General features: G+C 45.2%; 7 protein-coding genes and 1 long non-coding RNA gene across 15 annotated transcripts; 3 read left to right on the top strand and 5 right to left on the bottom strand.

The window, feature by feature from the left end:
- Positions 1-3286: 3286 nt before the first annotated feature.
- Positions 3287-5443, bottom strand: LOC100839417 (ETHYLENE INSENSITIVE 3-like 5 protein). Its single transcript, XM_003572599.4, has one exon. The coding sequence runs from the start codon at positions 5027-5029 to the stop codon at positions 3638-3640; it is 1392 nt and encodes a 463-aa protein (XP_003572647.2). The 5' UTR covers positions 5030-5443; the 3' UTR covers positions 3287-3637.
- A 4321-nt stretch (positions 5444-9764) lies between these two features.
- On the top strand, positions 9765-16181 carry LOC100834638. Of its 4 annotated transcripts, none has more exons than XM_010237285.3 (11): positions 9765-9906; positions 10090-10278; positions 10392-10458; positions 10544-10601; positions 10693-10762; positions 11087-11292; positions 12080-12389; positions 12536-12609; positions 14318-14438; positions 14888-15199; positions 15689-16171. In XM_010237285.3, exons 7-11 carry the CDS (start codon positions 12264-12266, stop codon positions 15959-15961), a joined length of 906 nt encoding a protein of 301 aa, XP_010235587.1. In that variant the 5' UTR covers positions 9765-9906; positions 10090-10278; positions 10392-10458; positions 10544-10601; positions 10693-10762; positions 11087-11292; positions 12080-12263; the 3' UTR covers positions 15962-16171. The 4 variants fall into 4 exon arrangements, with proteins under 4 accessions (XP_010235587.1, XP_024318120.1, XP_024318119.1 ...); XM_024462352.1 differs by having other exon boundaries at positions 9769-9906; positions 14318-14453; positions 15689-16181; XM_024462351.1 differs by having other exon boundaries at positions 9769-9906; positions 10379-10458; positions 14318-14453.
- Positions 16182-17699: 1518 nt separating this feature from the next.
- LOC100834337 (sugar transport protein MST1) lies at positions 17700-22378 on the top strand. Its single transcript, XM_003575160.4, has 5 exons — positions 17700-17927; positions 18020-18338; positions 20446-20759; positions 20938-21579; positions 21683-22378. The coding sequence occupies exons 3-5, from the start codon at positions 20493-20495 to the stop codon at positions 21980-21982; spliced, it is 1209 nt and encodes a 402-aa protein (XP_003575208.1). The 5' UTR covers positions 17700-17927; positions 18020-18338; positions 20446-20492; the 3' UTR covers positions 21983-22378.
- Positions 22379-22629: 251 nt separating this feature from the next.
- On the bottom strand, positions 22630-28725 carry LOC100839110 (sugar transport protein MST1). 3 transcript variants are annotated; one of them, XM_003572598.4, is made up of 3 exons: positions 28509-28725; positions 24412-24728; positions 22630-24055 (listed from the first exon to the last, which is right to left on the bottom strand). In XM_003572598.4, the coding sequence occupies exons 1-3, from the start codon at positions 28639-28641 to the stop codon at positions 22970-22972; spliced, it is 1536 nt and encodes a 511-aa protein (XP_003572646.1). In that variant the 5' UTR covers positions 28642-28725; the 3' UTR covers positions 22630-22969. The 3 variants fall into 3 exon arrangements, with proteins under 3 accessions (XP_003572646.1, XP_010235585.1, XP_024318118.1); XM_010237283.3 differs by having other exon boundaries at positions 24412-24714; positions 28509-28648; XM_024462350.1 differs by having other exon boundaries at positions 24412-24804; positions 28509-28646.
- A 2277-nt stretch (positions 28726-31002) lies between these two features.
- Positions 31003-33578, bottom strand: LOC100838806 (sugar transport protein MST1). 2 transcript variants are annotated; one of them, XM_003572597.4, is made up of 2 exons: positions 33266-33578; positions 31003-32735 (listed from the first exon to the last, which is right to left on the bottom strand). In XM_003572597.4, exons 1-2 carry the CDS (start codon positions 33420-33422, stop codon positions 31324-31326), a joined length of 1569 nt encoding a protein of 522 aa, XP_003572645.1. In that variant the 5' UTR covers positions 33423-33578; the 3' UTR covers positions 31003-31323. The 2 variants fall into 2 exon arrangements, with proteins under 2 accessions (XP_003572645.1, XP_024318117.1); XM_024462349.1 differs by lacking the exon at positions 33266-33578 and adding an exon at positions 32772-33233 and having other exon boundaries at positions 31003-32703.
- Positions 33579-36589: 3011 nt separating this feature from the next.
- Positions 36590-42428, top strand: LOC104583789 (ubiquitin carboxyl-terminal hydrolase 4). The gene is made up of 6 exons (XM_010237280.3): positions 36590-37119; positions 39091-39207; positions 40151-40249; positions 40641-40826; positions 40912-41093; positions 41847-42428. The coding sequence occupies exons 1-6, from the start codon at positions 36871-36873 to the stop codon at positions 42241-42243; spliced, it is 1230 nt and encodes a 409-aa protein (XP_010235582.1). The 5' UTR covers positions 36590-36870; the 3' UTR covers positions 42244-42428.
- A 511-nt stretch (positions 42429-42939) lies between these two features.
- On the bottom strand, positions 42940-45747 carry LOC100838494 (beta-fructofuranosidase, insoluble isoenzyme 4). 2 transcript variants are annotated; one of them, XM_010237281.3, is made up of 7 exons: positions 45474-45747; positions 45234-45242; positions 44290-45146; positions 44014-44172; positions 43613-43854; positions 43396-43489; positions 42940-43327 (listed from the first exon to the last, which is right to left on the bottom strand). In XM_010237281.3, exons 1-7 carry the CDS (start codon positions 45700-45702, stop codon positions 43133-43135), a joined length of 1785 nt encoding a protein of 594 aa, XP_010235583.2. In that variant the 5' UTR covers positions 45703-45747; the 3' UTR covers positions 42940-43132. The 2 variants fall into 2 exon arrangements, with proteins under 2 accessions (XP_010235583.2, XP_024318116.1); XM_024462348.1 differs by having other exon boundaries at positions 45234-45379; positions 45474-45616.
- Positions 45748-52592: 6845 nt separating this feature from the next.
- LOC112271990 lies at positions 52593-53189 on the bottom strand. Its single transcript, XR_002965598.1, has 3 exons — positions 53000-53189; positions 52867-52925; positions 52593-52734 (listed from the first exon to the last, which is right to left on the bottom strand). It is a non-coding gene; the product is annotated as an uncharacterized LOC112271990 (long non-coding RNA).
- Positions 53190-62754: the final 9565 nt, after the last annotated feature.

Genomic DNA, 62754 nt, shown 5'->3' with positions numbered 1-62754 from the left:
TTGATTAGCATACCAAACTAGTTTGGCCTTAAATTACTTTGAAAATCTAGCTAAATCTGAGATGCGGCTTCTTTAGGTAGTCGGTCTAGAAGCCGAAAAGAACGCAACCATGTGGAGCCAAAAATTCCCTATCGAGAGTGAAAACGAATCTAATTTCGTGTATTAGAGCCCATAACTTGAATATATAGTTGTACCCCTTATTCATGTCCGTTAGAACTGCCATGAATCATGTACCCAGCATTATGTTTTATTGCCGAATTTTTCCGTCAGTACGTGTCAAGGTGCCTGAACTCCGACACCGGGAATGCTCGGCACCCCTTTTAGGTTCGGTAGTGGCGTTGGGAACTTCTACGGCGAACGCAAGCGCGATTAAGAGGCGATGCTCAGAGTTTTTGCCCAGGTTCGGGCCGCTCGGAAGCGTAACACCCTACGTCCTGGTTGTCTAGAGTACTTGGTGGTCCTCTTTTATAGCTCAAGGAGATACCACAATGGCCTAATTACATGCCCGCCACGCAGGCTAGCTACGTGTCGACGGGGAAGTGAGGTGGCAAGCCCTCCACCTTGCTGATTTGCATGCAGCTCCTGATGACTGTACCTGCCTGCGGGGGCATTCACCGTTGGTTCCAAGTAGTCTACGAGTCTCCAACCAACCCTCCAGATATTAGCTCAACCGGACACCGTTTGTCTACCAAACCGTTCTCTATGAAAAATGCTCTATTCTGGAACTGCCGTAACAATAAAGCTGACGAAAACCCTCTCAAATCTGATGCTCCACCGATCCACTCAAAGTAGTCAACCAGATCGAAGAGTTCAAAGTAAGGAACAAGCTCATCAAGTTGGAACTAAGTCAGGTACGTTTGAGTCTCCATTCACCAGCTAGCTTGAATAAAACCGGACTGAATGGACCAATCTGGACAACACCATCTCTCGATTTTTCTTCCTATTTTCTCTCAGGTCGTGTGTTCTTTAAGTTGCTCTCTTTTTCACTTTTGCTCACTCCATTCTACAACAAGGGAGAGCAATCTTAACCATTGGATGAGCCTAAAACTAACGGTTCATGTGAGTTAGAATTTTGGGTTTTATTTGGCTGCCAACTCACTGCCATCATGTGGAAGGACCAACCCAACATAATATTGCATGACTCGGATAGAGAGTGGCCAACTACACTCCTGCAAAAACGTACTACAACCGAAAGCCGAGATTTTGAGATTTTTGGGTATAGAAACGATACGAAACGTCGTCCATTTTGAGACTTTTGGGTATATAAACACCGCCGCAGGCTGGCTAGCTAGGCATAGCTGGAAGCCTGGAACGATTTCATGAATCTAGTTTCTACTTGATCCACAAATCCCCAAAGAAGTGCCGCCGGAACTAACGGTAGTACTAGTGGTTCATGTAAGTCAGGCTAATTGTACTTAGTAGTACCGGCCACTGTATATATAGCTAGCTATTTGTGGTCCATCCGTCCATGCATCGGTGTTTAAGGCCTAACTCCGTATTTATTTATGTCGAAAGGGAACTCCAGTTGACTCAACGGCTGAACGGGCCAAGCCAAGGAAAGCAGACCATAATGGTAATGTCCCGTACTCGAGCAGGTCGATGTCCGTACGCCTAAGGTCACCTCCATCGGGATGACCCATTTGAGCTGACAAGTTCCGTTTGCGGAAAACGGACCAAATGCGCGGTCCAACGTGACGACGCATTAGGGTGGGCGTCCGTTTTTCGGTCCGCGAAGACGCATTACGAGCGGAAATCTGTTGCGGATTTCCGTCCCCACGAACCGAGAAACCGAGCGCCGCTCGCTCCGCGCGTCCGCTCGGGGTCAAACCTTTCGCATTCCTGACTCACCTGGCAGCGACGCAGAAACACGCGTCCCGGTCATATTAAAAGGTGATCAGCCCCTGTCGACATCCCCACTCCACCCACCTAGCCAAAAACCCTAGGATGCAATCCTCGGCATCTCTCCCGTCGGCCACCGCCACCATGGAATCCTCGGCATCTCACCCGTCGAACACCGCCACCATGGATTCCTTGGCATCTCCACCGTCGGCGTTCAGTACGAACGTGGGCACCAGCCATGGATCCAGACGGCGTTGCAATAGGAGGCGCGGCGGCGCGTGGAAGAAGTGGCGGCGCTGGAGGCGGAGGCGTTGGAGGAGCGTGCCCCCTACGTCGAGTTCCGGGTTCTCGGGCCTCTTGAGGAAGATTAGGAGCGCATCATTTCCCTCGCGAAGAAGGCCTCGTTGGAGCATGGCGCCAAGGACGCCGCCCGCCGGAAGGCCTTGGACGACGCGGAGATCACCGGGGGATGGCGGCGGACCGTGCGTTCAAAATAAAACGTCGGGCCAGTCAAGCCGACAAGGACGTGGCGCCGCTACTCTGGTTTCCCAGCGAGGACGAGTAGATTCCGGGAGTGGAAAGCTGGCTACACCGGGAGTTTTCCTAAAAGTGGTTCACAACCCACTCTGGTATAACCATAATTCCCCTCTTTTTGTAGGAGGACAAAGGTCGCTCGGGGCCATCTATGGAATGAAGCAAATATTAGATTCGCGTTGTGTTCTTCCGCATGTTTTTTTTCTCAATTTGCGTCTCCCCGTTGGATGCGCGGCCCGACCCAAACCGACGAAGGCCGGACTCGGGCCATTTTCTGTCCGGCACGCGACGCAAACGGATGAAAAGGAACACAGAAAGTGGTACGTTTTGGGTCGGGTGGCTGGAGATGCCCTAAAAAGACGACTCCTGCGAAAACGTACTACACCATGAAGACGATTGTCCCCAAAAGACATGGGGTGTATCAATTATATAATATACTTCTAGTTTGAATCATACATACTACTAATGATACTCTGGAAAAAAAACTACTCGCTCCGTCTAACAAAAAATGTCTCAAGTTTGTTAAAATTTGGATGTATTTAGACATGACTTAGTATATAGATGCATTCAAATTTAGTCAAAGTTAAAACATCCTTTGTCGATGGGCGGAGGAATACTAATGATTACTTATGTTTTGTTTTAGAATTACAAATTAGAGTACATAGTGTTGAATTGTCCTCATTTTATTTTGAGGTTTGCTGAACTTGTTCGGTGCATGAAACTCAATAGGGTATCCAAGCCAAAAGATTTGATCCACCGCTCCACAATTAAGCCTGAGAGAGCTGTCTAGAATAACTATGATATATAATGCTCAAATCCGAGCTCCCTCCGCCTTTTAAAGAAGCAATGGTCTAGTAACATGCTTTATAACCAAATTGTCTGTTTGCGAAAAAAATGAACAGAATTTACATCATGGCTAAAATTCATGTATATAAATATCCTGGTATTACCATTAATCGGGTGTGGCTATGTCTAAGTTGCCTGACTAATAAGCAAAAGGCTTAAATCTAAGTTGATGAATCAGAACCGTTGAATTAGTATCCCGTTTTGAATATTAAAACACAAATCATATTCAACGGTCAACTTATCTCTAACTAAAAATCACACCACTGATATATAGGAAAACCGAAAATCTATTCGAGCCAGGATGTTCCTCGCTAACCCACCCAACAATTTCTGATTCGCCAACTCGTCACCTTGTCAGAAAGAAAGAATGCAGGCCTGGACGACATCCCCAGGAAACAGGAAACAGAGCGGCAGTACGTCACTCCTCCATCAAGCGCAACACGCGATCTACTTCCGGGCAGGTCCCGAGGATATCCAGCAGGAACTGCTGCGCCGCATCATCGACTACGCCTCCAGGAACTCCGAGGGGTACCACGGCCACATCGTGCTTCTCCTGGCCGTCGTCGTCGTCACCCTGCAGGCAGTTGTAGTAGAGCTCCATAAGCTCATTGATCGGGCTCTCTTCCGCCTGGACGTCGGCCAGCTGCTCGCCCCCGCCTCTTGGTATTCTTGGCCACTTCCCGCCGGCTCCGGAGCCGCCGCCGCCGCCGCTGCTCGGGACAGTCGTCGCGCACCTGCGCTTGTCACGCGCGCCGCGCACCACGTCTTCCAGGCCGTCAGCAGTATCCCCATCATCCTCATCGTCGCCGTCAAGAGGCGTGATCTGCAGCGAGTTCTTGAACCGCCGGTTGAGCGCCTCCTCCTGCCGGAGCACCTTGGACCAGGTCTCCGACTCCCTGGCGCTCATCTTCTGCTGCAGGCGCTTGGACTGCCACACGAGCCTGCGCATCTGGTCGAACCGCGGGCTCATGTGCTTGATCACGGCGCTGAGCAGGGAGATCTTCCAGGCCTTCTTGAGGTCGTGCGGCTTCCGGTACGGCGGCGCGCCCTGGTGGGCCTGCATCTCGCCCTGCGTGCCCCACCAGGGCTCCTTCCCCGTGGGCCACCACGGCGGCGCCAGCCCGCGCTCCAGGGGGAAGTTCCGCTGCGGGGGCTCGCAGTGCTGGATGAGCGCCGAGAGCACGGAGCCCAGCGTGTTGTCCTGGATCCCCTGGAGCCGGTGGAGGTAAGAGGCCAGGCCCAGCGGGCTGCTGTTGGTGTCGCCGGAGAGGCCGGCTGCGAGGGCCATCGGCCCTGTGCGGTCGAAGATGACGTTGTCCTTCCACCAGCCGCGGAGGCTGTCGGAGGAGCCGGACATGGGCTCGCCGGCCTCGTCGATGACGCCGTACACGAACCCGCGCGCGTTGCAGGCCTCCATCATCTTCAGCATGTGACGCAGCACGCCGTCCTGGGCGCGGAGCATCGCCTTGCGCCGGCACCTCACGTCGGGGCTGTCCTCTTGCTCCTGCTCCTCCGCCGATGGCCTAGCATCACCAGCAGGCACCGGCGGCACGGCGCCCCTGTTTCCAGCACGGCCCTCCAGCTTCATCAGACGCATCTGGTCCTTCCACATGCGCTTCTTCAGGTCGGAGATCTCGATCGACTCAGGCTCGTAGTCAATGATCTCCTCTTGTTCTTGCTCCTGCTCCTGCTCCTGCTGCTGATCCAGCGCCTCCAGGTCGTGGAGGAACGCGCCGGTGCTGTCCACGTGCCCCATGGCCGACGGCGTCTCAGGAAACGGATGCCTCCAACCGCGGACGTCTTGATCCATGGAAGTTCACACAGCGGACACGTATGTACGTGCTCTGGCTTATTCCTCCCTTGGCTCGTGTACGTGATTTGATATAATTAGCGACTGATGTATGACGAGCGAATGGGTTTGCACCGGCGTGTTATTTATGCGCGCCCCTGCGAATTGAAGAATTCCAGAGGTCAGCCAGTTTCGGCGCCGGCAGGTGATGTCGTGGCGTGGGCGCACCGCGCTTGCGTACGTACAGGCCCGTGAGTTTGGCTCTCGGGAATTGAGTGACACACTGACACCGTGACACGTACGCCTGTTGCCTTCGATTGAGCTAGCTGCAAGCTCTCCTCCGTCTAGCTTAGACGTAGGATCGGTAGGAACATGGTTTGGTCTTGGATCTCGATCAAAATGTACAGCAGAGATGCTTCTGCGATCCGGCCGAGAAAAAATAATTAAGCGCCAGCTTGATCGATCATGAATTTCAGCCATTCGTATTTCCCATTGTTATGTTTGTCTTTCACATGGTCATCACATGGATTTTCGTGGTAAGTGTATTCCAGGCCACAGATATGCATGCGGCGTCGTTAAATTTTTTATTTTTTATTTTAGGCTGCGGTGTCCTTAATTAGGAGTAGCCCCCATAGGCCTTTAGCCAGTACTTTTTGATGAATTTGTCTTTTCTTTGCGACTAAATTAATCCACGTGTTAGCTTCGGCACTATTGCTAAATGTGCCCCTAAGAACGCCATGTTATGAGATGTATCTTTGAAATTGACGCTTCATTTTTCTGGTCCTCTAGCAGTGTAGCTCATCTCAATCGTACTTGGCACGGAGGTTCTACAGCTTGAACTTACAAAATTTCAAAACGATATCCAGTGTAGAGTGGTACATCCCTACAAATACATAAGGTTAGAGGCAATCTCTGACTCAAGAGGCAAAAGTGATGATAATAACGACGGAACGAGACCATACATGATACGGAGTACATGCAACTAGTCCTACAAACTGGTCAAATTTGTCGGAAATAAATCCCGTAGCCAAGTGATATGTTACTTTCCAACTCTTTGTGATAGAGTACTCTTCCAACTCTTCGGAGGGGCATGCATGTGTATGCATGCACATGCAAGCTAGCTACCGGAGTAGCATACATATATAGCATGTGTACGTGTGATGCCTAGATACGGTTTTACGTGGACGCATGCATGGAGCATGTGCAGCGTCAGCAGCTGACGTGGTGGAAGCATGCAGCATGCCGGTGCATGCCGCCGCGGGATAATCCATCGAGGTGCTCTGTCGTCTGATCCTTGTAGTTGTGGCATCGCTGACGTATGCCGATACGTACGTCTGGCTAGCTATTCCTTCGCACATGCTTCTTTCGCCACATGTCTACTCATAAAAAGAACTCCAAAATGCATCCTTTTCCAGACATCCGTTTGGCGGGTACGTTCATTTTCAATTTTTGGCGTACTTCTTCTAACTTATAAAGGCTCTGTTTTTTGTGTTTTTTGGTTAAACTTAGATGTGACGTTGATATTTCGCTTATAAACCGCAAAATCACCTATTAATTGTTTCTCGTTTTGGCCAAGGTGTCATTGTTATGTGGCTTTTCACTGTTGATCGACCAATAAGCCGCAAAAACAGTTTGCTAAGAAATATTTTTTTCTTTGTTACTGCTGACGACTCGTTCGACTTAATCTATATCTATACTATTTCTTAATTTGCAGTTGGCGTGCGTCCGTCCGTCGTCCGTCCATCCCTCGTACGCACTTCGCCGAAATTACCATTATAGATGGCCATCGGCCCAGCTCGGCTCATATTAATCGGGCCTGGCCCGGTATTAGCCGGGCCGGGCCGGCACCAAACGGACTCATCTCGGCCAGCCACGGCACCAAACACAGATCGTGCCGGCCAGGCCTATGAAGCCCGACGGGCCTAAAAGAGGCCCGACCAGCCCAGGCAGCCCAGTGGCCTTCTTTTTGTCCGTAGAAGCCACAAAAATGGATCAAAAAGGTACCGCGGCTTCATCTAGCACAAAGACCAATGTAGTCTGGTGGTCTGCGGCGTCACGAGTTCGCCTCTCCATGTCCTCGATTTTTGTTCTTAGCACCGTCCAAGATGATGGGTTGTATTTAAATTAAAAAAAAGCTAGTCGGGCCATGCATTGGTTTAAACTATTTTCTAGTACGTTGGTCAACTCACTGGCAATTATACCTTTTGATAATATTTGCAGGGCATGCAGGCTGGTTGATTTCCCATTTGTCACAAATGGATTCTATGTTATGTTCTCTGCTACTAAAACAAGCTAGTTATATAACTATAGAGTCTGTGGTAACTCCATCGCATAACTCTTTTATTTTACATTGGTTATTAATTGAATGAATGAATTGTGCTTACTTTTATCACTCTAAATATTTTATTTTGTTGTAACAGGTGTTTGTATTCATGTCCTTTAGTTTTGCTCAAGGCTGTCTGATGTGTATACTGATGCATCAGTTTTACTTGATCAACCCAATTGTGAGATTGATCATATCAATTCATTGTGTAAAGGAACATAGGTCTTTAAACCTGTATGTGAGAAATATGAAATGAAATGTCCGTATATCCTTGTCGCTAGCTTTGTTTAAATCAATTTGATTTTGAATTGAGAATCGAAATTAGGAATGATTTTAACTGTTGTGTTAGGTTATAATTTTTTCATTTGGTCAAAGTTTGAGGGATCGGGGGCACTACCCCCCCCCCCCCCACACACACACCTTTTGAGCTCAACGATAGCTAATCTCGTGAATCCTCTGGAATTCAATATTCATTCTTTTTTTGCGACCATGGAATTCAGTACTCAGTTTCCGTGTAGAGCAGCATGGCAAAATAATGCCAATTGCGATTCGGCATTTCGTTTACGAGTATAGCGTCATGAGGATCATGCGGCCAACTGCGAGCAACAAATCTATCAACAGTTCCAGAACAGTCAATGGAGCAATTTTTTTATGTCACACGAGCGAAGACAGCTAGAAAATTTCTTACTATATTTCAATAGGAGAGATAGGTTACACAACAATACAACATGATACTACATCTCTAATTCAACCGCAATGAGGAAATTATTCAGAGAAAACTGCTTGCCAGACAGGTTAGATCGTCAATGTGGTATGAAATTACCCTCGGAAGCTCCAGTGGCCGGTGGCGATGACGCTGTCATCAACACTGACGGTCAGGTCGACATTGGCGATGCCTTGGAGGGCTCGCCACGCCTGCGTAAGAGGAGAAGTGGAAAAGAAGTCAAATCAGAAATTAAGTTTCGGCTTGGCCCGTAGAAGAGAAGAGTAATTCCTTACCATCTACTTCGCCGGAAAGGACAATCTGGATGCTGTTGCAGACCGGGCACACAAGGTTGACTCGCAGCCACAGCCGGTTCACCGACTGAACAACTGTACATACCGCAGACTTCTTCGTCGCCGACAGGGAGCTCCGTTGCGAAAGAAGACGAGGCGATGTCAACGTTGACGGTGAGCTTGATGGCCGGTGCCGGGAAATGACTGACGGGTGCCTTCGCGTCAGGACGGAGACAAGGGGGGCGCTGGGGGGCTTTGCCCCCCCCTCCCAAAAAAGGTGAAGTCTCTATTTCGCCCCTTAATCCCAACTCGCCCCCTCATGTCGAATTCCCAGCTCTGTCCCTGTTCGTGTCGACGGGCACAGGGACTCGACAGCCCGCCCTTTGCTTCCTAGTCCAAAGGATGGAACCGCAACTAGCCTGCGGCTACAACAACAGCTACGGCGATGCCGATGCCGACGCCAACCGGCGAGCGGGACCGGCCGACCGTCGCGTCGATGCCCTCTGCGTGGTGCTGCGAGTTGAGACCATGTTGTTATTGGAGAATACGATGTTGCCAGTGAAGAATACGGGTGATCAAGCAACAATATATGACGATGGTGGGCACAGAGCACATTTTCGGCAAGAGCCGTTGCGGCATTGGCTCCTCGGAAGTGGAAAGAGCTGTTGGGTGTTGCAGGTCATCCTGAGTTGCAGCCGAAGTGGAAGAGAGCCGTTGGGCCGGTACTCTCTTTGCGGACACGCTTTTACCCCTTACCACGACCGTCTATGGCACAGGGGAACCGCCACTCTGGCGAGGCGCCGCTGCGGCCGAAACGGCTGCCTGGCTCGTGGGCCCAATCGACTTCCACAAAAAATTATTAATTGCTTCTCTGATGAGTGGGCCCATCCAGGTAGAGAAAGAAAAATAAATTTTTTTAGCACTATAACAGGTGGGCCCAACGGGCAGGTTGACCACTCAAGTTTGACCAGTCGAACTTGACCATTGGCCCACCAGTGTTTTAGATCAACCATTAGCCCAACAGTCATCGTCTTATCTCTACTAGTTATAAAAGCATCAACTTGTTCTTTTCTACATCCATCCCACTAAACGCACACAGGCTGCTAATAGCCCCACGGTCAGTCCCACTAAATACAGGTTAGTTTTTAATCGTGTGGCCTTAGCATTGCTGACTGTCCGCGTGGCGGGAGATAATCCCTCAATCTCCATTAAAAAAAAATCTCGTGTTGCTGTCCACCTCCTCCGCGTCCAGCCGGCGTCCAATTCCCACCCACTGCCGCATCCCGCCCCGGCCCGAGCAGCCTCCGTCCAAGCCGCGTCCCGGCCCAGCCCGCGTCGCCGCTGTCCCATTCCTGGCCCCGCTGCCCTCGTGCCACACCGCCATCGCAGCCCCGCGCGCCCTGCCGCCGTCGCCGCCCCGCCGCCGTCGCCGCCCGCACAACTCCCGCCGTTGCCGACGTCCCATCCCCGGGACATGCACCACGCCGTCATCGCATGCCGGCCGCGGCCGTGCCCTTGTGTCTGGGAGCCGCCGCAGAACCACCTCACCGCCGCTCATCACGCTGACGCCGCCTTCGAGGTTAGTAATTTCGTCATCCTGAATTTACCGCTTCGATGTCGCTGCATTCCTGCGCAATTAATTTGTAGAGTTGCTAGCTACAATTGTTGGTCAGAATGAATAGTACCGAAGTTTAGAAGGCAAACTTTATAACACTGATGTCAATGGATCATCTAGCTCAACTGTCAATTGTTGCCTACCTAGCCCATATTGCTTTTGCACGGCGCTGCATGAGCCTCTCCACCGTCGGACATGAAGACTGGAATTACTGCAGCGGTGTGAAAGAGGATTGATGATGTAATTTTCAGCAACAGAGATATACAATGAAGCTGTGAGGGACCTTCTGTTCTGAGGCATGATGCGACACCTCTTTGACTTCTTGATAATCCAGAGGTACACTTTCTCCTTTACTTGAACTTGCCGTAACTTCTTTTTGCAGCCATATATACTGATCTCAATGTTAGCCATGTAATCATTTGAACTCAAACATAAGGGGAATACTGTAGAAAAAACTCACCGAGGAAACATTGAAGGACAAGGTCTATCACATGCATCTTCTTGCAATGTGTGAAGGTGCGGGACTGATAATTGCTAGAAAAAAAAAACATGCATCAACTTCTTTCTTTTCGCCATTGTCTTAATTCGGTTTGTGCTGCAGGCCTGCAGCTCAAAAGGGGATAGGCGAAAGGGAGTTCGAGGTACCATCAAATACTCAGGTTAAGTTGGTTGTTACCCATCTTATAATGTTTTTCTACATTACTACTTTGAAATTAAGGATTTTTTTCACAAGCTTGTGTTAATTTTCAGGCAATTAGAAGTTCTGTTAGACAGTATCTAGCAAGAGGGAATCGCGCACCCTTTTGGCATGTGTGGTATGGTACGTCCTTCTACGTACATTCAATATTGCTAATTAGCATAACATGTTCCATGGTCTCTGAGCTTCTTCTTCTCAACAAAACTTTATTCGGATTGCAATCCGTCCGGAAACTATGGCCAAGAAACAAAGCAATCCGGATTGGTTTGCATGTGTGACATCACCAATTACGTTAGCAAGTCAAAACTTTGGCTTTGCTTCTGCGTTTTATTTTTGGTTTTCCATCCGAACTCTGAATTACCGAGTCATATTAGCTCTTATCGATCAGATTAGCGTTCGATACATGCAAAATATATATTTATATTTATACTATTCTTTCATTTGCAGTTGCGTCTGTGGTCGGTAGGTCGTCCGTGCCAGTCCACGCCACGCGCAAAAAACCGTAGTAGAGAAAACCGATTTCCGACTCCATGCACGCCCACAATCCCGTGATTACCTCCAACAACAGGACGGTTCAAATCAGCTTCCATCGTTGGCTTCTCCTGAAAGATTACGCCCACAATCTTGTGAAGACCTTGGGTAGCAATATTCAAGTGAGTCATCATCTCCTCCTTATCTTTCAACTTTGTATTCTTGCTAAATAGGATGGTTGACTTCTTGTTAATAACTTGGCCCAAAGAAACCTCATAAGTATTCAAATTTTTATTTACTTGACGCGCACTATTGGCATTTGCTTTCACTATGAGAAGTGAGTCGTCTGCAAAAGGAAGAGGTTACAGCCGCAATGTGCTAGAAAAGTTGTTTATAAGTAAAAAGGTGACCGATAGCTTTATATATTGTGAAGGTTGTTCATAAGCACAAAAACTTAAGGACAACCCATAAGCTCGTGGGCACCCGTTAAGACAAAACGTATTACTTCCTCCGTCCCAAAATAAGTGACGTGGATTTGTATAAGAACTTATTTTGAGAGGAGGGAGTACTTTTTAACAGCTAGAGTACACATGGAGGCCTATCACCTGCCAATTTTTTTTGTCTTGTGGGCCGACCTTAAGGACAAGTTTAGTCACAAACATTGTAAATTTTTTAGACAACTACAAGACTGTTACATGAGTCCAACCTTATTGCAAATGTGACCTTATATACTGGTGATGCTATGCTCACTTTAGGTAATCTCAACGTTGTGCAAAAAGCCCTGGGCACAACATAGAAAAAGATTTGGGGAAAGGTGTCACTTCTGTGATATCCCCATTGTCTTTAATTTGATACAATATTTATATTTAACCGTGGCTACACATTTCTATAAACCCCAATTTCAACATGTTGTCTTTTTACCTAACCCACTGTTTTGCGGAACCCACTTGCCTCGACCCGAGCTGTCAGAAGTACGAAGGCCAAGCTTTGGGTACATGTTGGGTATCTGACCAGATCACCAGACCAACAGTCAGACAGTGGACTGCAGTTATTTAAAGAGCCGACCACCCCAGGTCCCCAAGGCAAGGCAGCAGAGTCAGAGCAGAGAGCACCACCTCCAATTCAAAACTTGAAACCTGCGAGAGGGAGAGAAATGGACAGGGCGGTGCCGGTAAGGAAGCCGCACGCCTCGACCGCTGGCCTGCTCTCCTGGTCGGAGAACGGCCCGGAGACCGCCGCCGCGGCCACCCCGCCACCCTCCTCGCGCCCCAGCCTCAAGGTACGCGGCGTACGCCACCCTCGGTCCTCGGCGATTTGCCATCCGAGTTCGTTTCCTTCCCCGTGGCCACGCGATGTGGCTGAGCTACGCATTACTGTGCATCCGGCCGTTCCGCTAACCGTTGCTGCCTTCCGTGTTTTGGTCAGCCCGCTGGTGGGATCACGCCCGCAATGTTCGGCGCGCCGGTGACCGAGCAGGAGGCCGAGGATCTGAGCAAGAGGTGAGGGATTTCTCCCATGTTCCGTCCGATCTGCGCCGATGCCGTGTCGCGTGCGCCATTGCGGTTGCGCAGGGCATGCCGTTTCTTTCGCAGATGCGTATTTGACCGTGATCTCAAATCGTACTGCTCTTGTGTACAGCGCGGGTCCTGAATCTAGGGAGAAATGGAGCATAAAATTAATGCTCAAGTGTTTCATTTAAGGTCCCTTCATTTAATGCCCGAGTACAATTTAATTTAGTACCCTCACATGAGCGCAGCTGGTTTGGCTCTTGTGTGTCCTACAGGCTACTAGTACTACTGTGGTAGAGTCTCGACTCTTAAGTCCAACTATTGTTGCATATTTGCTGGTATACTGACGAACTGCAGATGTTAAATTTGCGGTACTGTGTGGAATTTCATGTTCTCTAAGGTCCCAGATTTGTGGTACTAAGAATCATTTTGCGGGTATGGAATCGAAGAGTCCATCTTAATTTATTTTGGGTTGTTGCTGCGAGAAATCAGAGATTACCTGATTTCTTTGACAGTGAAGTTACTGCCACGTGCCAACCTGTACTTACGAGAAGACATGGATAAGTTGAGTGCAGCAGGCATGTGGCGCCTGAAATCTTGGTAATCTCTTGCGGTTTGACGTGCTAGGAGTAAATAGAACTTTAGAAGTCGTTCTGCTGCCGTTATTTCCAAGTTCTACAGACTGAGTTATTTATAACGCTGGGGAATGTTGCTGATATTGGGGGAAATCAGCTACATACAGACCCTGGCTACATATTTGACATTGCGGTTTGGGTGGCGAGCATCTAGCCACCTAATATGGCATATTTTTTCAACAAAAAATTTGAAGCTTTATGGCCACAGGCTAGATATTTGACATTTGTCATAAGTGGTGTGTCACGTGTTTTTTCTTGGTACTCAGGTGGTTTGGAGTTTGTAATAATTTTGGTTGTATGCATCCATGATGCAGAGGTCAAAATACCATTATCTAAAAACACACACTCCCTCCGTTTTTTAAAGATTGGCATATTAATTTTCATTAAGACAAGCCTTTGACCACAAATTACTATGTCAAGGTATGGTTTATATGACATGAAATTAGTATCGTTAGATTCGTTATCAAAAGTACTTCATGATATTTGTGGTTTCATGTCATATAAACCACACATTGACATAGTAATTTGTGGTCAAAACCTTGTCTTAATGAAAGCTAATATGCCAATCTTTAAGGAATGGAGGGAGTATTAAGGGAAATAGCTGTCGGTGATGTTTTAATGTGTTAAGACCATGGTCAATTATGCAGGTGATGTCAAATGTGATTGTCTGATAGACATTACCAAAGAAACATGCTAGATTGTGGTCATGATGGAATTCCTGCTATATGTCGATTCTACATCTGTTTTCCTAACCAAGATAAATAGTTATAAATCACCAACCAAGCATCATTCTAGGAAGAGTTGCTTAAACATGTGCCTTTTCTGAATGTTTTAAAATCCTATCATTTTGTTGGCCTGGAGACAAAAGTAGCCTGGTTTTCCATGGTTGCTGATCATGTGTATGTTCTCTGTATGCGGTAAATCCTGCATTTTCGTTGACTTGAAGAGGGCTCGCGCAACCCATGGTTTCAGCAGAACTACTTTTGTGCCACTATTTTTTTTAAAGGTCAAGCATGTTTTAGTTTTGAATACACTCCCTAACTTTCTTAGTTACTTTTGTGCAGGAAAATGTGCTCAGGCTCAAAGATGAAGGAAATAACTGGGAGCGGAATATTTGCTGCACACAGTGAAAATGGTGATTCTGAAACCGGTCCTGGTGCATCAAATCCTCCTAACAAAACTTCTGTAAGGATGTATCAGGTATCTGTATGCATACTTCCATTATCAGGTATCTGTATGCATACTACAAAGGGAAGCAGTTACGATGTCAAAAATAATTCAGCTGATTAAAGAGTAGTCTGTCGTTCTGGGGGTCTTATCTCTTCTCAGTGCTAACAGTCATTTGCAAATTGCAACGCTCTGAGCAGACTGAGATGCACACTTTTCTTCTAGTAATGAGCATTCAAAACCACAAAGTAAGCTAGGAAGTGTGTTTGCTAGTTAGCCAGTATGCCATGAGTTCTTTTGAGAGGTAATATTATATCAGTGGATATCTCTTTGCCCGCCTAGTTTTTGTTGTGAGCATTCTGCAGAGTGCAGATACTTGACCCAAATTATTTTTGGGGGGCATCTTTCTTTCTTTCTTGAACTGATTTTGGTGGCATCTTTCTAAATCGTGTATTCTTTGGTAACAGCAAACTTTAACTGGCATTAGTCAGATATCATTTAGTGCTGAGGGAGCTGTGTCCCCCAAGAAGCCATCCTCGTTGCCTGAGGTTGCCAAGCAACGAGAGCTGAGTGGTACCCTGGAGAGCGAAGCTGATGCCAAAATAAAGAAGCTGAACTCAGAGGCAAAGAGCAAGGAGCTAAGTGGGAGTGATATATTTGGCCCACCTCCTGAGATTCCTGCTAGACCGTTAGCTGCTCGTAATCTTGAACTAAAGGGAAATTTGGATTTCGCACTACCACCGCCAAGAAGCATTCATACATCAGTTAAAGTTTCCAATGTAAGTTGCTGGAGGAGTACAATGACCTTCATTGTATATTTAGTTCTTTAATTTTAATGTGGCTATATATCTTTCCAGTAGTTCCCAGGATTCTAGAAAGGCAGGAATAGAAACAAATCAAACAATATAGGATTGCAATATCTTATCTTTTTTTAATCCTATAAGATCGAGATTTGATAATCACATAAATTTGTACAAATGATCATTTGATGCATCACAGAAAAACAAAGGATTTTCCGAAGAGGTGAATCAATTGAAATTTTCCTGATAAAATAAGCCAAAACCTTGGGAAATATTTCAGTACATAGGAAAAATAATATCCGAAGGAACTCAAATTTACAATCCTCCAAAAGTACTATGAAAAATACTTTGAATCTGATATGCCGTGAGTTTGACACTTCATCTAACCGATTGATCATTCATCTTCATTAAGATTACCTTCTGATATATTGCCTTCTTAATTTGCTTCAACAACTGATGCATGTGTAGCCTGCCGGAGGTCCCAGCAACATCATGTTTGGCGAGGAGACAGAGGTCAAGTCTACAAAGAAAATTCACAACCAGAAGTTTCAGGAGTTGACAGGCAACAACATATTCAAAGAAGATGCTCCCCCTGGTTCGGCTGAGAAGTCCCTGAGCAATGCTAAGTTGAAGGAAATGAGTGGCAGTAACATCTTTGCCGATGGAAAGGCGACTTCTAGGGACTACTTTGGTGGTGTCCGAAAGCCCCCGGGTGGCGGGAGCAGCATCGCGCTGGTCTAAACATTTATAGAGTTCTGTAACATGGACTGCTGGTGTTCTCCATCATTCAACAGGCATGTGATGATAACTTGGCTCTAGTTTGCTGTAGTTTGTAAGGGTCAGTGGAATCTGACTTGGAAGCGTGATGGATTTTCTGGAGAATTATATCTTTTGTTATGCTATTGATGTGTTCCATTTTACCTCTCTTGTGCTATTACTGTTAGTGAGGGCCCTGCATTCAGATTTCTGAGAGTAGAATACATTTTTTTTGTAGCTGTGTACCTCTTCGGGTGCTGCTAATTGACGGTCCGCGCAGTTGATTTCCAACAAGGTGTGGATGAACCTTTCTCCTGACCTCATCTTTTAATAGCTTCTCACCACCCATCGAGCAAATTTCAAAAATATTGGCCCAACTTCTGACGAACCCAAGAAACCAAACAATGAACTTGCAACTTTATGAAATGCTAATGTTTGAGAAAACTGATCGCATGTTTGAACCACTTTCACACAAGACTTCCATTATATTGAATAACAGTTGAAACAAACTGAATCACATCTTTCGACAATTTCCAAACGGAAAAACATGCAAAAACTGTTGAAGAAACTGGATTATTATAATCCTCCTTAGTGCCAAATTCCGATCCCATAGACGCCGGCCTCAGGACTGCGGTGCACTGACATCTACACATTGGCGTCGGCCAAGAGAGTCTTTTTACTTCCGTCGCATGCGAAGGCTCCCCGGCATCGTCAGATGTCTAGGGGGGGGGGGGGGGGGGGGGGGGGCAGAGGCACGCCGTTGGCTTCATGTCGGTATTAGGCATGATGTTGTTTGCTTCTCTTTAATTACCGCCGACCGGATTGTGGCACGTTTCTGGCGGAGGAGGACGCTGGAGTTGTGCAAGTTCCTCAAGACTGTTATCCATCGTGCATAGGACACGAGGACAACGACCCTGGGATCATGATGGATGCTGCAGGTCGGTTCACACAGGTGTGGAGTGGCAGCGGCCAGATCCGCTCCGTGACATGACGGCTCCACGATGGCAGGGGCGGTGGTGTAAGGTGTCCCACCCATCCGGTAGCGCCACTCAGGTCTGGCGTGGAGTATTAGCTGACGCGACAATCGGAAGTTCCATCATCAAGACGGTGACTCGTATTCATGTCCTGTAATGGTTCCGCCATAGTTGTTTATATTGTGTATTCTCCTTTTTTTTTGTAAACTCAAGTATTATGTATTCTACTGGTTGATGACTTTGGCCGTGTGACCTTGCACCAATTGGCATTTTCGTCGCAAAATAATAGTTAATTCAAATTCAGCCTCAATCATTGACCAAAGCGCTTCCTAGTTTGTTTCCAATCCTTCATCCACACACTACACACTGGCTTCGTTGGGCCGTAAATCCAAACCGAAGGAACTGTAGTATCCACGTGAGATTGGAGTCCGGTCCGGCCCGGCCCAATGCGCGCCACACGCATTGGAAACTGGAAAGAGAGCCGCCGCTGAACTTGTATCCCAAAGCCTCTCTACGCGCGCCACGGCACTCTTTCCGCAGGCTTTTCCCTGACCGAGGAGGCCTTTTTTGCCCGTGTCGCGTACGCTGCCTCACAGGCTCACACACATGCAAACCCACACGTAGTTGTTGCGGTTCCAACAGAAGTCCGTTCAGCCCACAGAGACAGAGTACACACAAGGACCGTGGCTGGCTTCCAGCACGGCAGGCACGCTCGCTTTCTTTCTGGCGCCCGGCGTTCCCATCGAGATCTGCCTCGCTACATCTCCACATCACGCACGAGAGCACCCGATCCCTCCGCTAGGAAAAACAAACAAAACACCGGCACTGGAGTGGCATGCCATTTTGGTGCGAGCTGCGAGGCTTAGCTCCTTGGTCTCTCCCACTGCACTTCTCTGATCCCCCCCTCTCCACTAGCTCTCTCCGCCCATTCCTTGTTCCCGTGATCATTCCGGAGCCCCGCGAGAGAGACGGCGCAGGTGAAATTACTTGGAGGTCTCCTCCTACCTCGCCCGCCCTTTCTTGTCCTTCCCTCTGATGTGATCCTCTTCCTTTCTTCATGCTATAAAAGAGACGCGGCAATCTGTGGCTACTCGTTGAGACAGGTAGCTGCAGCCCTGCTTTGCTTTCGCCTGTCCAGGCGGGCGTTCAGCGTAGCAGGTTTGCTGCTGCCTCCTCCTCCATATCATTCTTCCTAGCGCGCCGCCGTCCGGAAGAGGAAGCGAGAGCTCGCCGCCGGCGTGTGGAGCCACCGTGTGCCGCCCGTGAAGGGCCTACTATACCGGGGAAAAGCTTTGGGCGGAGCGAGGACGACTAGCGGGTGTTTCTGTTTCGCCGCTGTTGCCTTTTAGGTGGCCGTAGCCTCTGGAACACTCTCACTCATCAGACAGGTTACAACTAGTCTTTCTTCTCTTCATTCACCTTTATCTCCTCGCTTCGTTTTATGCTTATTCGGCCACAAAAGAGGTTTGGTCCGTGATGTCATGATTCCAGTGCAAGTAGTAGTCTTGTGCGATGCCATGTCCCGTAACATCAATCTAGAAGGTAATGGGGATGTGCCGTACGTCATACAGTACACGAATTCGTCCGTCAGATTGTCATTTTTCTCCCCCAAGAGGCCGGAAGCCTGTACACAGTTCGTGGAGTATATTTCATTGTGTTTTGCTATTTCATTTCTGGAGCACGTTTTTTCGTTTCCTGAAAGCTAATTAATGGTTTTTACTACTCCCTCCCTGATCGCCCACCCCCACCCACCACGTCTGGCACGCACACATGGTTATGTATTTGATCTGTCGCTTTCGCGACCCCAAGTTCATCTCCAAATCGTTTGGAGTGAACTTTACATGGTCCTACTCCTACCCCTACCTAGGAGAGGGAAAGAAGTGTCTGGAGTCTGGAACCAGAGCATGTGGTTCTTGTAACTCCGCATCGGTCGTCCTCTCGGTGCAAGCTCGACCGCTAGCTCGCTGTGATGTGGGGAACTGGGAGATCGAGCAACGTGCCACAACTGCTGATAGGGCCCACATGCATCGAACGATCAACGGCGCTTCCTTTGGAGTTTGGAGTGTACCATGCTCAACTCTTTTTTTTAAGTACAACAAGGCAGGGTTGGCAGACGCACAGGCCGCTTTTTTTATTACCAACCCCATCAGGATACCCTCCAAACTATAGTGATCAAAACGGGAGTAATGCTATCGTTTTTGTTTCCCAAGAGATGAAAATCAAGGGAACGAAACAGACGGCTTATATTCCCCTAATTTTGGCACGAGTCAATCCTGGAAACAAATACAGGAGCAGATAGTGCAATAAACAAATACAGAGTCAATCCGGTGTGGTCATGAATGTGACCGCGGATGTATTCGGGTACACAAAAATCCCTTGAACCATGTCAATTTACCAAAATGACTACAAATATTATCATATAAGTACCATGCTTATAAAATGAATTAAACTATTGTGCATAACTTTTTACCTTTGGCAACTATAGAAGGTCCATGACAAGTTCTTAATATAAGCAAGCAAAAATAGCACATAAATCTTATTCTTAACAAACAATAAAATGAAAGAAGGGAATTTTTGAGGTCAAAATATGAGGTGAAAACAATCCTTAGGGTGCAAAATTTGTTTATTTTATAGGTATATCTCGAACAAGTTGGGAGGGAAATAGGATAGGGAACTCAGGGGCTTTCCACGATGATAAGATATTAACATATGTTTCTTTTCTAGGTACTAGGGGTTGCTCCAACTAATAGTTCCAACTCAGTTTTGGTACCTTGATTTGAGTTATGTACTTCTTCTGTTCCAAGAACACGTCTAGACCAGCATGTCAAGTTGAGACAAGACATATTGTCTTGTTTGAAGTAGAGCCATAAACTAGGAAATGGAACAACTCGTTAACAACCTTGGTAAACAAGTCAATCTCTAGCCCTGAGGAGGTGGGGTAAACCACTCATGCATAATATTCTCTCAGATATTTCTTGTATAGGGCCAGGGCCAAAGAAGGATGGTACAGAAAACCCCATGTTGGACTTTCCCCAAAACTTATCATATTTATTTTACATGCAATGTGGCATAGCCTTGATTACTGCATCAGATCTGTCACACCATTCTGCAAATGCAATCTTAATCTCGCAGGAGGTGATAAAAAATAGATCCACAGCTAGATATTTAGTCCCGAAGAATACAGAAGTAGCACCAGCAAATAGTGTCAAGCAATCAAATACCTTTGTTGCCATCTTGCCATAACCAAGTAATTCCAAGTTGGAGCAAATTTCTTATACTCCATATTTCATTTTGTGCTGAAGTACTTACCATATGAAATTATGTGCTTTGGAGTGCAGCAACTTCATATAAAATATAGTTAAATACTGTTATCCAAAGACATTCTCTTAATAATGAGCAAGTACTCCGTAGTAGTTTTTGTACTTAAATAGTTACAGTTCAAGTCTTTGTATTCATCATTCTTCAGATTTTTATGCACTTTCTTTGTTACAACAGGCCCACAATTTCTTGGTAATACAAGTAGCCAAGCAGGTGTGCTCAGCATGCAGTCATATATGATGGCGTTCTTCCCTAACACTGCTGCGGCGAACCAGGGGATGCATTCCTTGTACAACAATTGGGCACACATATTTGAGAAGTCATCAGAGAATACAAGCCTAGGCTTCCATGTCATCCGCAAAATGGCGCATCTACCTGTCCTGTTGCTAAAACGTTTTGTTTTCCTTGCTGGAAGCGCAATTTTGACAATTGCCATCCACTACAGAGCTCTAATTGACATATGGTTACTGCAAATGTTTGCTGTCTCCCAGGTTAGTAGTTAAATTTTGACCAAGAGTTCCCTGGTTCACATTCATTAAGATTTTTTTGCCAACACATGCATTAAGATTGATTCACAATGTTACAGTAAGTTTCTTCCCTTTCCTTCAAATGAACATTGTTTTTTGTTCATCCGAACTAAATCACATTTGTAACTGGACAATGTGGCAGGGTGCACAGATTCACTGTGCCATGATACTGCGATTCTGCTATCAGCGCAGATCTTTGCCTTTGTTTGTTGGTGGTGGTGTTCTGATGGCCAGGCTCTATAACTCCATTACAATCCCCAACCATATATATGGTCGACAACTCACCCGCGGTGTTGAAGCTAACCTTCAGGGTCGTTTGCTCATTCAGAATAATGATTTGTGCAATCAAGAATCCTTCCTTCCAAGTTTGCTTGGTAGCAAGCATGATTATGTCCGTTTAGTGCTTCAATGTATTTGTAGCACCGCCATTTTGAAGGTACATACAGTGCCAAAGGTGATCAGTTTCCAGGGGAGGTGCGTACAAAAGAATCATGTGGGCAGTGCGTTTCGGAAGATCGTGTCAAAAAATGGGCAATACTTGACATATATTGGGGCCTTGGCGACACTACAGATATTTCTACAGCTAAACAGAGTGAACACTACCACTTCGCTGCTGCCATTGCTGTCTCAAACAACAAGTTTAAGGAGCAAAGCTTCAGTTGTCAGTAATATCGTGATAATTTTGGTGAATTCCATTGGCATTCTTGGATCTTCCTTCACAGTGAAACATCACGGTCGTGCGGCAACGTTAACTGTCAGCTCGGCTCTGATGGTATTCTGTCAGGTAACTAAACAAGTGGATGAAAGTCCCAAATTCTGAAAAGTTAAGCTATATGTTTCTGCTCAAACTTTTGACATATTCCATAACCTGTTATTCTTGTTGCTAGACCGCAATTCCATTCATTGTGGAGTTCCACACTGGGCTAGGTGGCGGAAGCCGAATGCCGAGGGGATTCACCATTGCGATGTTCGTGCTCACTTGCGTCGTCTCCTGTGGTCTCAGTTGGTCATGGGGCTCTTTGTTGTGGACCGTTCCTGGAGACAAGAAGATTCAGTCGGCTGGGCAAGTTGCGGGCATTGCTCTCGGTGTTGCCCTCTGCTTCGCCCAGATGAAGTACTTCCTGGTGATCCTGTGCCGGCAGAAGAATGCCATCCTCGCGTACTATGCCATGTGGATGTGGTCATGAGTCAAGTTCAGCTATCGGCGTAGATGATTTTGCCGTGACGAAAGATTGTTAACCCGATGCAGGCTGTCTATTTATCTATCAGCTGGCTGCGATCTTGGTCCATGCTGCAGTGACCAGAGCATCAAGGGCACATGATGGCGGTCAGTAGCACATTGGAACAGGTTATCAGGGGCATGCTTTATGTCCCGACATGGATGACGGTTTGGCGATAGGCTTTGTAATCCTCGATTACAAGAGTGTCCGTCACTTGTTGCTTTTTTTTTCTTTCCTTTTGAACTTTTAGACTTCAAGGCTGTAATAATTTTGGCTCTGTGCATCTATGCATTCAGAAGCCAGAAGAGTTATTATTCTCTTTCATTATTATCTAGCTGGAGCTGGAGATTTCTAGTAGTCTTATTTTATTGCATTTGCGAAGTATTCGTGGAGCTACCAATGGCCACCTTCATCAAACTCCTGGAGCTGGAAGGGCGCCAAACGCCCAATCACACCCTATGTTTACTACGAACATATATACCACGAAGAGTTTAACAAAATGAACCTAGAGTTTGTAAATGTCAGTAGATTTCTATATAAATTTGATAATTTTTTAATTTTTTTTGACTCGGAACAAAATTACAACATCTTATTATATGTAGGAACGGAGGAAGTAGGAGTATCTGTTAGTGCTTATTATACGAACAGAATCTTGTTAGTTTGCTGACGGCAATTTTGACACATTGGAAATTGAACATGTCTTTGTGCACCTAACGGCCGTGCACTGACGAAGAGGTGACTCTGATGGCTTATAAGGAACCAAATTCAGAAAGCTATGTTATTGATGGAATAACCTGCTTGTCAACACCGGCAAAATGGATATTGGAAATCATACACGTCGTGACATCATGCAGGGATTCCAATGCCCCCAAGGATTTGCACTGAGCGAAATTTGTCGCCACAGCACTGCCGGCCCGTGTGCCCGTGTAGCGTGTGCTTAATACGTGCAAGGCATCAAGCGGGCCCATCGGCCTGCTTGACTGGCGCCGGCGCCGGTTTGACGAAACGCTTCCAGTACCAGTGCTGCGCCCACACGGCGCCCATGGACTCGATGGGCACGCCCTTGGTCTCCGGCAGGAAGACCGCCACGAACGCCGTCATGACGACCACCCACCCGGCGTAGTAGGCGAAGGTGCCGTACTTGAACCGGCAGAGCATCTCCAGGAACGATTGCGACTGCGCAAACGCGAGCAAGCCCGAGATGGCCCCGCTGAGGCCCAGCGTCGCCGTCCTCACCTCCAGCGGGAAGATCTCGCTGGTGACCACCCACGACAGCGGGCCCCACGACACGCCGAACCCCACCGTGTACAGGCACACCAGCGCCACCACCGTCGCCGCGTAGCCCCGGCTCATGGCGGCCCCGCCGTCGGTCCCCAGCTGGACGCCGAAGATGCACGCCATGGCCACCAGAGACAGGACCAGGACGACGCCGCCGAGGAAGAAGAGGGAGCGGCGCCCGTACCGGTCCACGGCGACCGCGGCGGCCGCGATGGACACGAGGCTGACGATGTCCGTGATGATGGAGCCCAGGATGGCCTTCTGGCTCGTGAACCCGACGGTGTAGAAGAGCAGCGGCGTGAAGATGGACACCACGGTCACGCCCGTCATCTCCAAGAACACCGTCATGGCCACGGCCATGACCAGGTGCGGCCGGTACTCTCGGCGCCCGAGCCGCCGGAGCGCGCCGGACGAGTACCTCTTGTCCTCCTCCGCGGCCTGGACGATGTCCTTGAGCTCGGCGTCGATGTCGGCAGCCGGCCCACGGATGCGCCGCAGCGAGGCGCGCGCCTCGTCCAGCTTCCCGCTCAGCACCAGGCTGTTGGGCGTGTCCGGGATCATCGCCGCCCCCACGACGATGATGGCAGCCGGGAAGATGCCGACGCCGAGCGACAGACGCCATCCCCACCTCGGGATGGTGGTTGCACCGTAGTTGACCAGATCAGCCATGAAGAAGCCCACGTTGAGGAAGAAGTGGAAGGTGCTCGTGAACGCCCCGCGCCACCGCGCCGGCGCTATCTCCGCCAAGTACACCGGCGCAGACTGCAACAAAATGCAACGCAACAAACTTTTTACTGCGACAAAATCTATTAACTACCTTGCACACTACTGTATTTTTTACGGCAGTATATACTACTCCCTCCGTTTCTAAATATTTGAAATCCTAGTTTTGTCATAAAATTTGACCAAGTTTGACCTGTTTCTAAACTTCTTAAGGTTTGACCAAGTTTATAAAAAAATCAACATCTAGAATATCAAATAATAAAATTAATTTATGGTCTTCGATGTTGGTAGATTCTTCTACAGAGTTAAAAGGTTTCACTTAGAACAAAATTAGAACTTCAAACATTTAGGAATGAAGGAAGTAATATGCAAGTGCTCGCGCGTGATTAATTTACCAGACTAGTGAAGCCAACGCCGACGCCAAGCAGGACGCGCCCGATGATGAGCATGGAGATATTGACGGCGGTGAAGTTGAGGGCGCCGGCAAAAAATAGCAAGCCGCCAATGAGCATGGAATTCTTCCGGCCCAACGTCCTGGTTACATGGCCGGCGAGAAGGCTGGAGAGCATGCCGGCAAGGTAGAACGAGGAGACAAAGGCGTTAAGCACCTGACTGTCGAAGATGCAATATGCGTCCTGCTGCGCGTTCGACATCTTCCGCAGGATTTCTGGGAAGAAAGCTTCGAGGAACGACTCCATCTGCGTCAACCCACCTGAAGTTTAACCGGGAGCGTCTTGAACAAGATTCACAAAAATGACCAACAAACATACACACTTCTCCATCTGCTCCTAAATATAAGATTAAACTTTGACTAGTTTATAGAAAAACGTATCAACATTACAAATAGCAGTAAGTAACTATGAAAATATATATCAAGATGAATTTAATAAAAGTAATTTGGAGTTTTAAATGTTGGTAGATGAGTGGATTTTATTTTTTAGGCCGCAACTCATAATTTGAAATCTGTGATACAAATTACCCCATTTAAACATATATCGCCACATGGGAGGCAGGTTTCGACGGTGTGCGTCCGAGCTGGGTCATTCCGACCAAGCCGCCCTTCCCCTGGCCATCTCGAAGCGGCTAAGCCGCACCCCATCCCCCTCCCATCTCCCGCGCTAATCCTTTTTATGTTGCTCCATGGGTATCCATGGATACCCGGATATCCGGTGGATATCGACATGGATGTTGTTTTGGCACGACGGCTACTTTCGTGGATAGATGATGGATTTGGATTTGGATGTGGATATGGATATGGATGTGGTCCACCCGTCCAGACCCGCCCCACTGCCATCCTGAGGAGATCGTGCCTGGTGCTTTGGGCTAGATTTAGACGAGGGCAGTTTTGGTATTCTACAAGACAAGTTTGACTAACGTGCATTTGACATCTGACGGCAATGGCAATTTGGCATGAAGAGGCTGTTTGGTTTGAGCCCACAAACGCCATGTCAAAAATTTAGTTGCCAAAAAAATTGGTTGAGATTTTGGTTACCCATGAGTTGGCCAACTTTGGGCAAAAAGATGAACTAAAGTTGGTAATGAGGTATGGCTTGCCAAAAGGTTGGCTTTCATCCGAACAAGAACCAAATTTTGGCAACTTTGGTTTTCTCGGTGCTATTTTGGAACTCTCAGTTTTGACCAGTTGCATTGTCGCTATTCTCTCACTTCAAAGAGAAAACAGATGAAAAGACCTCGATCAATATTGATTGAGAAATACTCCCTTATTTTCATAAAAAAAAGGCACACACTCATTTCGAGATTTTACTTTGAATAAAGATTAGACTAATGATTTGAGGGATACATGATACAAAAATTATATCATTGGATTCGTATTCAAAAATCGTTTCCAATGGTATAAGATTATAACATATAATCTACATATATTTGGTCTAATCATTAGTCAAGTTTCGACTTGAAATGAGTGCGCGCCATTCTTAGGAAAATTCTAAGTCGACCTTCTTCGTGCAATTCATTCAGACAGTTATGCTCCTGAGTTAATCTTTTATAGAAAGACAAAAGTGGAAGATGAGGTCCATGTTTGCCACTAGTGTGTAGTGGAATCAATCAATGGATTTGTTCAGGGTACCCTCCGTTTCAAACTATAAGATGTTCTAGCTTTTTCACGGGCCAATTTTTTTATTTTTTTTTACCAAAGCTATACAAAATGTATTAATATTTACAATATGAAATAAGTGCATGTGAGAGCAAATATGGTTAAACTTTACAATACCAAAGTTTTACAATATCTACCAACATCAAGTCAGATTTAATAAAACTAATTTTGTGTTTTAGATGGTGGTAGATTTTTCTATAAATATGGTCAAACTTTATTTATTTTTGACTTATGACAGAGCTAAAACATTTTATACTAAAAGAGAAACGTCAGTTTTGACTGGTATAAATCATGTATACACCTTATTGTGATCGTCAGTAGACTCAAAAGTGATAATTCGATTGTGAACAAAGGTTGCGCCACCTATGAATTTCCCAATCAGTCATACAAATAAACAGTGTATCCACATGTATATGCATTTTTTCCTCAAAAAAACATGTACGGAGTATATGCATTTTAGGAGGAAAAAAGAGCGAAAAAAAGCTCAGAACTCAAAAGATCGAATACTTAATAATTAGGTTCAATTAAACGAGGTAGCTTTTATTTATAATATTAAACGAGGTGGCTTTGTTGCGGACAACAGTGTTTCCCTGTTTCCGCCGGTTAATATTTTATTACTACAGCTGCATTGCGGCAGCAGGCATCCTGTCGGCCCATGCAAGTAACAACCTGATCATGTACTCGATTAACACTAATGTGGGCTGGATTGGCAGCGGGCTTGACTAGCGTGGATCTATAAGCGACAGCTGGATGGCATCGGACCCCTGGTGCAGCGGAACCATGGTTCCAAACGACATTTCTCATGCTATCAGGTACCTGCCCGCGTGTTCTGATGCTCTGGAAGCTGAACTGTCGGCTTGTATGGAGGGCTTAGCGATATCACTCGAGAGATCAAACCTGTCTGTCCAAGTTGAGACTAATAGCGCCCAACTCATTGCTCTTATCCATGGGAGTAGCGGAGACAGATCTCGTCACCGTAGTCTGGTCCAGGAGGTGATGCGGCTGAAGGCCTCGCAAAGGGAGATTAAGTTCATCAAAATTCATAGGAGTAGTCGAGATAGATCTCGTCACCGTAGTCTGGTCGAGGAGGTGATGCGGCTGAAGGCCTTGCAAAGGGAGATTAAGTTCATCAAAATTCATAGGTCACATAATAGTGTTAGCAATGACTTGGCAAATTTTTGCCAGGTCTAGCCAACGTACGGCTCGTGGGCTTTGGTCTAATCCGCCTGTGGACGATGACCCTGATGTGATAGTTCCGTGGTCAATGAAATCTCCTTTTATTCGTAAAAAAAAATGTTGCATCAGCAAGTCTTATACCGAGAAAGAACAATCATTGCCTCGTCAAGTTCGGACATGTGAAGGTCAAGCCGCCAGACAAGTCGGAGTGAGCTTCTACACTCATCCCATGCTGTGCGTCACTATCAAACTCGGATTTCTTTTTGGAAACATCATACTCAGATTCAACAGGGGGAAATCAAGTCCTGGAATTTCTATGATTTTGGTCTTCCATTCGAGCTAGTTGCTACATGAATATCTTAAGTCCCTTTTTTTGCGGGCAACCGAGAGAACTTGATTGATTCTCAACGATGTGGTTACAATCCTGAGTTATCTTTTGCTCCGCAAGACATGGGCCACACACCCTCGCCAAACCGCGCAATGCTTGGTACGCTTGGGTTGGGGATTTGTGCAAACTTGTGGGCGGAGATATTTTGTTCTCGTTTGCACAATAGCATAAGCGAAGGCCACGTTAGGCAGCAGGTTCCCCTACTAGAGACTAGAGAGCTTTGTGCAGAAGCGCAGCAGGACAGTTCTGATGGCTCTAATGATGTTGACGCAATCAGTTTTCAGAATATCCGGCTGCTGCTCTGGCGCGCAGCGGGGCATCGTGGTGTAGCTAGCCTCTGATGGATAGATTGGTGTGGTTCAAAATTGTTAGGCCGCCGGAGTTTGGCCTCTTAGTCTTTTGTTGTTCATTCTGTTAGCTGTTTAGTTTCTGTTTGCCAGCTCCCTAGCTCTGCGCCTCGCGCCTTGTACATTCCTTTTCTTAATTCAATGAATCGGCACTGCCGCTTTCGGAAAAAAAAATCCGGTAGTCAAGGGCTAATTGATACTCTTTAGTCAGCTTTTAGTACATATCTGCAGGAATTGATTCTGAGAAACCATGCCAATTTACCAAAATTACAGTAATTGTTTCTAATCAAATCTGACGGGTAGATCATCATCCAGCCTAGGCAAGAAAAAGGGGAGAAAAGGAACGAAAAGAGACCGAAACAGCGAGCGTATGAGAGTGATAAATCTTCAGTTTTGAAGGAAGAAACCGTGCCTGTTGTGTGTATCACTGTAACTACACAGGATCAAGGGGTATATGGCACAACTGACCTGTGATTCCGATGTCGTACCCAACTATGAGCCCGCCTGAGGCCGCCGTGAGGCAGCTCATCACAACCGTGAATGTTATCTCGCCGCCCCCGTAGCCGCCGGCGCCTACAGCGAGTGCTCTTTCTTCAGACATCTCCCTCTGTTGCAAGGTGAGCTCTGGAGTTTGACTTACAGCTTACAAGGTAGTACAAGCTATTATATGGCCAGCAATATGGACGCAAACACATAGAGGAGTTTGAGTTTTGAAGAGGTAAGGGTATATATGTCCATGTTTGTGGCTGTTAGGGTCTGTTAGGCATTGTTAGTCCATAGTGGTATTTTCAGATGAAAAACTGAGTTACAGTGGTATTTTCGGATGATATTTTGACAAATTTGAGTCACTTAATATGAGATTGAGGGAGTAGTATTTTGGAATCTTAGGTTTTTCATAGTGGTAGTGTGTCAATTTTCTCTAATTTATCTGTCATTTGGGATGTAACTTTGAAACTTTGTAGTTTGTGCATCGATCGATGCAAAGATCAAAGGTTTTCCTCATTTTCGAAAAAAAAACCCCAGGATAAACCAAGATGCCCTCCATTGGGTTGGGTGGGTGGGCGATGGGGGATGAGGCAGTAGTACTATGTGGCTACGTGCCGATTATTATGTTGTGTTTGTCGGGTGAGCTTTGAGCTGCTTCAATATTGCCCGGAACAAATCACTTTGAACAATTGGTTAGTTTTTACAACACATGTACTTTTTACATAAATAACATAGGAGAAACTCCGACATCTAGTAGCACGATGTCTCGCACATTTGCATGGATAGACTTTGTGTATCGACACAATCCTCGGTGCATAACTTTGACGCCAAGATTTCATATGTTCTCACACATAAAGTTATAAAAGATAGTATGAGGGTTTTTTGTTTCCGAAGACTAGGAAAATAGGCGGATTCTGGAACCCTAAGGATTCGATGGTATATGGCTACGGAAAATATAAGATTTCTGATCCTAGCGGGAAAAGGAACGGAACAGATACCCAATATGATTCTTGGGAGGAACATTTTGTAATGGTCTTCATCCTCTATGCTTTTTTTTATGCGTTGCTAGTTCAATTGCACTTTTTTGATTCTTTTAAACAAAACAAGAATCTACTAAACCAGAATTGAAATTGAGTGAGTGGAAAAAAGGAGAGAGAGGAAAGTGGTAAATGGACAGAATCGACTAACCAGAGACTTTGAGGATTTTTTTTACATCAGGTAGGCTAATCACACGATAACTCCAAGAATCCAAACGCTCAGTTAATTGATATTTGTAATAATTTGAAAATGAAGGAACAGAGATGCTTTTAAAATAACTTCTTTTTCAATAGAAATATTCCATCTTACTAAATAAAAATGTTTTATTTGAAACATTTTTATTCTTTTTAGAAAAGAAATTGAAATTATTTCAAAATCTAATGATTAGAATAGCTGCAGATAATAAAGATCCACACAAAAGAGTTGCATAGCTTGAATGAATCCATGAGAAATAAAATAGATTATTTGTAATTGACTAATCTAAATATACTTTCTATATGAAAATTAGAGAGCTCAACCATACGAATTTTGCTCAATCAATACTTATGTATAAAAGGCAATACCAAATATACTTTTCTACGAAAGGTAATACCAATTTTTTTTTAAAGAAGAGAGTTTTTTCAGCCTCTGCATCAATCGATGCACACAACCTTCATATTATTAAGTCTCAAAAAACGTGCAAATCTCAAAAATTATAAAAATTAGAAAGCTCGAGTACACAAATTTTTGACCAATCAATACTTCTATACAAAAGAAGGCAATAATACCAAATATATTTTTATTTTAGAAACTTTTCTCCAAAGTAAATATAAATACCGATGGCTCATATGTAAACCTTGTACTATCTTCATGCACATGTCCAGACGAATTGCAATTCGCGATTCCACACACTACTTGCTAATATATAGTAGATGCTTTTAAAATAATAATAAGTGACATTGGATACATTTAAAATAGGGAAAATTGGTCATAAGACACTGTTATTTTACGGCCTTTGCTGAAACACACCGTTGGATTGCGTCATCGCCTGACCCAAAACGAAAAGTTTGACTTTTTTTCTCCTTCGAGCGTATTTTGCTTCGGAAGATGACGGTTTTGAACAAAAGAAATCCCAAATTGAAATTTTGGCCCCCAAAATGTCAATTTTTGGCATTGCCGAAACACAGTTATTTTAGGGCCCCAAAATTGACACGTACCTACTACTTTTGGGAGGCCAAAATTACAATTCAAGAAAAAAATAATGTTCAAAACCGTCATCCTCCGAAGCAATACACGCCAAATTGTAATGGTACTGGACAAAGACGCAATCTAACGGTGTTTCAGCAAATGCCGTAAAATAACGGTGTCTTGTGGCTAATTTTCTCTTTAAAATAATAATAAGTGACATTTGTTACATTTTTCTTTCGAAAAGAAGTGTGAAATGTTGTACTCTCTCCGATTCATAAATAATGCCATCCATTTAGTACAAAAATTGTACTAATTTAATACAAAATGAGTGACACTTTTTATGAATTGGAGTGACTACATAAGTGGCGAGACAGAGAAACATTCTAGAGAGCATGGCCATAACTTTCACAATTCACGCTACACAGAAAAAAGAGCACTACTTTTCCGCCCGAGACGACGTACAATAGCAAAAAGCTAGTGCTGTTTCTGGACAAATCAATCCAACCCACTCGACTACACAATCCGATTACCGGCCTCCGTTCAAGGCCTCAGCCCAGTTATACGCACCACCGCGGCAAAGCCGTATAGTAATTCAAGCCGGCCCGTCGGCCAGTTTGTCCGGCGCCGGCACCGGCACCGGCTTGACGAATCTTTTCCAGTACCAATGACGTGCCCAGACGGCGCCCATGGCCTCAATGGGCACGCCCTTGGTCTCCGGAAGGAAGAGGATGACGAACGCCGTCATGACGACGACCCACCCGGCGTTGTACGCGAAGGACCCGTACTTGAAGCTGCAGAGCATTGCGAGGAAAGACTGCGTCTGCACGAAGGTGAGCGTGAGCGAGATGGACTCGCTCATGCTCTGCCCCGCCGACCTCACCTCCAGCGGGAAGATCTCGCTGGGGATGATCCACTTGAGCGGCCCCCACGACACGCCGAACCCGGCCGTAAACAGGCAGACCAGCGCCACCACGGCCACCGCGTATGGCCTCGGCATCGCCTTCTCCCCGTTGGTGCCCAGCTGCGCCCCGAACACCCACGCCATCCCCACGAGGCACACCAGCATGATCCCCCCGCCCAGCATGAAGAGCGACCGCCGCCCGTAGCGGTCCACGGAGAGCGCGGCCACGGTGACGGAGGCCAGGCTGACGACGTCCGTGATGATGGATCCCAGGATGGCCTTCTGGCTCGTGAAGCCCACGGTGTAGAAGAGCAGCGGCGTGAAGAGCGTCACCACGATCATCCCCGTCAGCTCGAAGAAAACCGGGATGCCCACCGCCATCACCAGGTGGGGCCGGTACTCGCGCCGCCCGATGCGCCGGAACGCGCCGGTCTTGTGCCGGCTGTCCTCCTCGGCGGCCTGCACGATGTCCTTGAGCTCGACGTCCACGTCCGCGGACGGTCCGCGGATCCGCCGCAGCGAGTCGCGGGCCTCGTCCACTTTCCCCCGCAGCACCAGGCTGTTGGGGGAGTCCGGGATGAAGAAGGCGCCTACGAGGATGACGGCGGCAGGGACGATGCCGACGCCGAGGGAAAGCCGCCAGCCCCAGTTGGCGATGGTGTTGGCGCGGTAGTTGACCAGGTCCGCCATGAACATCCCCACGTTGAGGAAGAAGTGGAAGATGCTCGTGAACGCGCCCCGCCACCGCGCCGGCGCTATCTCCGCCAAGTACACGGGCGCAGACTGGTTCGTGAAGCCGACGGCGAAGCCGAGGAGGATGCGGCCGACGACGAGCATGTAGATGTTGACGGCGGCGCAGTTGAGGATGGCGCCGGCGAGGAAGAAGGAGGCGCCGATGAGCATGGAGTTCCGACGGCCCACCTTCCTGGTGACGTGGCCGGCCACGAGGCAGGCGAACACGCCGGCGAGGTAGAGCGAGGACACGAAGATGGTCAGCACCTGGCTGTCGAAGATGCAGTACGAGTCCTGCTGCGCGTTGTGCATCTTCTCCACGATCTCCGGGAAGAACTCCTGCAGGAACGACTCCATCTGCGTCAAACCACCTGAAATTTTAACATGAATTGAGTTGAGTTAATTACATGACCGTTGAACCAGTTGATCATCGAATAACTGAAGACCAATGTTCAACATCGTGTCGTTGTCAGATCACATGGAAATGTAAACATGTCTCTGTTTGGTGTTTGCCACTGACATATCCCAGTAGTATAAAACACTGCATCTCTAGACTGCAAATCTCTGTAGAAAAACAAATATCTACCAACAGGACAAAATGTCCTGTCCATCAACGAGAAGGTTCCAAGTAGCCACAAGACGAGGCAGAGTTTCAACATGATGTGTGGCTCACAATTAAGAAATCGATTGGATCTCTCCCGGAAAACAACCAGGACAAAGAGCTTCCATGGTTCGATTCGATTTTGGCCGGATGCGAGTGAACCAATCTTCAACATATGGAGGCTGCTTCTAAAGCATGATCTTCCTTGCTAATAAGTGTCTCGGCAAGCAAAAGAGAAGAACTCGGAAACAGAGCACAAGATCACAACATATTCAAGCACTATAATACCACACGACTGACCTGTAATACTGATGTCGTATCCGAAAATGAGCCCGCCGGAGGCCGCCATGAGGCAGCTCATCACGACCGTGAACGTTATTTGGCTGCTGTAGCCGGAGGCGGCGCCATTGCCGGCGCCGGCGGGGTCCATCGCTGCAACTCCTCCCCCTACAGCCATCTTCGACGTTGTGCAGCGGGTGCTAGAGCCCAGAGCTCCAGTTTGACTAAGAGGCGGTTCTCCAAGGACGGGGACAACTCAACGCTAGTGTCAGTAGGATGGTGCTTGTAGCTGGTGGCACAGAGTCAAACAGCCGTACTTGGTCCGATGGGAGAAGCCGAGCAATTCATTTTTATTCTCTCGTTTTTCTTGATCCAGCAGCCATCATCGACAGGGACAGAGAGAGGTGTCAGGATCAGATGTCAGCATAGATAGAAAAACACACAGGGCAGACGGACTGATGTGAAGAATTGTCTGCGCCGACGGCCACCGAGTACCGCAGCGGTGAGTCATAAACTCCCCCTAAACCTGGCGTGTGCCCTTCACTGCCAACGCGGCTTGGTTACCCTTGGAAATTTCTAGACTTGTTGGACTAAGTTGTCGTTCTATTTCTCCTTATGTTCGCACGAAGAAAGACTTATGATTATTGATGCTCCATGAAGAAAAAACCTACGAGGTCAGCACATGGTACATCAAGAACAAGTCCCAGCTAACATGTGCAGCATTATTGTAGGTGTGTGCTCAACAAAACAATCTTGAGTCAAGTCTTGCAATTATACTTGTACGAGTATTCTAAGATTTGCATCCTCCATTCAAAACAGTTTGCAGATAGAGTAACACTAGATGAGCTGTATCTACGGACTCTGATGTGAACTGTGCGTTGACATCGTCACCAGCTCCCAAATTAATGATAAGTACGAGTGATTTGATAGGTAGGTTGATATATATAGAGCAACATGCTCACATGTACTATATGCAAGTACGAGTAATATGTTATTTCCTGTACCTGTAGCCGGTACTCTATATGCAAGTCCAATGGAACACAAGCATACCACATGTAGTATTCTTCTCCTTCAGAAAGGGGGATTGGTAAACACAGCACATCAGTTCTACTGACTCGGTCTAAAGAATGACAGGGATACAAAATCCCGAAACATATATAATTCAGTTGCTGATTCTGAGCACATTGAAGTTTGAGATTTCTACGTGTCTGGATACTTTTAGTTTTACAAAATCTGTACCTTGTAAAGCGGTTTTTCTTGGAATGTGTTTGGATAACATATTCCAAGGATAGTCAACTTTCGTAGAGAGTAAAACGTGGACTAATCCAACAGTTTACACATCACACATCACAAGGACTTAGGTTTGCCATGCCGAGTTGTGCTGTGAGAACTTGCTTTGGTAAAACTAATTCAAGGTAGTCTTTTGATAAGAATTTCCACCATGTACAAGTGTTAAAGCTATCGCGTTATTGACAATTTTACATTTCTCCGTGGATATTGTTGATGGACTAACAAAGTGTCACTCAAAAGTTACAATTTACTAGTACCGAAAGAAAGGCCCTCTTATACTAAATGCTAGGATCTCCGGCTTGCGTTTTCTGCAGCCTACTAACCACTTGGCTTTCTGCAGCTCGACGTTTCACACTTCAGAGTTCAGATACTCAATTAGTATCTCATCACAAATCCTTGTTGTCTGATTATCCCATAGCATACATAAACATGTCTACTGCCATGGTGTCCTCCAACACTAGTCACGTATGGACACCTCCAGTGCGCGCCCTGAGCGTGCACCCACTCGGACAAGTTCCCTCGTCGTTTTCCCAATTTTCTGCTTCTACACCTGATCTTCCTCACACGTCCAACTGTCGCTCCCAACACTCCGTCCGAGACAATAAGAAATTATTAAAATTAGATCTTAGCCCCAATTGTTTTTGAGGCATAATTAAATAGTATTCAATGACAACTCTATGTTTATTTCACAATGCAAAACCTATTTAAAATGCAAAATATATTTTAAAGTATGTAAATAGTAAAAACCTAGTTACTCACATGTCACTAGCTCGTTTAAAAGCGAATTAACAACAAATCAACATGTAAACACGTCTTCAGAACTCCAGCGGTATATTAGATTCCTCCTCTGCAGCCACCCACAGCTCCATCAACCGGTTTGTGAGATGACTTTACAGATCACATCACTCTCTTAACACAGCAGTTTCCTACCTCAATGGAACCAAACAGGGGTACTCTACTTCCCCGGCATACAAATCCCTCAGGCCTCATCTTCATATTGTGTCCAACACATTTAATGGCTATGGAAATCTTGCTGCCATTTGAAGCATAAATTCTTCTGACTTTATTGTTTGACAGGCTGAACACTACGGCTATGCTGCAGAAGATTTTTTTTTTATATTGCATCATATGTGTGCTATGTGATGACAGGCTGAACGTTTCTACTGAGCCCCGCACTGCACGGTAGCATGCTTTTACCATGATCATCCCAGCCACATGTTTTACACAAGCAGACCACGTTGCCATATGCAAAAACAATTAGGTGAAAAAAAGAAAGTTCAACAACCCGCAAAGCAATCCAGTTCGAAACACCTAGCTAAAAAAGGAAGTTTGTCCCTAAAAAATTGTAAGTTTATTAAAAGAAGAAAGTTTGTCAGAAAAAATGAAAGTAAAAAAAATTACGGTCGAATATTTTTGAATTTTGTAAAAAAAAGGAAGTTTCATCCTAAGAATTTTGGAATTTTGTTAAAAAATTGGAAGTACAAACCAAAATTTTAAAAAATTTCAAAAAAAGTTTGTCCCCGAAAATTCAAAAGTTGTCAACATTTGTTGAAAGCTCTTATACAAAATTTTGAAACTTTACTCCTCGTCAAAACATTTGAAAGTCCGTCTCAAATGTCAAAAGTTTTCAGAAAACCGAACTGAAATCTGATCTCTAAAACTTTGAGTTTTTCTCTTTTTAGAAGAATGTAACAAAAACAAGCAATGCCCATGGAAGCCCAATAATAAATAATAGAGGACGGAGTTAGCTTGGTTGTGACTCGGGAGGTAGGAAAGTGCGGGCACTAGCTTTGGGGAAGAATCGACCTAAAACCGTTCGATCCAAAAGTGCGGACATTAGCTATGGGGGAAGAATCGATCTGAAACCGCTCGATCCGAAATTGACGGCGACGTAATGGATCTGAAACCGGTCAATCCTGAATTGATGGCGACCTTGCTTCCTAGCAGAGCTCCCCCAACTAGCACACCTCCTTTGACATAGCCATACACCAAACAAACAGAACCAAGCAATACTCTGCCTGCAAAGATCTAAGCTAAATGCATGTTGTTTACAAAAAAACAAACCTAAAAGCAGATGAAGGCAGGAATGTGGGTTTTAAAGTAGACACTTTTCTTGTTTTAACCAAACAGAGTCCACTAGAGTCCAGTCCGTTGAGAACTAAGTCAAATTTAGATGCACATCAAGGCGTCGCCCATCAAAGCCTAATTGCATTTTCCGTTGAACAAAACTAATTACCCGATAGAGTCATCGGCTAACAGAAAGGGCTACATCGCCGCCTCGCCTCCGATCAGCCTTCGTCCGCCACCGCTTGCTTGCGTGGGTATCCGAGACCTGGATGGCTAAACCGGCGCGGTCGCCGACGGCGGATGCCCCGCCGCCGGCCGTGGAGAGGTCCCGCTCAGCGGTCGGATCGGGGCTCCGTTCGCTCGCCAGCGCCGCCTCGGGTTTTCTGGATCGGTGGTCGGTGGTGGGGACCGGCGTCTCCAGGCTCGAGAAGGCGCTCGGCGACCAGTTCCCGGAGGGCGAGCACTACTTCGGCCTCGAGAATTTCGGCAACACCTGCTACTGCAACAGCGTCCTACAGGTAGTTCAATCCCTGCCTACTCCATCATCAGTTGTTTTAGATAATGGAAGAAAAACTTCCTCGCCCTCTGCATCCGATGATGTTTATGACCTCGCAATAGTGTTAGCCACATGTTCCCCTAGCAATCTGCCAGTATTCGTGTTTTTTGTAATACTGCAAAATTTTGATTAGATCATTGCTTCCAGAACAGTTGGGTGTGTTATTCGTTTGTTTTCCGCTGGCATTGGATTTCGTTGTTTTAGCCTAGGCGCAGTTCAAGGGACTAACCAGTGAATTTAGTTCATTCGGGTGCACGACAGCACGAGAGGCATGGGCAAGTAACATGTACTGTGGATTTTGCATTGAGATGCTCTATCCAGTTTGGGATTTCTTGTATGATTGTCAAAAGCTTGTGTTGCAAATGCATTTGCAAAGACTAGGTGTTAGGGTTGTCTTCATGATTGTTTCCTGTTAATATTTCCCTCGACAGCCCTTTAGGATCCCCACACTCTCAGTGAATACATTTTTTCCTTTCGTAAGTTTTCTCTGGTTTCTCTAGTAGTAGCTTTCGACCATTAGTTGCCTGGAATCTGGAACTGAGTTGTTGGCATGAGGATTCTACAAATTGAATGAATTAGCATTTCCGGGGTAATTGATTTATAAATTTGAAAATAGCAACTAATTATTTTCCAATTCATGTTTTTTATGGTGACATCGAGCAGTTTGTTCATTGGACAATTTCCCCCGCTAAACTTTTTACAGTGGAACCATATCTTATTGTGATAGATAAGTTGCAATTCATGTATTTTGACTCCTGATAGCTTCAAAAGGATACACATGACTGACACCAATGAATGTTGATAATGTCTTTTTATTTACCCCAAATACCTCCAACCGGCTTCACAAGATCTCCTTTAGGATCTTCTAACCTCTGAGAGTGTCCTAAGCTTTATTTGGTGCCTAATGCCAACTAGTCTGTAGACTTGGACCCTTTTTAATTTTATTTGTAGATCAGCAATTGCCATTTGGGTAGACATGCTGAGTTAGTGAACCGCTGCTAAAATGATGCAGAGATACAATACATTAAGTCAAATGTGTCTTGAATTCTTCACAGCATGTGCTTCCATATGATATTAGTTATCCTTTCAAGATGGCTATTCCCAGAATGTTTTCCTTTAGTGTTCAGATGTTGATATTCTTACTCTTGTATAATAGAATTCCAACCCAGCAATCCTTCAATTCACTTTTGTCGTTCCATCTCATTTTCATATATATATTACTGCTAGTTCATTTGACATATCCAACAATGAAGCGGGCTTTGACAATAGGGTAATGTGCCATCACTCATCAGTCCTTTTACCCATGTTTGACATTGCATAAATGAACAGTGTTTAGTGGATACTGCACAAATCAGACGCCATATAGCATTACTCCCTCCGTCCAACAAAAGATGTCTCAAGTTTGTCAAAACTTGGATGTATCTAGACATGACTTAGTGTATAGATGCATTCAAATTTAGTCAAACTTGAGACATCCTTTGTTGGACGGAGGGAGTACAATTTGTGGATTGTTTTTACTATTGAAACCCATTGAAAAAGATGTCCAGCAATAGCATTGATTCTGTTTAATGCTGCTTAATCCCAGGTAAAAGGGGATCATTTGCTTATATTTGAAGTGATACAATATTCTTACAAGAAAATGATGGTTACTTCTGTTTCTATTTGGTAGCATATATTAGCTGAGCTTTTTGCATAGTATTGTTGATATCCTTCAGTTCTCTTCTGATCAGGATCATATTATACATCAATTCATGAGAATTTTCTTATGCATTTTGAAGTATTATTTTCACGTTCAATTTTAATTTCTATTTTCATTTGGTGGAGTGCACCCATTTTTTACTACAGATCATTTGGTCATGCTTGCTACATGTACTAAATGGGCAGCTCTTGGTGTATTATCTTATTGAATGTCTAAATTATACTTATGTTTCAGGCACTTTATTTTTGTATTCCATTCCGGGAGCAGTTGCTTGAATATTATGCGAAGGACAGAAATCCAGGAGATGCTGAGGAAAATTTGTTGACCTGTTTGGCAGAACTTTTTGCCCAGGTAAAGAAATTACGTGATATACTGCTACATTTGCTATGTTGTTGCTTTAGGAAATAAATTGGCTCACTTCCTCTATCACTAACTAGTGGCTGCACATGTGGTTTCCATGTCACCTTAAAAATAAATAGATGATAATATTGAAGATTATTACTAGTTTTACTTCAAAAATATGCTTACCAATCGATTGAAGTTATTTGTTCAACCTGATCTATCTCCATACAAGTTCAAACAATCATGATATCAAGTCAATGAAGAGAATGTGAGTGAAGTTATTAGGTTCTCTGGTGTGTTTTTAGAGGGGATTATGGCAAGTACATGGAATTATGAATGTAATTCATATGGCAAGTACATGGAATTATGAATGTAATTCATATAGCAAGACCAACTTGATGATTGAGCTATTAGATTCCATCACATTGGAGGTTTATTAATTGTGCGCAACACAAAGTGGGCAGAGGTAGCAAAGACGCAAGAATCAACTCATGATTTTTGTGTTAGTCGAGGTCGCCGGTTCTCTTAAATTGTGTGCAATCAACTAAATGGCATCATTATTACTTTAGCTCTGAAGAATGGCCCAGGTTTGTTTACTTTACAAGGACAATACACTAAGCTTTTGTGTTTGTTATTTACACTTTCAGTGCAGTGATTTTATGCATTGTGAACTTGGATAGCAGCATAGTTGTTTGATCTGTCTCGATCCTCAGTTGTGCATGCTTCCTGTTGATAATTCTGTGAATTGCTGCTTGTAACATTCACTGATAAATCTGGCGTTTTGATTAATTCTCAGTTGCAACTAATGCAAGCAAGCAGACCTCTTATTAGTTTATACTAGCTGTTAACTCTCCTTTTTTTACTCTTTCATCAACATGCTGTTACATGGTTTGCAAATGTTACCTAAAAAATTCTTGCTCATCTAGTAACGATGGTTGCCGATAACTTGCAGATAAGCCTATCAAAGAAAAAGACTGGTGTTATTTCTCCAAAACGTTTTGTGCATAGGGTGAGGAAACAGAATGAATCATTCCGGAGTTATATGCACCAGGTAACTTGTAGATAGTTTACAGTAGCACACATCATGTCAACTGAATTATCAGATCATAACCTGAACCTTGCTAACATTATTTGTTCCCATTCATAGTAATTCAGTAATGCAAACTCAGCTATGTTTATGGCCTGCATCTCTTGCACTCATTTGTTCTAGGGGTGCTTGGTTCTTCGGGAGAATTTCTCTTCGCCTCTATTGGTTCAACCATCCTTATAGTTTCGTAATGATTTTCTATTCAATGCCTTTTCTGATGCTGCATAAGAAAAGTCCAAGTCATCTCTGTTGATCTGGATGTGTTGCAAAAATAAAATAATCATGTTTATATTTTTATGAAAATAAAAGAGTAATCGACCCATAAGTAACATTTCTTTTCTGTATCACTTTGTAGGATGCCCATGAATTTTTGAATTTCTTACTGAATGAGATTGTTGATATTCTGGAAAAAGAGTTCAGTATGATGAAGGATTCTCCTGAAACCACATCTCCTGAAGGAGCCTCAAATGGGGATATTAACCATTTAGCAAATGGAGTTGGAAAAGAGCCACTGGTTACATGGGTACACAAGGATTTTCAGGTGACTATAATCACTAAAATGTGAAGAAATGTATGTCTTTTCCACCTAGGATTTTGTGGTTAGTCACCATTTCGCCCATATGCAGGGTATTTTAACCAATGAAACGAAGTGCCTCATGTGTGAGACTATCACCGCAAAGGATGAGACATTTTTAGATTTGAGCATCGATATTGAACAGAATAGTTCACTCACAAGCTGCCTAAAGAATTTCTTTTCCACTGAAACTTTAAATGCTGAGGACAAGTTCTTCTGTGACAAATGCTGCAGGTAACAATTTCTTACGTCATTTTGATCATCAATGTTTTGTGCAACAGTAGAGGCCTTGTGCATTGGCATGCTAACGAGTTTAAACCGTTGTGGTGGTATTCATGAGTCATGACATGAATCAGCTAATTTAAATCTTAGCAATAAACAGGACCTTATAGGTCAATTTCTTCAAGTTTTTTTTTTGAACTGTTCTACACTTAACTGCAGGACACCCTGGACATGGTTATCAGTCTCGTTTTTTGTTTTTGTTTTCTGTATGTTTTCTTTAAGCTTTGTTTCAGTATCGCATAGTCCTTGGTACAACATATAGTGCTCCCTCCATTTGTACACAGATGGACATGGACATGGCCTCTGACATGTAACTTTGACCCTAATTTTTCATATGAATATGCTAATGAAATTTTATAGATTGTGATATTATGAAAATATGTTTCATGACAAATCTGATAGTCCAAACTAAATATTCTTTAGTACAATATGAGTCAAAGTTAGGGAAGTTTTACTGCACACATTCTAGGAGGTCATCTATTTGCGGAAGGAGAGAGTATATATTTAGTTAAAATAGCAGTTAGATTCCCCAGATTTCAGTTTTTTCAGTACTTTCTGCTCCTAACTGGACTGTAACCCATGTTCTTCAGTAGATAGAAGAAATATGTTGAGAACTTCCATGCGGGGAAAGGTGTCTTGCTGTTTTTGTGTTGCTTGATTTCCTTGTAACAATTACTGAACCCAAAATTTTGGTCCATTTGTCAGTTTGCAAGAAGCACAGAAGAGAATGAAGATAAAAAAGGCACCTCAAATATTGGTGATCCACTTAAAGCGCTTCAAGTTCGTCGAGCAGCTTAGTCGGCACAAGAAACTGTCATACCGAGTGGTATACCCAATGGAGCTGAAGCTGAGCAGCACATCTAACGATGTAGATTGTGAGTACTCCCTCTTTGCTGTTGTAGTCCACCTTGGGAGCGGCCCCAACCAGGGACACTATGTAAGCCAAATTAAAAGCTGCGACCACTGGTTGTCTTTCGACGATGACAATGTTGAGAAAATTCAGGAGTCCACTCTGCAAACGTTCTACGGTTCTTCTCACGAATATGCTGGCAACACAGATCATGGCTACATCTTGTTCTATGAGCGCATTGTGAAGAGCTAGGAATGTTCTTTTATTTAGTGTTAGTGCTGATAGACGAAATAAGGTGTACAGTGTAAAGGATGGTAGTCTGATACCTTTTGTTTTCAACTTTTTCTCAGTTTATCTACTGCACCCCAATAGAATATACTTCCATCAATAAAATATATTTTTACAGAGGCTGAAAACGTATTCTGATTGAACTCCTCTGTTTACCTGTTTAGTTTTCAGGATTGATGAAGAATTAATCAGATTATTGTTGTTTGTTTGGGAGGTACGGAGTATTTTGGGAACACCGGATTGCATATTTCCGAGAAGGAATATATGAATGACTTTACACTTGATTTACGTATAGTTTTGTCCTTCATCCTACAGGTGGTAGTGGATTGGAGAGTGAAAAAAAATGTAGACTGCCCGCAAGATGACAATCTTAGAGAAAAAGAGAACAAGAGCACGTAAAAGGATTTCTATGAAATTTTGTGGTAGAAATCATCGGGAATTTTGATCGCCTCATTCCCTTGGACGGACCGACAGAAGGACTTCTATCTATTGATTGACATCTTACAAAATTCTTTTGAAAATCGTTCAATCCTACCGGATGTCCAGCACCATGGCTTGAGCATATAGCTGCATACTGCCTTCGCAACACTTCGACAGCAAAGAAGCACTACCGAAGTGTTGCTTGGTATTGTTGAGTATAGTGTATTTACCGATAGCCAGTTCTCAAAAGCAATATATGCTTCATTTCTACCCAGTACCACTACCAAGTAGCCCGCAACAATGTGACTAGTGGTCAAGCAGTGGTGATGAATGGGAGGAAAAAAAAGTAAAGTGTTAAACATTAAAATCATGAGATAGTTCAATCACTCAACATTGTCAATCAGCATTGCTTTGTTTTGTTGGGTCAAGTATTTCATGCCTTCTTCACATTTACATGTGCTCTCCTCATGCTCCATGCCTTGAGCTGCGACACCTTGACTGTACTCGTGCCATTGTTGAAGGCATACATACGAGCACCTCCATCTTCGATGAGCGTTGCCGGGTAAACTCTCGCCATGATACAGACCTTGCCACCGCCGCCGAAGCTCTCCACTGCTGACCGATCAATCTGCAAGGGAGAGACATTGCTGTTAGGTCATCCATTATGGGATCAGAAGACAAAGTTTAGAGACTCACCAATGTTCTCAAAGATATCTTCCTTTCCTCTTCAAGGTCAAATTCGAAGAAGCCTCCATAGGCCGGCGTGTAGAGGCCTGGTCTCAGGGACGACCTGTACAAAGAAGAGGAAACTCCCTTGCTCATTGGTACAAATGCATAAGAGCGAGGGAGTTCTCTGAAACTAATCGAGGTGGATACTTAATTTAGGTAACATACAAGAGAAAAAAGCATTAACCTTCTTAGATCACAACACATAAGAATCATGTACTTGTGCTCTGCTTTGTAGACTCTGAAGTGCACAGCAGTGTGCTCCTCCATGTTAGCAGATGCCAGTACAGCAAGTCCAAACGGCCCCAGGCCACCATGAACCGATGCATCTACTTTCCTGCAATGCTTCTCGGTGTCCATGAGCCAGGAAGGATCAAAAGGATCAATGCTGTCCATGGCTTCAGGCTCAAAGTCTATCTCCACATCCGCCTAAATTCCAAAAAAGCGATGTGCCAGATTAGCTGTAATTGCTCTGAAACGCAGCTCATAAAACCGAACTGATTTGACTGACATAGCACTTCACTGAAGTTAAAAAGGCTTGTTTTGGAAGTGAAGTACTAGCATGTGTGTAAAAATGGAACTACTCGCCTGCAAAGTATCAGTCCCCTTAATCTCAAATAAGCCACCCTTTTCCAGCTCTATCCCTTGATGACTGATTCCATTTCGGCGAAGGGATTCCACCTCTGCAACTGGCCATTGCAGCAACTGCTTGCTTTGGCAATCTAACCATATTGTCCTGGGGATTGCCTAAATGTCATACACAAAGGAGAATGCATACATGTTACACTGGTATGCTAAATCACCGAGAAACATTAGTTCCTGGAACAATTACAGTAGAGCTAAACCAGGGGCAGGTTTTCTAACCTGGATCCCAGCCCAGCCTTTCGCAGAATCATCTGACGAACTATCCGACTCATTAGTCCAACCCCATATGATCCTCCTCCCCTTTTTCGCGTCAAAGAACGACTTCGAAGCATAGTAATTGCCGTAATCTATTCTCGGCCACAGCCTCCGGTCATCCAGGACGGTATCCGGCACAAACTCGTCACGTTTCAGATCATAAACCCCAACCATGTACTTGTCACATGAATCTAGGCTCACTTTGAGGACATGCTTGGCGCCGCTCGGGGCCGCCATGGAGGGGTCAAGCCCACTGCCGTTGCCGGGGATCGCGGCGAAGAAGTCCGGGCACTCCCACATGGTGGATGAGTTGGAAGAGTAAAGTGGGTGCTCAACTCTGTTCCAGTGTACAAAATCCTGGCTCTTGTACAAGAGTGCCGCGCTGTAGCCGTTGAGCTCGGCCCCAACAGCTATCCTCCATTGCCCATCCGGTCCGGCCCAGCCGGTGGTCGGATCCCTGAACTGGCTCCGGTTCAGGCCAGGTCCGACCGGCCGGATCACCGGGTTGCTGTCCGGCTTGGTCCATTCCCGGAGGTAGGGATCGGAGAGGTTGCTGGGGAAGGCGATGCACTGGGCCTGGTTCTTCACGTCGTCTGCGCCGGTGTAGAGGATGGCTGGCTGGCCGTCGCCGAGGATCGTCGCCGAGCCGGACCAGCAGCCCTTGGCGTCGTAAGGCTCCGTCCGCTCTAGCGCCGGTTGCAGCCGGACCCAGTTGATGAGGTCCGTGGAGACGGAGTGAGCCCAGGTCTTGTTGCCCGGGATCACGCTGCCGGGGTTGTACTGGTAGAAGAGGTGGTACACGCCCTTGTAGTACATAGGTCCTAATGAATATGCATTGCATCTACTGTTAGTTAATCCGAGGCTGTGATTGACCTATCGTTAATTCATATAGAGAGATGCAAACGAACCATTTGGATCTGTGTGTCATCGCCGTCGCCGCACGAGAATTTCAATGTCATGTGATTATGTGAATAAGGTGAAGAGGACAAGTTAGAATCCAGGATAGACGCATCTGCTCTAACATAGCAGAGACCAAAGGTCTAGTGGCCACAAACTTGAGACCGCAAAAGAAACAAATTCGCATCAGAAATAGGAATAGGTCCCCAATTCGGCGTCAAGAAAGAAAGTGGTATAGAATCAGCTCATACCGTTGATCCAGTTCTTGCGGGGCTGGAAATGGTACGCGGTTCTGTAGTTCTTGCTGACGATAGATGAGACCTTTGCGGACTGTGGGTACAGGAGGACCCTATTGGCGGCCTCTGCTGTTCGTGGATGGCCGCACAGGAGAGAAGATTCAAAGGGGAAAAGTACGAGGAAGAGGAGAAAGGGCCAGCCATGCCGTGGATGGAACATGGGGAATGGGAGACAATGAGACATGGGAGTGGAAATCAGGATGCCTTGGCCAAAGGAAGATTTCAGAGTTTTCAAAGAAGAGACAGTATACTCCGTATTTTATTTCCACTTGCTGTCCGCTCCATTCAGAACCTTGCTTCATTTTCTTTTACCAACCCATGCAAGAGAATTAAAAAGGGAGGGGATAACCAACGAAACCTAAGTCAACGGAGGACTGACAATTCGGAGGTGGTGGCGGCGGGCGGCCTTGAAGCAAGCTAGTACTCGTCGCATGTCTTGGGCAGCAGTGACAGAAGCTTCCGCGATCATGGATAAAATCCAGTAAGGGCCCCTTTGATTCATAGGATTTTGAAAACGCAGGAACGGGAAAAGTACAGGAATAAGATAGGAATGCATGTGTAAAACAGAGGATTCAAAAAACACAGGAATTTTGTAAACATGGGTGTTTGATTCACAGGAATGAAAAAGCACAGGAATTCTACAAATTAAACACAGTCAAATTAAAGTCAAACCACATGGATTAGTATAATTAGAATGTTATTATACTAATGAACACTCTTGTCTCGTTTTGTGTGCATAGGAATTCAAAAAAGAGGTATGAGTGTGGATTGTTAAATTCCTACGTTTTCCTTTGAAACAAAGATCAAATGAATTTTTCCTCCACTTTTCCTTTACCCAATTCCTTTGAATCAAATGAGTGAATAGTGCCACCAAAGGAAAATTTCCTATCCCTGCACTTTTCCTCCACATTTCCTATGAATCAAAGAGGGCCTAAGTGCAGCAGGTACACAAGTAGAGAGAGATTGTAATAGTCCATGAATTAGCTAAGTTGGGGAGGAGCTGTGACGATTATTGGGAGTGGATCTTCGTTAATCTCTTAAGATCTGCCGGCCCAGTTTTTCAGAGGTGCTCATAGGGGTAAGGTATGCGTGTGTGCGTCCATAGGGGTGAGTGTACACGCGTGTTGTGAGCGTCTGCGTTTTTATTGTGTTTCTCAAAAAAAGAAATTGCCGAGCTGCTGAACCAGGAATGTCAACGACCTTACGAACGAGGCTCAGTCCGCAACGAAGTATCCCATGTACTTGAGCTTGTGCTCTCTCTAGAGCAAAGAATTCGTCCCCATCTCTCACACTTGGTACGTACATTTTGGTGGGGAGATGAGGAAAATGATCGCAAGATCCACTGTCTGGCTTGGGATAAGATGACCGTTCCGAAAAGCTTTGGAGGTATGGGCTTTCGAGATTTCAAGGCATTCAACCAGGCGTGGCTTGCTCGACAAGCTTGGCGGCTCATTCATGTGCCAGACAATTGAATGCGCGATACTACCCATTTGGACAGCTTCATAATACAATGTTCAGTGTGGGCGGCTCGGCGTCTTGGCAGGGCATCGTTCATGGCCTAGAGCTAGTTGGATCGGGGGAGAAAGTGCATATCATCCGTGACAACTGGCTACCCCAGGATCACAGCCTGAATATCTCTGGCTTCCAGAAGCGCACGAGGAGGAAAATGGTCAAGGACCTTATGATCGATGGTGAGACGAGATCGATGGGATGAGGCAATGATCAATGAATTTTTCTGGCCACATGATGCTGTGGAAATCCTTCGCCTGCAAATTCCGCAAGGATGGGCGGAAGACGTCATCGCTTGGCACTATGATAAACGTGGGATCTTTTCTGTCAAAAGTGCGTACCGGCTGGCGATCAATAGCCGGCTACAGGCACAGAACCCTAGCTCCTCCAGTTCTGCCACTGACGGAAGCCGCAAGCACGAGAAGGACTTATGGTCTGTAGGTGTGCCTCCAAAGGTCGGTTTTCGCCTGGAGATTGTCTCGTAATGCCCTGGCGACTCAGAAGAACCGGCAATGGAGAGGAATGGAGACGCTAGCGACGTGTAACATCTGTGGTCGCGAGGAGGAGGATGAGCACCATGTTGTTATTGGATGCACGAAAGCTAGGGCGCTGCGAGAGGAGATGCGCAAGCACTGGGACCTTCCCCTAGAGAACAAGTTCGAGAGGGGTCCTGAGTGGCTCCAGCTGCTCCTTTATAGCTCGACGAAGAAGATGAGAAGCCGAATCTTAATGTTGCTGTGGCGGGCATGGCACCTCCGGAACAATGCGGTGTTTGGCGATGGAAAAGCTTCGGTTGCAGGCAGCGGCCAGTTTCTCGTAAACTACCTAGAGACGCTGGCAACATGCGGCAGAAACCTGCGGATCGGAAAGGCAAGACCTTGGCAATAGGGAGGGTGTAAAGATTGCTCATAAGCTAGTTTCTTTAGCTAATAGGGATGTAGTTGGCACTGCTGTGCGCTCTGAGCCATCCCGAGAGTTTTCTGAGCTTCAGAATACCGAGTGTAATGTGACTCTTGATCATTAATAAAGCTTCCTATTCCAGAGAAAAAAAAAAAATTCGTTCCCGTCACGGTTTTCTTGTTTCATGAAGAAAGCTCCAAAGGTCCATTTCCTCTTCTAGCTCATCTGTAGGCACAGATGAAGCGACCGCGCCCATAAAAAGGGTTCGATCTCTGTGCTTAAGTGCTAGTTACTGGATCGACTCACTAGCACACATTGTTTCAATATGTAATATCATAAAACAAAAGTTTCAAATATTACACCGCAATATCCAGAATTTAAGAGTACTTACAAACTCGCATAACCACATGGTTAGCTGGAATTAAAACGAAAAATTCAATAGCAGAAAACGAAGATACAAGAGCCACATCAACACCACAGTGGTAGCGTGTTGAAATGTAAGCTCGCAACCCAAAGACCAAAACGTACCCTTACTCTTCGTCGGAACTTCCTGCATCATTAAACGATGCGACCACTAGGGTCATATCTTGAATGTATTGGCAAGATCACATTTTGATATAACAGCACCTAACAAGCACATGCATATTTATGGCAAGGTGCAGTTCAGGCTACTTGCATAGTTTAGTCCTATCATTTTAATCAAATAGTTTTATCACTATTGGACATTGGGTAGAAACACCAATGCTTCTATTAAACTATGGACATTGAGTAGACACATCAATGCTCCTAAACCCAAGTTCAAACCATTAATTTTAATTTTAGGAAATTAGAGTGAGTGAGAATTTTCTTACAGTTCCCAAATCTAGCTGCTCATAAATGTCCATGACCGGGGACACGGCTAAGTACTTAGTTTGAGACTCTCGAAAGGTTGTACACTTTACCCACAAGAAATCGACGTGTTAATCCCTTGCTGTCCTCAGGGTAGAGTAGCAACGGCATCGATTACAAGACTTTCAGAAGTAATCCCCCAGACCCATACCGAGAGACCCGCTCCCACCTACACGGCTACATCATCACGATCACCTCGGGCCCAGGTTCAAACAGCTTACTCAATCTTGGCAAAGCGCATATTACCATGTGGCTGTACTGGACGCTACTAAACAGGAAACTAGTCCAGTCTCTAGTTACCCCGGGTGGCATCCCACATTTTGCGACGCAGGCGCTCCCATAGACATGGCGAGTCGACTCATAGAAATGGACCCATAGACATGGACCTGACGTCACATAACATCCAAAATCTCAAAGCCGTCCACCCAGTATGGTTCATTAAAAATTAAGTTGTTTTGCCATACACTAAGTAAAACACAACTTTCACCATAACCACAATATTATCATGATGTAGTAATTTCCTCCATGATACTACCATAGCATAGCACTCATCTACGGACGATGGCAATTTGGTAGCAAGGTAATGGCACGGATAAAATTACACTACCTAGGATTCATTGCTAGCATAGAGATACAAATAATATTCCTAATGCAACTAATAAAACATCTAGTGCATAGTAAAATATTTGGGAAAATGATCAAAGTGACTTTCCTTGTTCAAAGCTGTGGTAGTTCTCGCACTCTTCGCAACAACAAGGTTCACCCTCCAAACAACCTAAAATAAACAAGCACAAATACACATAAACATGCAATTCAATACAAAAAATATGCCATGATGCAAAGTTTACCATGATGCATTCCTAGCTTGGTTTTAGTATACACAAATTTAGTTTCTGTTTTAATTTTTTTTTTCAAAGGATTGGACAGATTATAACATATTAAGAAGGTACTCCTTGTGTAATAACCAAAACAAGATTTAATAATAGTTTAATGAGTATTTTAGAAGGTATGGACAAAATAGTTTGGTACTGCAAGATTATTTTACAAAAATAATTCTCCCTCTGATCCTACTGGACATGAAAACACTTTAAACATTTTTTGAAATGATAACAGGTTCAAAATAATTTTAAAACATTTCACATGAATTACAAACCATAGTTAACCATTCTGTAATTTGGTTCTGTTAAAGTTATTCAAATTCAAATTTGAACAGTTTCAAAAGAATCTACATGCCATGAGGATTCCAGAAAGGTGCAGAACATAAATTTTGGCCAAACGGTTTAAAAGTTATGATCATTTGAATTTCCAGGGGTGTATCTGCAAGATTTCCATTTTAATTCGGCCGGGGAATAAACATTTAATTAAACAGGTGACACGTGGCAAGCCGTGATTGGCCGGTACCGGTTCAGGAGTAAAATAAAACACGGACCATCGGATCTAACTTAAGTGAGATCCTACGGTCGGATTTGCTTACCGGTTCGGTTTAAAGAGAAATATAATCGTGGCCGTTGATTTAGATCGGACGGATGAGAGGCTTCGGCCTTACCTCCGGCGAGCTAGGGTTCCGGCGAGGGGTTCCGGCGGGTTCTCGGGCTCGGGGAAACTTGGGGAAGAAGCAGCTCCGCGAGGCGAAGACGATGGTGGCGGCGGTTGTCCTCGAGGGCGACGGTGGCGACGCCTAGGATGAAGAGAAAACGGCGGCGACGACGAGCTCTCGGTCGTCGGCGGTTCGGGTGCTACAGGGCACAACAAAAGAAAAGGAGCGCGTCACGAGGTGCGCAAGGAAGAGAGGAGAAGGAAGCACCAAATAGCGGCGGCTAGAGTTCACCGGCTTGTCGGCGGCGACCAAAAAAGACGGCGGTGTCCGAAGCTTCTCCGACGAGAAATTTGGGCAGCCTGGCAGGAGAGAGAGGAGAGGGACTGGACTAGGGGGTGAAGGGCTTTATAGTGACGCGGCCGGTTGAGAAGATGGGGGTCGTGGGCGAGGCGGATGCGGGGTGGAATTCGTGGGCGAGGCGGGCGGCGTCTGCACGGAGAAAACGGGCGGCAGTTGAGGGTGGACGACGAAGTTGACAGGTGGGGCCCGCCTGGCAGCGGCTGCGGCTCGGGAGCACGCGGAGTGGGCTGCGTGGGCGGTTAGGTAAGTGGGCCGGCCCAGTAAGGGTCGGTCCTGTTCCCTTTTTTTTCTCTTTTTCTTTTTTCTTTTTCTGGTTTTGAACTAAATTTTTGATTCAAAGCTCCAAATTGAGTCAAATAAAATGCAACCAAATTTGTAAAATAATTATTTTCATTTGATTCAACTTTTGGGACAAGAATTCCCTCAAAATAAAATATATAAAAATACTTTTGCCTATAAACTTGCCTTTAGGGCTCTATAAGTAATAAAATTTATAGTGTTTCAAATCCAAAATCAAATATCAAATATGGGTAGCATAAACATGCATTAAACCACCTTTATTAGCTTCACCCTAATGGGTCAAAAATCCAATTGGCAAAAGAGAAGTAAAATCAAGATTCAAATAAAAGAAATTTGGTTATTGTATTTTTCTGAGTTAATTTTCATGAGTTTGAATGTGGTGAAATGCAAAGGTGACATAATGCTCATGAAATGCAATGCGTTTTGAAGGGTTTTGAAAATTTTGGGATGTTACAACAGATGAGCCGCTTTCTGTGTCTCAATATACATGTAATCTTGATGTTTCCTTTTTTAGGGTTGTTGGTAGAAACCGCCTTGTATATGCAGTCTTAATGCTTTATATGCGCAACTTTGGTTCCTTTGTTAGGTATCAGATCAATGGCAGAAATCCCAGCAGCCGTGTTTTTTTATCTGAGCCGTGTTTTTTTAATCTAATTGTCTACGTAGTTTGCAAGTTTGCACTGAATAAAAGTTTTCATTGAATACGTGCCATTTAGTATATACAGTGGAACTTACCATATATCGCTGGTAAACTTGGTCGGTAACATTTTGGATGCAGACTTGTCAATGTCACATCGGATGATCTGGCTTGTGTTTTGTTTTTCAGTCTTCCACTTGGTTATGGATGGTGATTGTCACATGCTGTATGATCGCTTGAGGGAATATTTACCGTGAAGCTATCCTGATGAAAATAAATAGACTGTGTTGCGAACTTATTATATCTTTTGAAAACCTATTTGTCTAGTCTTTCAAGCAGTGTGTGCAAACATGGAACCGCACCTCTGCTAGGTAGCATGATCTTCATTCCTTGGAGACAATTGAACATGCAATTTCCAGGAAGTGTCGTTGTAACTTGGCATTATCAAACAGTTATGTACTTAGCACTCCTTGCAAAAAAAAATGTACACTTAACAGGTACTCAAGAAACTAACAAAACCGAACAAATGAACGACATGGACTTATTTCATTATTTTCTCCGCAAGTAACTTGTATATCCGATTGTACCTCTGCTATATACTGCATGTCTAGGACTCTCGGTGTTGTATGCCCAAGACTTTTTCTAGTTTAAAATTGCAAAACCACGTCTTTTGCCGGTGCTACTTTACGGTCATGGCACCTATTTTATTTAACCCAAAATGGATCCCTCAAGAAAAAAGATTTATACAGTGTAAAAGTTATTCTTTTTGTTGAGGGCGCTTTATGATGTCACGCAACCGCTGATACCGCCATAGTCAATTCTCAGTCTTTTTCACCGCTCCAAGATTCGAATATAAGCTAAAAAATACATTCCAAATTGATGCAAGATGGTTGAACATACATGCGTATAAAAATAACTCTGGATAAGCCGTCGCAGTACCTTCTCGCAGTCCAAGCAACTCTTACTCCTTCTCACAACTATAAATTTGTATATCAATTGAGTAAAAGATTATATTCTATGGCTTTAGGCTAATATAAAAATTTGCAGTAGTTGCTGGCACCGTGGGCAAATCTTCCCCATTCTCCCTGTTGTAAAATTCATATTAGCTCAACAAGGAAATCTAGTTAATGAAAATTATCATCATTTTAGTACTGAAACTAGCACTAAAATTACAAGTTCCAGAAAACATTTTGTATTATAAAAATATGAAAACTCACTTATGAGGTGTTGTATCTTTCTCGAGACCATTTGATGCATTTGGTAATCGCATTGTCACCTAAAAAAAAGTTGAAAAACAATAAATCTACTGAATACCTATAGAACAACAAAAAAGGACAACCATATAAATACCTTCATTAGGCATCTTCATATTTTGGCTTGTACCGTTTGGTAGATACTCGTACTCCTCAAATTAAGTGAGGCACCCAAATTTTCCAATGTAATAAGAGAACATTTTCCGTCTAAGGGTGCAATAATCTAACAAATCCCAACATGTGCCGTCCAAATTGCTAACAACCCCTGACCTTCCTTAGCCCTAGTCCTACCGGTGAGTAAGGTTAGCTCTATGAATAATTATTAGGGACAAATTTTACTTTACTAATGCTACCATATTTTGCAACGATTTGTGCCTCAATTATTGTGTTTCATCTGTGAAAAAAAATCATCTGTCAGTTGCAATCTAGCCTGATGTTATACTCTGTGGTTGATGTTGGCGCCCATAGGTCTCAGTTAAAATAATGTTATTGTTCTAGGAGTATTAACTGGATCGGATATTGCATAATTCTGATGAATGGTTTCTCAGAAATATTTTTATGGGAAATCTCATAGCTTGTTTGCTTCTCCAGTCATATGTACTTGTTATTTATATTTATTGGTCAATATATATAGCCTAAAGAATTTTATTGTAGGTTGATCATAATCTAATTTATAATGTTATTATGTTAAAGCAGATTGCAGCTTGTTATTAGAAGTGGCGGCGAATTAGATGCTTGTCTTATTTAGAAGTATGATACATCTTTATTGTTGTCCCTTTTCTGGGCTCAGGACCGTTTGCTATGTATATGTATATAAGATATTTTTGCTATATTTCTTAGGTTCAGTAAGTATGGAGATGTCTCTGGAAATAAAAAGATGTAAGTATATCATAAGATGTACTCCCTCCGATTCATAAAAAGTGTTGCTCACTTAGTACGAAATTTGTACTAACTTAGTACGTACAAAATGGGCGACACTTTTTATAGATCGGAGGAAGTACTAAATAGAAATGTCATGCGAAAAATACTAAAACATGATCTATACAACGACTTCGAATATCGTATCATTCAAGTTGCATGATATAACACCAACAATTCATTAAATGATGCTCTTTATGATCTACTGTCTAAAATCATTAAAATATATTTTCACAATCGCATAATAAATGTTGAACGTTATGTGTCTCACTAAGAGGTTGTCCGATCTCAAAACTAATGGTCAGCCCAACCAAGACACCATCTGCTCGCAAAGCAACACTGGTTGTGGTATGCACTAGAATCTCCCAATACGAATATCCAACTCCGTACATTTGACACTGTATGCAGTTGTATGATCTGCAACACATTATTGTTTTGTGGATATATCAATATATTTTCAATTTCAACGATCTCAACAAACATTACATAATTTGACAAAGAGTTGGAATACATATGCTCAATGCAGCTGGCAACATCTCATAAATAAATAAATAAATGCAACATGATTTTGTTTTACTGGGTACAGTAGGTTGTTTACATACTTGGGGCTACAAGTAACTAATCAATAACACCGGTGTTGAAAGTCAATTTGTACAAGAGTAGAACTTTTGGCTTCTTGATCGAGCAAACACGAGCCATCTTGGACAAAAAGGTATGAACAATTCACTCGAAATTGTTAGGAACATGATGGTATGAATCTGCCGGAGAAGACTAGTTTACATGACATTCCAACCTACCCATCGTAATATAACTATCTAAAGTATGTATCGACTGGCGCAAAACCTTCTTGTGGCACATAAAGTATCTCACGTGCAGCTCCTCTTGCAAAACTGCCGCAACACTAAGGAGTAGTCCAAAGTTGTATTAGAGTTTCAAAACAAAAGTAGTTTGAGCAATGGTTTCTCATTTCTTGCTCCCTGCCTCTAAAGTCTAACTCCACGTATTCGCATCAAGATTTCTTCAAAATGTAATGCATCGATCTTTTGTTCCCCATCCCTAATTCTACAAAAATCCCACCAAAATTTCTCCTCGTGTTGTATTCTGAACCAGATCAACAATTCAGGCCCTATGTTCCTCATCCGTAGACTTACAAAATTCGTATCAAAGTTACTTCAGAGTGTTGTATTAGAAACACAGTAATTCAAAGTGTTGCCTTAATACCAACGCGTGAGAAGCTCTCGCGTCGCTCCTCCCCAAGGGCGGCACGGGAGGCGATTCCCGGCCGGCCACCAAGCTCCTCACTTAGTTAGCTTCCCTCGTCGCTGCCGGAGTAGGCGGACGGGAAATCCCGTGCGGCCCTCGAGGATGGTGGTGGCGAGGATTTCCGTGTCGCGCGCGGCTGGCTAGATCTGGCGGTCCCCGCTTGGCTCGGCGCCCTGCTGCGGCGGCCGGCGTGGTGCCTCGCGGCGCTGTTGGTGGTGGCCGGATATGGGTCGGCGCGCCTGGATCTGCGCGTTGGAGGCCAGGTGCGGGTCGCCTGTGGTTGGGGAGCTCTTCGACACGGCTCCTTGTGGGGATGGAGCGTGGCTGCGCGTGGTCACCGGCGCGTGGAGGCGCGGGCATGCGCCGTTCTGAGGAGGTCGCCGAGGCGTGGCGGCCAGTGCTAGCGCGTGGCCGTCGGCGGTGTTGCGGGCCCGATCTGGGTTTTGCGGGCCACGGCCTGGGCGTGCTGTGCCAGATCCGGGGCGGGCGGCAACGGATCTGGTGCTAAGCGGGGCACCGGCGTTGTTTTCGCCGCCGTCCGTGTTGATGCGGGCCTGGCCTTGGGGCCCTGTTCCACTGATTGTGTGGCCAGGGTGGCATGTCTTGATCCGGTGCGTGGGGCGGTTGCGTTCCCCGGCCGGTGCCCGTGGTGGTTTGGCGCGTGGCGTCCGGTGAGCTTCGGCGGCACTCACTGTGCTGCGGTGGCCTCTGGTCAGACTCGGCTAGCTCTTTTCCCTCCTGTCCGCTGTGGGATTGATGGCTGCGGGTGAAAACTCAGCATCGACGGGGTCGGTGCCGGCGACGACAGCATCCTCGGACGTTGCTTCCTTCTTGAAGGCGTCGTTATGCAGCTCCGCCACATCCCACCCCTCACAAACGAAGTGACTCCGAGCGAAAGCTCTGATCCGGTTTTCGGGTCGGGTAACGGCGACGTCCTCGGACGCCGCATCCTCCTTGGAGGCGTTGCCTTTGGAGACCTCGTTTGGCGGCGGAGTTTGCTTGTTGTGGTCCTAGCCAGGGAGGGCGACTTCGTGCTACACGGGCTTGCCGATGCGCAAGCCGTTCTTGTCGGGGCAACCTCTTCTGACTCCGGTCGTCGAAGAAGCCCCGCTCTGCCTACCTTCTTCTGGCGCAAGAAGTTGTTCCCTGTTTGGCATCGTTGGAGCGGAAGAGGAGCGGTTTGTTTATTCGGTTCTTGTGTATGCTCTTTGTCAGGGTTTTTTTGCACGGCTTTCCTTGAATAAGCCTTGCATTTGTATCGGTTTTCGGGCCTGATTTTTCTCATGAACAGGGCCAACTCTATTCTTCTACTCGAATCACGGGGATCGACCGTTGCGTCCTCAAAAAGAGAAAAGTGTTGCCTTAATTTCTTGTTCCCCGTCCTTAACCCCACAAAGCCCCATCAAAATTTACTCGAACAACCCAAAAAGAAGTGAATCCATGATTTAGATTAAATACAAACTTCTCCTATCTCCTCCCAGAAGAGCAGCCACATCCGATGCGAATAAACAAAGTGGCAAGGCTGCAAAGGAGAAGACGAGGGGAGGAAGCGGAAGAAGAAGAATAGGTAGCTGGTAATAATCTTTCTCGGAGAGGGAGACAATTGATGAGAGGTTGTTTTGAGCTTGAGAAAGGCGGTACTTCTGAAAGGCTTTGGGTCCTTCGTGGGCTACCACTTGCATCGCGTATCCACCGCGACGACGACCGCGCCATGTATCATATGGGAAACCTTCACGGTGGAGCCATTTTTTTGTCATCCTCGTTTGCAGGTGCCGACGAACATCACATATCTTGATACAGGACGTTCCCAGGGTGTCTGATTTCCACGGTAGATACAATATAACTTGTTCTGTTTGATGAACCAAATACCAACAACACACATCAGTGTGATAGCCATTGACAATGAATTCAACCAACAAAAGACTTGATGGATGTCTCGATCTCCACTCGAAGAGATGCTCTTCGATTCTTACAAACATGACAAAATGCAAGAACAAGGAGGAGTGAATATTCCAATCCTATATGTGGCTTAGAATCTCAATGTTGGGGAACGCGGTAGGCTACACTAGCATAAAATAAATATTCTACCGATTCCGCCCGGAGCAATGCTGTAGATAATGGATCACGAGATTACCACTAGACGCGCAGACCCGTAGCGGAAGTAGAGTCGATGATGCGTGTCGATGCCGAGTAGTCGTTCGGCCTGCTCCTCCTCGCCGATCCCACGAGCAGTTCGTCCAAGCGCCGCAGGTGCAGCGCCTCCGAGGTATCCACACGTATAGGAAGGAACTCCGTGCCGCGGACTGCTAGATCCGATCACAAGGTTTTGGGCGTGGAGGTGTGACGGCCGAGTATAACTCGCGTCTGGACTGATGTAACCCTAGCCGGGTTGGTCTCCTCCACTTATATAGACGTCCCTAGTGGACTCAACACTTGAGGCCCGTTAGGAGTCTAAGCCCGATATGAGTTGGATCTAATCCAACTCGGTGTCCACCCCTTAAGAGTGTGATCCTTCAGGTTCGCGGTCAGTCGGACACGACTACGAGCTCGGACTGCGGGCCCGAGTAACACCTTACTCGTCCACTCGCACCGACTCAAGTCGATAGTTGGTAGCGGCGCCTAGCAGCACGTGCCAACTCCCGAGTGACCACAAGGTATATTGACGAACCATACAATGTGTGATATGCAACATTCCTTTTGCCTCACGATATGTGTGTCGAGCTCAAGGCGAGTGCTTGTCATCCTTGTGGATAGCTCGACTCTCTTCTCGTTCCTGTGATACAGATTCCCGAACGGGTTAACACTTAACCCAAGTCGCATGGCCATGCTTTCGGAATCTCATCACTCGAGAGGGCTCAGAGATATCTCTCCGAATAGGAGGGGCAAAACCCATCTTGATCAACCATGACTCGCAGCATGCTTCTCAGCAAACCCGAAAACTACCTTTATAACCACCCAGTTACGGAGTAGTGTTTGGCAACCCCTAAGTAGGCCGATTCACATCCCAAGCTCATGCGATGACCTCAGGTCTAGGACTGGCATATACATCGTACTTGAGACTAACAAATAACAATCATCTCGTTGTGTCTCAGTGCGGGTCTGTCCAACTAAACAATCTCATTGTCGAGTCCATGCTATCAGTCGGCAACACCTTGCCCTATGACTTGTGAAACATAGTCATCATACTGATTCACATTGCTAGTCGAGGTTATGTGTCCGCATAACCTCAATGACCAGGGACCATTAGAACAACATCATAGAATACATAGTCTCACAAACAAATCACGTATTTATTGATACATATCAGTGATGATGTTCAAGGATAATAACAATAACTCATGAATACATAGGAAATAGCATCATCACATGATTGCCTCTAGGGCATATCTCCAACACTCAAACCTTGGAAGGAGCGAAGCTCAATTAGTTTCTTCTCAATTCTTTGTCTAGCCCTAGGAAATGGGTGTTTGATATCTATTTATACTATTGGTTGGCTTACAAAGGTTCATTTGGGTAATGAAACTTTATGCCTTCACTACAAGAAATGTGTTGATCTGTGCCCTTTCATTAGTGACCATGTGAGAAATGGTCATAAATCTTTGGCAATTTCGCACCAAATGGTCATAAAGTGTTTGGGAGGGTCTCAACCCTATAAATTTACGATGATCTGTGCCAAAAAGATCATAATTTCATTGCATTACATGGTCATAAATTGGAGATAACAGTTTACAACATTATTTCCAGTCGATTATGACGAATTTAGATCGTGTAACTTCCTAAATGTGGTGCATTGGAATGGTTGAACGACCACCTCGGTGATTTTGCCTATGTCAATTCCGCTTAGGTGTACTAGATTAATGGGTTATCTTTGACACCTACATGGAAGTAAAACCTATTATATGACATTAGGGTCACAGGGGTGACTTGTCCACTCACAATTTTTGGGTTATTTAATAATTTTTGTTTTTATGCAAATGAGACCCACATATCAGGTTTTATTTTTGCTGCATCTGTACAACGTATTGTGGGGTATGTACTTCATGTTCAGTTTCTTCCTTGAACACACGTCATGGGACATATCCTGGGGTATGTCCCTCCATGTTTAGATTCTTCGTTGCACGCACATGATATGTCGTGTGGCATGTCCTGCACGTTCAACTTGTTCAAACACATACTTGTATTCCTTTCCTTCATCCATCTCGTCAAACCTAACGTACAAAATGTTGAAGCCTCAAGTCACCCATCTTTGGGTGGCCTACTGGAACTCGAAGTATGCACCATGGCTAGCACCATGACACCATTGATCCATTTGTTGTTGGCATGAGCTTATTGTAAAGAGATTTGTTTCGATGATGCAATGCTGCATGTGAGATTTTTCAAATTGCGATGAGTTTTGGGACCAATGTTGCGATGAGTTTTTATGTTGGGTGCCAGATTTCTTATGTGCGATGAGTTTTGAGAGACCAATGTTAATTTTCTGACGTTGCTAACAAACAAAAAAAATGTTGTGTATGAGATTTTAATGATGCAATGAGTGGACGGACGGTATTGAGCTTTGAAGGAGATCGATCGAGCGGGATGAAGACCGCGATAGGAGGACATTATCCCTTGACGGACGCTTAACCAAACATGCAATACTTCTTCAATCACAGTTCAATGATAGGTAAATGTGTATTGATACATGATTGGTCTGATGCATAACAGAATAATTCTGCATGGTATTACAAATTAAACGAGTGTAACAGTTTAGTTAGTGACTCCGCTCGTTAAACTCCAGAACTTATGGAATAAAAAAAAAGTTGAACACCGATGGGGCGTTGGATCAACGCAACGGCGTTGTGGATACTAGAATTGTTGGACGGGGTCCTGCAGGTGCCTTTTTCATAGTGGAGTGTCGGCATGTTTGATCTGTCGGTGGTGGAGTTGCTTGTCTATAGGGATGCAGACATGCAGTGTTCTTGACCATTCAGAAGGAGTGGCAGTATATCGAGATTGGGACTGATTGCAAATCAGTTGTCAATGCTGGGGAAGTAAGTGCAAAATTAAATCGGGATGCGGCCAGATTATTCGGGAGATGAAGTCGGTGATCTCCTCTTTCAGAGTTTTAAGTTGTGTTTTGCTAGCGTAAGTGGCTAATAAAGGTGCACGTGCTTATGCTTGCGCTGCTCTTTCTCTAGATAGCTCGGTTTGTTGTTTTGACATTTTCAATGTTTTCTGGTTGAGCCTCTTCAATCAGATATGTTATCATTGATGGAACAAAAGGTCTGGGCGATTGTTTTCTTCTTCTTCAGAGAACTCTCGGCCGATCCGAGTTTTCGGGCACTTGTTAAGCACGTGTGAGTTTTTTTAGTTCACACTCGCGGGAACCTGCCTGTACTAGTATTTTACCTGTGTTCACCGCCTAAAATCTAAATGGGCCGTACTGGACATACGTTTCCTTTGCTTGAAAGGCCCTAGTGGATCTCTTTGGGCCTTACTCCAAGGAAGAGCTTACAGTGCCATAAATTCTAGAAGCGTCGAAGAATTGGTTCCATGATGGTCCATCTGATTGCCTCCACCGATATGGTCACTGTGATTTTATTTTATGGGCCTGACTATTCCTCAGTTGCCTGTTATTTAAGAGAACCTCCTTAAATAACAGTCGATTGATCTGGACTGTTCGCTCCAGATCCAACGGTCCGATCGTGTTGTGGCCTGTCTGGCATGTTCTCCTACCGTTTCTGGGCTGTGTCCGGCCTGTTCTCCTAGCATTTCTGGGCTGAGCTCGTGTTGTGGCTTTTGGGCTTTCGATGAGGTGGCTTTTTGTATACTGTGCTTTCTGTAGCTTTTATGCTTGATTGCTGGTGTGGCTTTTTGTGCTTTCTTTTTTCACTGGACTTTTGCCTGGCCTATGTTGTGAAATACCCTTGACTTCTAAAGCCTGACCTCTGATAAACATTCCAGGAATAACAAATGACCGAAAAAACAGGACGTGCTACTGGTTTTGGCTCTTTCTTTTTGAAACATTACAGACATAGGCCACAGTATAGTATGCTTAAAAAGAACTTTAAAACTTAATAGCTATACATTAAAAACATGCATTACTTTAGCATGGGGAAAAAAGCAAAAAAAGGATAGCTACTAAATTAAGGATGCCTCTTTTCCCCCAAAAAGCAACCCCCTTTTGTACTCCCATCATTTACAGGTTATAAAAGGAGCATGAGGATAAAAAAGCACAACTTGAGCAACTCAAAAAAAAAGAGAACGCATATGTACAATTGGTATGAAAAAACAAAATTGACTTACCAAATGATAAATGTTTCCGATATATTTCATCCATCACAAGTGTTCGCCTTGCATGAAAATGGGAGAAAGAAAAGAAAAGAAAAGAAAAGAAAAGATTAATGTGCATGTTGAAAATGTAGAGTTCATTGACATTGCACTTCGGTGGTTAGAAAAATGAATCATACTCCTGAATATACCACCCATCTGGGAATTAAATTGAAAAATTAACAGTGGTGCGGAAAAACACCGGAAAATGAAAAAAGAGCATGCCACATCGTTTTTGTATCCATCTGATAAGTTGTAACATCCCAAATTTTCAAAACTCTCCATATGCATTGCATTTCATAAGCATCATGCCACCCTTGCATTTAATCACATTTAAAACCCCAAAGTTAACCCAGAAAACCCTTGTTTAAAAAGTGCCTTTATTTGAATTTGAGCTTTGATCTTGTTTTTCAGTATTTGCATTTTAACCCATGTGGGTTTTGGCACAAAAAGGGATTTAAAGCATATATAAAGCTATCCCATAATTTTTACTTTTGAAATTGTTTTGAAAAATAATTTAATTTGATAACCCAAAAGGCCCTAAAGGCTAAGTTTTAGGCAAATGTATTTTTAAATATTTTATTTTGAGGAAATTCTTGGCCAAAATTTTTGTTGCATTTTATTTGGAGTGATTTGGAGCTTTGAATCAATTTTGGAGTTCAAAAACAGAAAATAGAAAAAAAAGAAAAAGAAAAGAAGAAAAAAAAAAGAAAACCGAGGCCGGCCCGGCCTAATGGGCCGAACCGGACCGAGCCGACCCGGCCCAGCCGCACGCCCGAGCCGCCCAGTCACTGACCGGTGGGCCCCGCACCCCTTCTTCTCCAACTGCCAAGCCGATCTTCCCGGCCACGTCGCCCGCGAGCACGCGCACAGAGTCCTCGCGATTTCTTCGCGCACGAAGCCCCACTCTCGCACTTGTGCGCGTCACCCCGAAGGCCATACCCCTCTCCTTCTTTTCCCCCAACTCCCACGGTCGATTTCGCACCTTCGGCACCGGAATTCCTCGCCGGAGCAAACCTTCGGGCGCTGCCGTTTTCGCGTCGCCGCCACCGTCCCGGTGAGTTCCTCGCCCCGTCACCTGACTATTCTTCCTCCCCTCTCTCTTGCGCACGCCGTGGCGCGTGTCTTTCTCCTTTCCTTGCATCGCAGCGAAGCCCCGTCACCGGCCGAGCCGTCGCCGCCGCGCCACGCCGCCCGTCTTCGTCCCCGAGCCGCCCCAGCCGCCGCCTCTCGAAGCCGAGGCCGCCGCCGGCTTCCCCTCGCTGAGCCGCTGCCTTTCCCTGCTTCCCGAGCCGCCCGCCAGCACCCGAGGACCCGCGCCGTCGCCACCAGCCGCCGCCGCCGTCTTCTCCTCCAACGCCG

This window comes from Brachypodium distachyon, chromosome 3 (assembly GCF_000005505.3).
Source record: "Brachypodium distachyon strain Bd21 chromosome 3, Brachypodium_distachyon_v3.0, whole genome shotgun sequence".
NCBI classification, from domain to species: Eukaryota; Viridiplantae; Streptophyta; class Magnoliopsida; order Poales; family Poaceae; genus Brachypodium; species Brachypodium distachyon.
The sequence above is the reverse complement of the archived record's forward strand: the minus strand, read 5'-3'. Positions and strand labels throughout refer to the sequence as shown.

Bases quoted from the DNA above. Each gene is read 5' to 3' on its own strand.
- LOC100838494 (XM_010237281.3), bottom strand. From the start codon at position 45,702: ATGTCTCATTGTCTCCCATTCCCCATGTTCCATCCACGGCATGGCTGG. The intron at 44,173-44,289 runs GTTAGAAAACCT...TATGACATTTAG, and splicing joins AAGGCTGGGCTGGGATCCAG to GCAATCCCCAGGACAATATG. The intron at 43,855-44,013 runs GCGAGTAGTTCC...TTTGGAATTTAG, and splicing joins AGGGGACTGATACTTTGCAG to GCGGATGTGGAGATAGACTT.
- LOC100834638 (XM_024462352.1), top strand. From the start codon at position 12,264: ATGGACAGGGCGGTGCCGGTAAGGAAGCCGCACGCCTCGACCGCTGGC. The intron at 12,610-14,317 runs GTGAGGGATTTC...ACTTTTGTGCAG, and splicing joins GCCGAGGATCTGAGCAAGAG to GAAAATGTGCTCAGGCTCAA. The intron at 15,200-15,688 runs GTAAGTTGCTGG...ATGCATGTGTAG, and splicing joins CATCAGTTAAAGTTTCCAAT to CCTGCCGGAGGTCCCAGCAA.
- LOC100838806 (XM_003572597.4), bottom strand. From the start codon at position 33,422: ATGGCTGTAGGGGGAGGAGTTGCAGCGATGGACCCCGCCGGCGCCGGC. The intron at 32,736-33,265 runs GTCAGTCGTGTG...TTAAAATTTCAG, and splicing joins ATACGACATCAGTATTACAG to GTGGTTTGACGCAGATGGAG.
- LOC100839417 (XM_003572599.4), bottom strand. From the start codon at position 5,029: ATGGATCAAGACGTCCGCGGTTGGAGGCATCCGTTTCCTGAGACGCCG.
- LOC100839110 (XM_003572598.4), bottom strand. From the start codon at position 28,641: ATGTCTGAAGAAAGAGCACTCGCTGTAGGCGCCGGCGGCTACGGGGGC. The intron at 24,729-28,508 runs GTCAGTTGTGCC...GTTAAACTTCAG, and splicing joins GTACGACATCGGAATCACAG to GTGGGTTGACGCAGATGGAG. The intron at 24,056-24,411 runs GTAAATTAATCA...ATTTTGTTGCAG, and splicing joins GCGTTGGCTTCACTAGTCTG to TCTGCGCCGGTGTACTTGGC.
- LOC104583789 (XM_010237280.3), top strand. From the start codon at position 36,871: ATGGCTAAACCGGCGCGGTCGCCGACGGCGGATGCCCCGCCGCCGGCC. The intron at 40,250-40,640 runs GTAACTTGTAGA...ATCACTTTGTAG, and splicing joins TCCGGAGTTATATGCACCAG to GATGCCCATGAATTTTTGAA. The intron at 40,827-40,911 runs GTGACTATAATC...GCCCATATGCAG, and splicing joins GGGTACACAAGGATTTTCAG to GGTATTTTAACCAATGAAAC.
- LOC100834337 (XM_003575160.4), top strand. From the start codon at position 20,493: ATGCAGTCATATATGATGGCGTTCTTCCCTAACACTGCTGCGGCGAAC. The intron at 20,760-20,937 runs GTTAGTAGTTAA...ACAATGTGGCAG, and splicing joins AAATGTTTGCTGTCTCCCAG to GGTGCACAGATTCACTGTGC. The intron at 21,580-21,682 runs GTAACTAAACAA...TCTTGTTGCTAG, and splicing joins CTCTGATGGTATTCTGTCAG to ACCGCAATTCCATTCATTGT.